We start from the raw sequence: 71,929 nt of genomic DNA, 5'->3' as shown, positions 1-71,929 counted from the left end.
ACAGTATTTTGGGGCAGGAAAGCAGAGAGTCTTGGTACTCACTTGTCTCTGTGCATCTTACGACATGAGCCAGTTAGTGATACTCTTTGCCCCACAATGCTTTGCATGTGTGTTAACCTGGTATTACAACTGGCTTTATTGTCAATTTGCTACAAATTAGAGTCACCTGAGTAGGGACCCTCACCTGAAGAAGTGTCCCAGTTACCTCAACTGATACAGGAAGACCCACTCCGATTGTGGGTGACACCTCTGGTAGCAGCACTGGACTGGCCTTCGCTTCTGCAGCAGAGTGGATTTGCCTTGTTGCCCTGGGCTGCATGTTCCTCTTCTGATAAGAGCATTCACTCTTCCAGCTTCTTTGGGCACTAGGGAGCAGAGACTCTCCGGGAACCTTCCAGACTTCTGGTGCCAGATCAGAACTACTGAAGCACCCTCCTTGTGGACTGATTAACTGTCGGCTGCCCAACCCCCTTCCCAAGATAGCTGTTATGGGATTGATTGTTGGGGCATCCAGCCTCAAGGACTGAGTAACTACAGGTTCTTAGCTGTTGCTATTTTAAAGCCAACACACACACACACACACACGCACACACACACACACACACACACACTGGTTCTGTTTCTCTAGAGAACTCAGCCTAATACATCTGGTTTTTCCTAGTCCATTTATGATGTAAGGGGATTTTCTTTTTTCTGAGACAGGGTTTCTCTGTAGCTTTGGAGCCTGTCCTGGAACTCGCTCTTCTAGACTGGGCTGGCCTTGAACTTGCAGAGCTCTGCTAGCCTCTGCCTCCTGAGTGCGGGGATTAAAGGCATGTGCCACCACCGCCCAGCTGTAAGGGGATGTTTGAGCACTCTGAGAAACAGAACAGTAGGGATTATCTGAAAAGAGTAGAGTGGCCCCGTTCTTAAGGAATCCAGGATAGTGCTTACACACTGAGGACCCTAGGGAGACACATATTCTTATGATATCATAAGAATCTTCAGCTTTTGGCTGATAGCAACAAAATGCAAATGGATGTATTCTGTGGGGATTTATGTTTCATTATAAAATATATGCATTTTGCATCAATTTTAGTAGTTCTTGTTCTGTTATGCTGAAACACCATAAATGGTTCGACTTAAATGTATGGTGTAGCAGTGTATCAATTAGTATTTTGTATCATTTCTTTTCCTGTTTTGCTATTGAACTGTGTCAGTGTTTTGTTTTAGATGGAGACCACCTGTTTACTTAACAAGGCACTTTCCAAATCCCCTAGAGAAGAATCTACACTGGCTTAGGTCCAAAGTGGTAGGTGGGAAAGAAGCCTGGACAAAGTGAGCAGGTGACACACAGCTCTCAATGTTAATGACACCTGATGGAGTCCAGGTCAGGCTAGCCTGAAATGTAACATCTGCCTTTGAGAAAAGAAAGGTCTCTAACTTTATTCCCTCCCTCATACACTACCACCACCAACACCACCACCCTTGCCATCAGCAAGCCATAAGACTCTCATGTGAGAGGTGTTTTCTCATAGCAGGAAGAAAAGAATAGCCTTATCTCTGAAGACACAGGGAGGCAAAGAATCGGAGCCAACAGCCCTGTTGAGGAGCCTGCTCCTTTGGTTTATTGTCGCCGTTTATCCAGTCACACTTCTCGATAACAGCCTAGTTTTTCATCATGCCTAACAGGATGTACACAGGTTCCTGATTTCTTTGAGTCTTTCTTTCTAAAGAAAGACTGTATTGCATAAAACTTACCTGAAATAAATGCGTGCATTTGTCTTGCTAACCTGTCTTTGTCACAGTAGTATCTTGAGTTTAGGATAAAGGGAAATCATTTCTTTCCCTCCACACCTTATCTTACCCACAGGCTGATATGATCAATGCAATAAGGTGCATTATACCATCAAATGACACTTAACCACCAGGCTAGGACAGTGGTGACTTTGTGAAAAACCTGAAGACTGTAGAAGATCTGGCAGCAAAGTCAGTATGGGAGCAGAGAGCACCACAAGCAGTGTGATAATAAAAGCTTTGTCATGCCGGGCGGTGGTGGCGCACGCCTTTAATCCCAGCACTCGGGAGGCAGAGGCAGGCGGATCTCTGTGAGTTCGAGGCCAGCCTGGTCTACAAGAGCTAGTTCCAGGAAAAAAAAAAAGCTTTGTCATGATCAACTATGAGAAAAATTTTAAAGATTTATTTTTCACTCCTAGTTTTTTTTTTTTTTTTTTTTGTGTGTGTGTGCGCAGGCATTGCATGTGACTTCAGGTGCCACAGAGATCAGAAGGGGCCGTTAGTTGCAGTTCAAAGTTTTGAGCTGCATGGTATGTCCAAATTTCTCTGTAAGAGCTCTATGTGTTCTCAATCACTGAGTGATTGTTTTAGCCCTTTGTAAAATATCGTTTAGCTGGCCATGTGGTGGTGGTGCTCGCTTTTAATCCCAGCACTTGGGAGACGGAGGCAGGTGGATCTCTGTGAGTTTGAGGCCAACCTAGTCTACATAGTAAGTTCCAAGACAGCCAGGGCTACACAGTCAAACCCAAAAGAGAAACCCGAATGTGAGTTCCAGAGAGGTGTTATGATATAAATTAGAGTGCTGCGTATATAAGCCGGGGCTGTTATCCTTCTAGTGTGGTGTTGAATCAAGTTTCTAGAGTGGGAAAGAGCTTCAAGCTACCCCAGGGTGTGATGTGATTTAAAGAACTTGGAAATGAGCTTTGGTCTTCAGTTTCACACCTCAATAGATCCCACCTGGCCTGCCTGAAATCCCTTACATATGTGATTCCTTTTTTGTGTTTAAAATTATAGGTTTAAAATCAGTGTACTAAGTCAGATGAGAAATACATTTCCACCAAACGATTTGAAGATTAGTGTGCTTTATAGGTTAAACTAAAATCTGAGTAAGGTGTATAAAGGGTTACCAGGAAAGTACACTGGCAAGGATGATGCTGAGTAACCAGGGAGCTGCAGGATAGTTCTTGGAGCTTTGGAGGTGACAGGAATTGGAAGAGCGGTGTATCACGGACACCAAAGCCTGTTACCTGCTGTGAATAGATTCTTTGTGTTGAATCCAACACTCGCCGGGATCCAGTGTTTGGGAATATGACTTAGAAAAGTTTACTAAGGTTCATTATGTTTTCATGTAGCTGACACTCATTCTAGGAATTTACGGCAATGAGAAAGAAAACTCTACAATCTCATTCAGAAGCACTCATCACGGCCGGGGAGACAGCTCTGTGAGGCAGGGGCTTGCTGAGTAGCACGGAGACCTGGGTGTGGGTTTCCAGCATCCACACACAAAGCCGGGTGTGGCTGTGTGCATCTGTAATTCCACCACTAGTCAGGAAGAACAGGAAGATTCTCAGGGGCTTGCTGACCAGTCAGTGCACACACATGTGCACATGCGAGCACACACACACACACACACAAAGAGAATCCCTTGGCTTTATCTTAGAGGAAAACCCCTACAAAACAATGGAAAACTAGATCCTATTTGGACCTTATCTTTATTGTTTATTTGTTTTGGTTTTTCAAAACAGGGTTTCTGTGTGTAACCGCTCTAGCTATCCTGGAACTAGTCATGGTCTTCCACCGGGAGATAGTTGCCTTTTCTCTACCTCCACTCCCCTAGACAGGGGTTTCTCTGTGTAGCCCTGTCATTCCAGGAACTAACTCTGTAGACCAGGCTATCCTCGAACTCACAGCGATTCGCCTGCCTCTGTCTCCCGAGTACTAGGATGAAAGGCGTGCGCCACCCCCGCCCAGCTAAGGCAATGGTTCTTAGCTGAGCAAATATGCCTGTCAGTAATCACCACTATTGTAGTTACTTGGAGAGTTTGTAATTGTCTCATTTTCCCATGTTTTGTTTCATTTTTATTTAATTTACCAAACAAAATTTACTTCTGAACTCTCCTATGGGGCTTTTTTTTTTTTTTTTTTTTTTTTTTTTTCTGAGACAGGGTTTCTCTGTAGCTTTGGAGCCTGTCCTGGAACTAGCTCTATAGGCCAGGCTGGCCTCAAGTGACCAAAATGATGGTGAAGAAGGCTGGGCATGTGCCACCACTGCTGACCTTCTTCACCATCATTTTGATCACTCCCCTGCATTTTCTTTTCATGTACATGGGAAAGAAAATCAGCAAAGCACAGTAGTGAGGAGACCATGGTAAAATATTATAGATAGCCCAGAGGAGTCCTTTTCATCTCTTCCTGACAGGCCAAACGGTTCCCGGGACAAACTGCACTTCAAGGCACCAAATGAACAAACTTGTCTGCTCATATAGTATGAGCTATCTCTGTTTTCTTTGCACATGAAAAAGAAATTGTTGGCATATGGGGAGCACTTAGCATTTTTTTTTTTTTTGAGACAAGATTTCACTGTAGTTTTAGAGCCTGTCCTGGAACTAGCTCTTGTAGACCAGGTCGGCCTCGAACTCACAGAGATCCGCCTGCCTCTGTCTTCCAAGTGCTGGGATTAAAGGCGTGTGCCACCACCGCCTGGCGCATTTGTTGATTGTGTGGGGAGCAGTTAGTATTTGTTGGTTGCCTTGTTTCCTAGTCTTTCAAAGCCCTTGCCTCATAGAGTCTGCAACATAGAGGAGGAAGACAAATCATAGGTTAAATAAATAATATTAATTTACATAGGGATTGATGGCATAAAGAAAGTATTATAGTGAATGTGGTAAAAGAACAAAATATTAAAAGCTACATAGAATCTTTAGGGGAGGGCTCTTATTTTTTTAACCTAGGGACTGAACTCTGGTCGCTGTGTTCAAGTGATCTGTCGTTTAGCTACATCCTCCACCCAATGGGTGGACTTTTTAGCAGAGTCTGACTGAGGGAGGCCAGGGCAGAAGAAAAATGGTAAAAGAAAGATCAGAACTTGTGCTTAAAAAGGGAGGACAATACTTAGGTACTGATTGGACTTAGAATGAGAGCAAAGGTCTCAATATGACTCCATGGGTGTCAGAGCAAACTGATCCCACGTGTCTTCTACAAAGGTGGGGCACGTAAGAGGCTGATCCACTGGGTATTTGCATAACTCTAACTGAACCTCAGGAGAAACATGGCAAAAAAAAAATAGCAGAAAGGGGGCATGGTGGGACTGAGGCTCTGTTAGTAAGGTAGCTTGTGTTATGGTAAAAATAAAATGCTGTTGTTCCCTGAGTGGCCCCTGGGCCACGAGGGCCAGCAGGTCCCAGGCAGGGAGTCATGCGGAGTGATGCAGAGTGGGGATGAATATTTATTTAGTGGGTTATGGAGGGGAAAGGGAAAGGGGGGAAGGGGAGAATGGAGAAGAGCAGAGAGAGACAAAGAGAGAGAGAGAAAGAAAAACTGAGAGAAGGGGAGGGGAGAAGCAGGGAGAAGGGAGAGAGGCAGAAACTGCCTCTTTGGGAAAGAGAGAGACTGAAAAGGAAGGAACTTAGGCTGGAAGCAAAAAAAAAAAAGATCAGCCTGCCTCAGTGGTAGGGGGGAGTGGGTGGGGCTTGTCTCTTAAAGGGACAGGACAGACCATTACAGCTTGTTTTTCATAGATTAAATTCCTTGCAGTCACAAAGGGAGGCTTCTGTAGTACTTAAAATGCATAAAAAGGCCTAAATGGCATAGGTTTCTATTGTTATCAAACTATTAATTCCTGATCAGGATTCCATATTAATACATCTATAAAAGAAATCCATAAAAATCAGCTGGTATAGTGGTGTCCATCTTTAATTACAGCAGAGAAAGGCAGATCTGAGGCCAGCACTGTCTGCAGAGTGACGGTCCAGGGTAGCCAGCAATACACAAAGGAACCCTGTCTCAAAAACCAAACTAAAACAAACGGAAAAAGAAATCTCTAAAAAGAAGGTTCTGGCAGAAATAACACACCCTCCTCATCGTATCTGGGGAGAGGTTTTGCTCTTAAGGAGGTGAACCACAGCATCCTCTTCCTCCCCATAGTGCGCTCAACAAAGTTACTGCTTTCCTCTCCACAGTAAGCAGCCAACTCCTCCAGGAAGACATGGAGGCAGTGACTTCAGAAGACATTCACATGGGTCCTTTGAGGGCTGAAACTCACTGCCATTCTCAGCCTCCACATCAGATGCAGCTTTTGGCTTCAGAAATCCTAAGGCAGGGCCTCACCCACTGGACAGTAGCAAAGGGACTGCCTGGCACACATGGGGTCAGTTCTCACCACTGGAGCAAAAAGAAAAGAAAAAATGAAAGAAGAAATCCCATTTGCCAAAGATCAGCAATTAGTGTGAAGGAGACTTTGACCCTTCCCTCCCTCAGCCCAGCCTCCTTTACAAATAGGAACCCACTAGAATGTCTGGTATCTGGCATGACCACATAGCTTTCTTATCTGAAACAAGAAACAATGCAGGGTAATCTTTAGCTGGCTAGAATGCTCCTTAGGAGGAATCCAACACTCATAAAAACACTTATCTCAGGGGGAAAAACTTATTCACCTAAGGTTTTAATCTATTTTTTTAATTAAAAATGCTATTACCCAAATACATAAGTAAATTTATATGAAATAGTTTTTTTTTATTTTTTTAAATGAAAATAATCTTACCGGGCGGTGGTGGCACATGCCTTTAATCCCAGCATTTGGGAGGCAGAGGCAGGTGGATCTCTGTGAATCTTAGACCAGCTAGGTCTATACAGAGTGAGTTCCAAGACTGGCTCCATAGCTACTGAGAAAACCCTGCCTCAAAAAAATTTTTTTTAAAAGAACAATTTTTTTTTTCATACCAATCCCAGGTCCCACTCCTTCCCCTCCTCCCAGTCCCTCCACCTACCCTCCCCACCCCCTAGTACTGGCTTTTTTTGGGAAATAGTTTTAAATTCAATTCGCATCAATTGCTTCTTTTCAGAAATGTGAATTTAACTTTCATATCTTTGCAACCCTCAGCCTCCCTTACTGTCTCCTCCAGCTACTCTTGGTTACCTGACTGTAAATACCTTTGAGGAGATAAGATCTCCGTTGCTGGAAAAAATAAATAGGCTGTTCTCAAATGTTTAAACTCTTGCTGTTGGTTCTGAGCCCTTTGGCTCTATTTCTGTCTTCATAAAATAAAGCAAAACATCTTCCTCCTACAGTTAAGAGGATTGCCTGAAGTAACAGAGAAAGCATCAGGGATCTCACCTGGCCGATAGGAAATATAAGCTATTATTTTAAAAAGACATAATATTTAAATCCCAGTCTTTCTTTTTTAGCATTCTACCACTCTGATCAGTTGCTGTAGAGAATTGCTTCTTCCCATGTGACAGCAAATTTTCAATCTCATATTTGATGCTCTCCAAGGTAAAAATCCTATTCTCTTATGTACCGTCCAATTTGTCAAGACACAGCTACAATGGCACCTTTCCCCCGAATTTCTCACTCCTCACCTGGGTGCTTTTTAAACTTCAGCATCTCTTTAATAGGTTCATCACCTTTTTATCAGATAATCTAAGTTTCAATTTTTTCCCTATTCCCTGTGGCTATATTGTGTTTCCTTTACCTGATAATTCCCTTTCTTTATTTATACAAGATTAAAAAAAAAAAATTCAGTGCATTGAGGTCCTTTACCTTTGCTTTGTTGAGGTCTGGATAAGTCTATGTCAGCAGCCAGCCTGCCCTGTCTGTCATCTGAGGATGGGCTAGATTTGTGCAAGTCTCCAGTCTCAGTTCATTTTTTAAAGATTTATTTACGTTTTATTTCATAGTGTTGAATTCTTTGCCTGCGTGCACATATGTGTCCCTGCGTGTACCTAGTGCTCTCAGAGATCAGATGAGGGCATTAAATGCCCTGGAGCTGCAGTAATAGATGATTGTGAGGGACCATTTTGGGTGCTGCAAACCGAACTCAGGTCCTCTGCAAGAGCAATCCATTCTTTTAAGAGCAATTGCTCTAGTCCTTCCCCTTAATTCTTAACCCAGACACGTCAGTTCACCTATGAAGAATCTCAAAGCGTGGCTTTTCTATAACATCAATAGAGCCCCTTTCCCAAGATATAGCACAAAGTTAGATTTTCGACTCAATAAATGTTAAGCCAGTATACATTTCTCACATGCCCAGTATTTTCAATAGAGATGTTGCTCCAGTCAGTGGTGCGTATCCCAGTGCTGCACAAAACCTAGGCATGGCGTCACAGAAGCTGGGGGGATTGTTACGGTCGTCCTGGCAACCGAATGCTATATACTACACCACCTGGATACTATTTGAATATTCTTTTCTTTTTTTTTCTCTTCCACTGTTGTGGTGTTATGTACCAAATCCACACGTTACAAACGTGATCTATGGATAAACTACATAACTGGCAAGACTTGCATCGTCTTTACTCTTGGTTTTGTCTAGGTACATCCTGCTTTCGAGATAGATTTTCATCCCACCATCCCTCTCCCTGCTTCTCAATAATCCTCACCCTTCTCTCAATGCTTTTCTTCTTACTTTATTTTAATATATATTATTATTATTTAGGACTCAGGACTGTTTACATTGGAATGTGAAAACCCAAACAATACCATTTTCATGGAATTTAATCTTGTGAGCAGAGGCGTCACTGATTAATATTCGGACTGTGTCGTGTATACATGTTGTAAATGATGTGGAGGGGTTTCCAAGATTAGCCTTTCTCTGTGCTACCTGTTTCCTGTGGTGTAGGCAGACCTTGTGCTCCTTAAGTAGCTAAGGCATGGCCCTGAACTCCCTAGCCCTGGCTGTCCTGGAACTTGTTTTGTAGACCAGGGTGACTGTCCTCACAGAGTTTGCTGTCTAGGCCTACTGAGTGCTGGGATTAAAGCCACCATCACCATGTACTCTATGTTCTTTTTAAAAATATAAAGGAAGGGTTTCTTGAAGGAAACAATGGGCAAGAATTGGCAGAGGGGCAGGGAAATTTATGGGCAAATCCTTTGGAGCTGGGAGTAGTCACAAGACTCCACTTCAGAAAGTAAGGGGACTTGATCACAGTATTATTCTCAAGTATTTAAAAACACAAGCTAGGGAGTGGCGATGCGGCTCAGTGGTTGATTTCTTTTTTTTTTTTTTTTTTGGTTTTTCGAGACAGGGTTTCTCTGTAGCTTTGGTGCCCGTCCCAGAACTAGCTCTTGTAGACCAGGCTGGCCTCGAACTCGCAGAGATCCGTCTGCCTCTGCCTCCTGAGTGCTGGGATTAAAGGCGTGAGCCACCACCGCCCGGCAGTTGATTTCTTTTGTTTCCAGTGTATAATCCTAGGTTCTGACGCCCAACACAGCAAACAAACAATAACAGAGAACATGAATTTAAAAACTGTAGAAGCACATGCATCAAAGATTTTATTCAACACGGTTACTTAAGACACAAAAACTTTGGTTAGACACAAAACTCTCAGATACAACACAGAGCAACTGAACTGCGGTCCTCTGTCCTGCCAACAATTCTATAAATTAACAAGCAACTTAAGATCAAACATCAACCAAAAAGTCCATTTGCCTACAGAATTGAACTATTCCTGGCTGAAAGGTTAGCTGTAACTGCCTTTGGTTTCTAAATTTGAGAGTAAAGTTCCGAAAAGCTAAAGGTTGGGAGAAATTTGATGGTAGGCGGGACAGAGATGAGGGGTCAGAGGAGATAGAGCTTGAGAGATGGGTTTTGCTCAGTGGTAGAGCATCTCTAATTCTCAAGTTCCTAAATTCAACCTCTAGCATTGAACAAGACATAAAAAAGAAGCCACTGAAAGGGTAGGTATGGCAGCACATGCCTATAATCTCAGCACTCGAGAGGTTGAGGAAAGAAACTTAAAGGTTCAAGGACTGCCTGGGATGCCAAGGAAAGCCTGTCTCTATAGAGTTTAACTCTGTGGCAGAGCTTCTCTAACATGTTTGAGGCCCCAAGTTTAATCCCCAGTAATGCGGTAATTGCATGGTAAGTGAGGTCATTGGATGGAGCATCAAGTAATTACTGGTTGCCTGATAGTCTGGAAGAAAGGGAGCAACAGCCCCAATAGTGGGAGGAAAAGGAGAATTTCCTAAAGAGCAAAGGATTAATAGTATTGACTACTTGACTAGTGCCAAGTTCAAATAATGTGAAAATTGAAATCCCAGGCTTTAGCAGTATGAAAGCTAGCACCGAGACCAATAGGCACAAGAATATAGACATAACAGATTTGGACTGAATCTAGGAGATTATGGCATAAACCAACAAGTCCCAGAGCATATTCTGGTCCGTGTGTGTGTGTGTGTGTGTGAGAGAGAGAGAGAGAGAGGCGGGGGGGGGGGGGATAGTGGCCAGAGGGAGGTGTAGATTTGAAAGTCTGTTGAAGGGAAATGCATTAACCTTTCTCAAGTCAATTTTGTTAGGTCTTGTCTGAGGGATAGATAGTTAGAATACTGAAAAGAGAAAATAAATTGCAGCAGGGACCAACAAACTTTGGCCTCTCTTATGTAAATCAAGTTTTATTTGAGAAAATGCACATATATTTCGTTCAGAAGAGCCCATGGCTTTCTTCATTCCACAGCTGTAGAGTTGCTGCCAAGAGAGATGATGTACTTAGAAAAAGTAATTATCAAATTTATGAAGAAATAAGTCTGCCAACCTCCAGTCTCTAGGTTAGGATTCCATAAAGGTCTAAAGAACCTTTAGAGGTAATTAAAACAAAACAAACAAAGCCCAGCTTATTATAACACAAAAATAATCCATATAGATCAGTGGTTCTCAACATTCCTAACATTGTGACCCTTTAATACAGTTCATGTTATAATGACCCCCAATCATAAAATTTCTTTGATACTTCATAAATATGATGTTGCTGTTATGAACTGTAATGGAAATATTTGTGTTTTCCAATGGACTTTGTCCACCCCTGTGAAAGGGTTGAGAATCACAGGTTGAGAACCCCTGGTCTAGACGAAGATAAATTTGTACCTTGTTATTCAAAGATAAAGCAATGTTAACAATCACTCTGCAGAAGACTCATATATACCCTGTTGATGGAACAAAGCTTAAAAATGAAGTTTCTTGTGTGTTAGGGAAAACAGGAGTCTTGACAGTTTCATTGCATCTAAAATGAAGAAATCAGGGTGATATTTATAGGGATTACAGCCAGCATGTGTGTAGGTTTTACTGAGTGATCTGCAGGATATAAACTATCTATAATGGGAAGGCTTTTGTTTTGTTTTGACATTAGAAATAATTGCCAAAAAAGTGCAGAGTAACATGCAACACGTCTTAGCATTTCTTTTGCTGTGAAAAGGTGCTATGACCACAGCAACTCCTATAAAGAAAAATATTTAATTGAGGTAGCAGCTCACAACTCAGAGGTTCAGTCCATTATCATGGTAGAGAGCATGGCAGTGTGCAGACAGACAAGGTACTGGCTGCATTTTGAGCAGAAGAATCAGGAAGTGGATTGTGACACTGAGCAGTGTCTTAAGCAGAAGAGACCTCAAAGCCCACCCCCACAGTGACACACTTCCTCCAACAAGGCCATACCTTGTCCAGCAAAGCCACACTCCTGAAAGGGCCACTCCTTATGAGCTTATGTGGGCTGATTACACGGAAACCACCACAGCCTATAACGAAGTCTCTGAGTCTTTATTAAATCTGATAGGCTTGGGTCAGCCTGGACTACACGAGACCTTTTCTCAATGCAATGAAAGCAATAAACGGGGTAAAGTATGATAACCATTCTTTCACACAGAAGTCCTAATGCAAATACAAAGAACTTTCTTATTGGCTAATGCATTTTCCTGTGGACTACTGCACAAGGTAGTAAGGAGATACAAGCTGTGAGAAATGAAGGCATTTCAGAGCACTGAATGCTTTCGGTCCACTAATAGATGTGTGCATGGTGTGTGTTTATGTGTGTGTATGGTAGAGATTGGCTTCAGTCCTCTGCTATTGATCTCCAATGAATTTGACACAGGACCTCTTGCTCTCTCATCTTCCCTAGCAGGCTAACAAGCTCTCAGGATCTGCCTGTCTCCTCGCTGCTAGGGCTAGGGTTACACACGTGGGCTGCGGGGCACCCTTATATCAGAACACCTTGCACACTCAGTCATCTCCTAGGTTGAAGAGACTTAATTTTGGTGGGGCTGGAGGGATGGCCCAGCAATTAAGAGCACTGACTGCTTTTCCAGACAATTCAGGTTTGATGTCTGGCACCCACATGGTGACTCATAACTGTCTGTAACTCCAGGTCCAGGGAATCTGGAGGACCTCTTCTGGCCTCCATAAGCACCAAGGATACATGGTGTAGAGACATACATGGAGGCAAAACACCCATATATAAAATAACTTTTAAAATTAAAAAAAAGTATTTTAAACAACTTATTCTTGTTTTATGCAAATTGGTATTGTGTCTGCATGTATGCCTGTGTGAGGGTGTCAGATCTTGGAGTTACAGACAGTTGTGAGATGCCATGTGGATGCTGGGGATTTGAACCCAGGTCCTCTGGAAGAGCCGCCAGTGCTCTTAATTGCCGAGTCACCTTTCTCTCCAGCCCCCTAGAAAGAAATTTCACTGGGGGGACGATCAAGATGGTTTCGTGGATAAAAGTGCTTGCCCCCAAGTCTGACAGTTTGGTTGCCCCCAGAACTGACATGGTGGAGGGAAAGAAGGGACTTGCAAAAATTGTCCTCTGACCTCCACGTTAAGAGTGCCACGACACGACATCCTCGTTAGTATAGTGGTGGAAAAAAAAAAGAGTGCCACTACACATGCGTCCTAGTGGGCACACATACACACACAATAAACCAAAGGAAGGAAGGGAGGGAGGGAGGGAGGGAAGGAGAGAGGGAGGGAGGGAGGGAGGGAGAGAGAGAAAGAGAGAGAGAGAGAGAGAGAGAGAGAGAGAGAGAGAGAGAAATACATTGTTTTAGGGACTAGAGAGATGGTTCCATGGTTAAGAGTATTTGCTATTCTTCCAGAGGACCCGAGATTGATTCCCAGCATCCCCATGGTGACTATCATCTGTAACTCCTGGTTGAAGGGGTGAGATGCCTCTGATCTCCACAGGCATTGGCGCTCAAACACATGCTCCACACAGTCACACAATTAAAACATAGTTAAATAATCACATTTTTCTGACACTACCTTTCTCAGATAAAATATCCAGGGAAATCACAGGACCCCGCCTTTGTGAAATAACTGTCTTAAGTCCTGATGCCCATGCTCAGTAACTGGATGCCTCCACGTTAGAAGCAGAATCAACAACAAGATCCTTGAAAATGCATTGGGAGACACATGTCATCCTGCTCCCATTCCTGCTTAGACTTCATTCACAAGTGTTCTTAAAATTGTGTCTGCAGAGCCAGGCGGTGGTGGTGCACACTTTTAATTGCAGCACTCGGGAGGCAGAGGCAGGTGGATCTTTGTGAGTTCGAGCTACAGAACTAGTTCCAGAGAAACCCTGTCTCAAAAAAACAAAAACAAACAAACAAAACCCAAAATCAAAACAAAAAACCACCAGAGACATCGGTTAGACAGTTCAAGAGATCCTGAGTATATTGGGAGCGTGCGGACCCTGGGGGAGGGTTGAAGGGGAGAGGGGAGAGGCAGGGAGGGGAGCAGAGAAAAATGTAGAGCTCAATAAAAATCAATAAAAAAAAAAGTCCAAAATAAATTATGTCTGCAGTCTGATTCCTAGTTCTGAGGAACCAAGACTACATTCATCCTCCAATTTCCCAATTATATGATATATATTCATATATAATCATATATTCAACATTTCCATTTCACCATTTTTTGTTTCTCGTTACATTTTATTTGTTTATTTAGGAGCTATAACCATATGTCACAGTATGCATGTGGATGTCAGAGGACAATCTCTCTTTCCACTGTGGGGTCCAGGAATTGAACTCAGGTTGTCAAGCTTGGCCACAGTGCCTTGACCCCCAAGTCAATCAGATTACCCCATCATTATTCAACTTAAATACAACTCCTTCCACTGAACGTATGTTGAAAGGCACCTTGCCGCAAAAGCCTTGAGGCTTTATTGAATTAATTACATAAATGTTTTGTAAAGTCTTAATCTTATCTTCTGGTCTCTGGTGATCTTGGGTTTCACACCCAGGAAGGTGAAAAGCTAACAGCAGCACTTCAGGCATGCATTTGAGGGAGACAGACAGTAAGAGAATCTGCATTCATGTCTCCAGTTGGAATACAAAGAGAAAATATAGGTTTAACTGTTCCTTGGAAGGTAAGGTCAAAGAAACTATAAATGAGGGATTGCTCTGTCACATTGTAGAACGATACTTGGCCACAGCCACAGTCAACAAAGACTCCAACGTTGTACATTTGCTTTCTCAGAGAGACCTTTCTTAAAGGGGGAAAGACCCAGAAGGTGTACTCTGCCCCCATCATGGACCCCAGGAGTAGGTACTTATCTCCAGAAGCCTGGGGTACGTTGTTCTTTCTCTCTGTACAGTCACATATGCCCAACTGCCACTGCGTTGCCTGTCCCACAGATACCTCCCAATAATGCCTCCCTGAGCTGAAGCTCCCTGCACCCAACACGGAAGCACTGAAGTCCAATCTCCCTGGAGTGTCCCACAACCTCTGTGGTATAGCTCCAAATCCCACGCTTCTCAAGTCCTCAGATAAGACGAGGGAAGGATGAGCGGTGTCTGGGTCCAAAGTTACATGTCCTGCAGGAAGAGAACTTCAATTACTCAATCTTAGGGTTCAGCAAAACGATGTCACTGTTCCTAACATGTAGCAGCTTCCGAAGAAGTGACATGTGACAGAGGCAATTTAGGAGACCCTGAAATAGAGACATGAAGCTGTACCTCAAAAGATGGGCAATACTGGGGAGGATTATGGTGATAGAATAATCTTCTTGTTGTTGTTTTGTTTTTCGAGACAGGGTTTCTCTGTAGCTTTGGAGCGTGTCCTGGAACTAGCCCTTGTAGACCAGGCTGGCCTCGAACTCACAGAGATCTTCCTGTCTCTGCCTCCTGAGTGCTGGGATTAAAGGCGTGCGCCACCACTGCCCTTCAGTATTTCTTATTTCTAACGTTGAACTCAGCGGTATATCTATGGTGTGACAATGGTCCTCAGTTGGTAGACCTCTTGGGGAAGGATGAGGAGATGTGTAACTGATGGTGGGTTTTGAAGTGTCAAAAGAATCGTGCCATCCACATTGTGCTCTCTGCTCCAGCCTCCTTCGGCCTGCTGCCTCTGCCCTGCCATCATGAATTCAAATCCCTTAAACCATAGCCTCAAATAAATAAACTCTTTCTTCAATAAGTTGCCATGGTCAACAGAAAGCTTAACTGGCACAAGGCTTCTTAAATTCCTTTTTTTTCCTTCCTTTCTTATTTTCTTTCTTTTTTGTTTTCATTTTGAGACAGGGACTCATTCTCTTAACTTCAGTAAGTAAAACAGCCCCACTTCACAATATTAGTGCAGCCACATTGCCCAACTTAAGTTGCAGGTTTTCACAGGTTCTTTATACCTCGAGAAGACTAGCAAAAACAATGAAAGTAAGTGTCCTCTAGAAAAAATACCTTTATTCCTGGCCTCAAGAGGTAAAATCTCAAGAACAACAACAACAACAAAAAAAAGTCCCACTGTTAAAAACCAGTAAATAGCTGGGTGGTGGTGGCACACACCTTTAATCCCAGCACTTGGGAGGCAAAGGCAGGCAGATCTTTGTGAGTTTGAAGCCAGCCCGGTCTACAAGAGCTAGCTCCAGGACACGGGTTCCAAAGCTACAGAAAATCCTGTCTCAAAAAACCAAAATAAAACAGGCCGGGCGGTGGAGGCACATGCCTTTAATCCCAGCACTCGGGAGGCAGAGGCAGGCGAATCTCTGTGAGTTCGAGACCAGCCTGGTCTACAAGAGCTAGTTCCAGGACAGGCTACAAAACCACAGAGAAACCCTGTCTCAAAAAACCAAAAAAAAAAAAAACAGTAAATAGCACATTTACAAAATACAAAACTTGTGCAGAGGGTGACCAAAAAATAAAAAATAAAATCTGTCAGGAACATTCAATAAAAACCCCCTTTTAATTAACTGGACATTATTTAAAACAAACTACAATTTAGTGGGAAGGCATTAGATGAAGGAATTACTAGATGTAGAGCCTAAAATAACTGTACTTTATATGTTTGAGGAAAAGTAAACTGTAAACACACATCCATATAATAGGCAGCAGGAGCTGTCGCTCAGTGGTGAAGCAGAGGCTTAGCCCACAGGCTGGAGTTCAACCCCCAGCACCATACCCTAAGAATGCCCACAGCATCTAGGAAACTTAGTCACAAACATAAATGGGGTATACCATGTTCATGGATAGAGGTCCACTTACTTTGTAGCCTCAGCAGTGATTTGTCCATCCTTATCACCAGGGATGAGCTCAGGTCTGTGATCTGAGCTGGCTTTAGGTTCTGAAGCAGCAGAGACTCACTCCTAAGGAAAAAGACAAGGTTGGTCCTGGCCTCTCTCAACTTTCGTCCATAGATACGACCTCATTTCATGCTACAACGAGCATCCCCATCCCTCGTGTGTTCAAGACATCATGTTTCTCGCCCAATTGTTTCCAGAAACTCACCTTTCTAACCAGCGCTTTGCATCCTATGGGGAAAAAGAGACAAGGTTACTACTGGACATTTGAGTCAAAGTGTTTGTAAGTCATTTTCGAGATGCTTAAAAGTACAGCACTATGTGTGTGTCTTTGGGTATGCGCACGCGGGCACAAGTGTGAGTTTAGTAAAGCAGCAGGCTCTTCTCTCTCCACACACACAGACACATGCCAGAAAAAAATAATTTTGCTCTATTCCCAAGAGAAACATCACCTGTACCTCACCCTGGCCCCTTATTCAGAACACTCTTCTGTTAATTGGTACCCATATATTTATTTTCTGTTGCTGGGGGAGTAAGACTTGGGCAGAGCAGATGGAGGGTCACTAGGCCAAGAGGGCAGTTGGGGCCAAGCCAGGAGCTGAACTTAACTGGGTCACACCTGCTCATGTTGTTCGGAAATAGGCTCGGCTCTGTAATTGAATTATATCCTTAAGGGTTATCTACGGAGGCTTTTCAGTGGATTGTTTTATTATTTATTTTAAAGTACTTTTAATGTTTTAAATATTATGAATTGGGGTTAGGTCTACAGCTAAGTAGTGTTTGTCTAGTAGCTCAATCCCAACTACTTCCACTAAAACAATATATAAATACTATAAATGAGCATCCAAGCTTTTCAGATACGTGCCTGAAGAACAGGGGAATATGAATAGAGTTTAAAAGGCTTTAACTGACTATTGCTCTTTAGTAGCTAGCTTCTTAGAAAGATAATGCATGCGGCTGTATAACATTTAAAATACTTAAGTCTATTCAGGCTGTACTAAAATACCCTAGCTGTTATAACTTGTTACAATAGGATTTTCTTTTTCTTTTTGGTTTTTCAAGACAGGGTTTCTCTGTAGCTTTGGAGCCTGTCCTGGAACTTGCTCTGTAGACCTCGAACTCACAGAGATCCGCCTGCCTCTGCTTCTCGAGTGCTGGGATTAAAGGCGTGTGCCACCACCACCCAGCTTTTATGGGAATTTTTATCACATACCCTGGAGGCTGCTAATTCACAGATTTGGTCCTAGTGAGGTAGCTTTCGTCTCACATGGTAAAACCAACCGGGGCGGACTATGTTAGACCTTCCAATAAAGTCACTAATCCATTTAGGAGAGCACCACCCTACACACCAGTCACCCGAGGATTCCATCTCTCATACCCTTGCCCCTGCAGATAAAAATTTTGATGTATTCACCACAGGCATGCACACACAAAAGCAGAGATTATAGTCCACCCCCACCCTCCCATTCCCAGGTTACATGTCTTTACTATGTAGAGGGTTTTCGTCTTTTGACAGTGTTTTTGAATGCTAAGATACATGTCAATTATTTTCTAAAACCCAAAGGGAAAGCCATTGTACATTACTCCTTGCCCATTCAATATTTTAAAGACAGTGTCTGGAGATACATTGTACTCTTTCCATAGAGTATTCTATTGGATGGGAGAAAGAGAGGCACATCTCAGCTCATACTTACTGTTTCATTTCATTGTTTTAGAAGTAAGATCTTACACCGAGGCCCTGGCTAGACTGTAACTCACAGCAATCCCCCTGACTCATCCTCCCAAGCATTGGCATGGCATGAGTCACCATGCCTGGCTTTCAAACTCACTCTGATAAATTTTTAAGGAGGTAAATCACTTTACAGAACAGTTGTCCATCACACCAGGATACACTGTGGGAACCATGACGCGTGGATGTCTGGTGTGGGATGCTTCAGAGAGAGCAAGTCTGACTCCTCAAACATCTGTCTGACGGTAGAATTGGTCTAAGTTCACTCTTTTAACATTTTGAAACATACCTAGAGGGAGCATCTACCACACACATACACACACACACGAGAGAGAGAAAGAGAGAGAGAGAGAGACAGACAGACAGACAGACAGAGAGGTTCAGGGATCCTTTCAGAGGAGGGAAATGCATAAATGGCAGAAGCAGTGAATAAGAAAACATTTCCTGGACCCAGCAGGTCAGTCGCACACAAGAACTCACAGCAGGTGTGACAGCATCTACAAAGCCTGGGCAAGCCCACGCTAGACCAAATCCTAGCACGGAGAGGTCAGCTGGGCACAGGCTCTCACCCCTAGTCGTGACATTATTAGAAACTGCTAGCTGCTGGGAGAGAGAGTTTTCTTTAAGACTGTAGCCCCTGGTAAGGCAGCTGCTCTCCAATGGAAGAACACACCCAAGAATATTTGGGCAGCCAAAACTGATCTTGAAGAATTTTTAAAAAGGAGAAAGGTGGCTGGGAAGGGGTGGATCTGGAAAGGGTGTGGTGACCGTGAATATGATCAAGCACATTATATTGAACTTGCTATTTTTTTTTTTTTTTTGAGATAAGGTCTCACTACGTAGCCTTTGCTGTCCTGGAACTGGCTATGTAGATTAGACTGGCCTGAACTCAGAGAACTACTAGCTTCAAAGGAATCATTTTTAATAAAAAGAAATGCAATTTATCATCATTATCTTTTGTCACATCCTTGTACAGTAAAACACCAGGGCTTACTTCTGTCATCTATCAATCATCTATGTTTTGACCCAGAGCTCAGTACCCATCAGTCGATCTCTCTGACCATCTTCCTTTCCAGCTTTCCTCTAGTCTTTGTTAATCACCCTCTGTCAACTTCTATGACAGCAATTCAAGTTCTACATATGAATGGGAATCTTGTGGCGCTTTCTTTTGTATGCTTGGCTTACACTTAACATAAGGACTCCAAGTTTATCATATTTATGACTGAACAGTATTCCGCACATGAGGTATTTGCACCACCTTTCTTTATCCATTCCTAGCACTGTAAGTTTTCTTGGCACACTAATTTCATTCCCTTCAGACATATGCCCGAAGTGGGATTGAGGAAGCTCAGTACTGCTCTCCATATGGCTGTACTGATTTACTTTCCCACCAACTGCATTCATGATGCTTTCTGCAAGAGGACAATAGCTGCTTAGTCTTCACATTGGGTCGAAGAGCACTGGACCCGGCATTCTGGAAGTGACCCTCAGTGAATTCTGTCCCCTCTTCAGCTCTCAAAGTGCTCTTAAGAAAGGGTTTCCTCTAGGCTTACCTGGAGCAATGCTCCAGCAGGTTCCCCACACTTCTTCTCCAGTTCCGTAATGGTCTTCTGGAGGATGCAGAGGTGCTTCCGAACCCAGACTGCGTTCGCCTTCAGTTTGCTCTTGTTCTTTCTCCCCAGGTGGCTAAGTTTCTGTAGATGCATCTCCTCATTACCATACAGCGAGTTGTACCTTTTCTTATTGACTAATTCAACCTTGTTCTGTAATCTGCTTTCCTCCCAGGAGTAGACACAGTCAGCTAAGGCCATGTTTCTATGTGAAACAGGCTGCCCTTAAAAAAGAGAATTGCGAGGCAGGAGGTGCAGGCAGCACACTGTGTAATTCCAGCATTTGGGAGGTGGGGACAAGAGGCAGGAAGATCATGAATTCAGGCCAGTCAGGACTACAGAGGGAAATTTCATTACAAACAAATAATTGGAAAGTTATCCCTTGTTTAATATGATAAACTTAAAGTAAGCATTTGTTCATGTAATCTCATTACTCAGATTAACAAACATGGTGCCCCAAACACACCCACCTTCTTTCTGGTGCGACACTGTGTTCAAAAGTTCAATGTTTCACCACTAATTAAAATGATAAGTTAGGGCATGGTATCCCTTTAATTCCAGCACTCAGGGACAGAGGCAGGTAGGTGTGTTTCTGTCAGTTCAGGGCCAGCCTATCTACAAAGTAAGTTCAAGGCCAGCTAGGGTTACTGAGTGAGACACTGTCTCAAAAATATTCTTTTTGTTTTGTTTTTAAAGAGAGGATCTCATTGCATAGCCCTGGCTGTCCTGTACAGTACTCACTCTATAGACCAGGCTGACCCCGAACTCGCAGAGACCTGCCTGCCTCTGCCTCCCAAGTGTGCCATAATGTCTGGCTACTCAAAAGCAAATTTTATACTTTCATCAATAATTATTTAGATGCGCATACAATTTGGTTACTGATAACTGGCTTTCTTTTTTGGTTTTTCAAAACAGAGTTTCTCTGTAGCTTTTGGAGCCTGTCCTAGAACTTGCTTTGTAGAGCAGGCTGGCCTCGAACTCAGAGATCTCCCCATCTCTGCCTCCCAAGTGCTGGGATTAAAGGAGGGCAACACCTCCACCTGACCTGGTTTTCTTTATTTATCCTCGAAAATGTATCAGGTTCCACCTCATCTCATTAGCACATGGTTGTATTAATTAGGAAAAAAAACCCAACATTAGATTTTTATTCCTTATTGGGCAACTTGTTTCTGTCTTGGAGAATTCTTCACTGACACACAGAGTCACACTATCCTTGAACGGCGTTCTCTAGTACATGTGCTGCCCAGCCATGATGCAAGGCTCATGTAGAAGGCTGTAGGTTACATTTAATCTCCTGTAGCCATTAAAGAGCACAATGGTAATAACGACGCCTGCTATTTATGGATGGCTTAAAAACGTCCAGGGCCCCATCTAAGGGCTCTCTGTAGATTATCTCACTCAAAACTCACAGCAGTGTTATGAATTAGAGGCCATTGCTGTTTCCACTTCATAGCCAAAGAAATTGGGTTAGACATCGAGCTGCACAGGCCCAAGGCTACCTAAAAGCTAGTAACTACTAGAACCCAAATAAGAGCCCCAGGAACCTGCCATCTGAGGTTAACCCTCAATATGGCTCTGGACAGAAACAATATTAGTGCTGTCTTAGCCATGGATGCAAGTATATTAGCAATGTAATATGAGATAATGATTATATACAATAATGTACATGTCTATTTTAGCTTCCTTGCTTGTCTATATACATAGGTGTGTTTGGACAGAGGCATATAAAAGAATTGCAAGTATGTAAATACATACACTCTGCACGTATGTGGCTGTCACTGAATTGTTTTTTTGGGAATGGATACACTGCTTCGGCATTACTTGTAGAATATTCTCTTACCTGTAGCATTTCCTGGGACTTGTGACTGAACTCAGCATTCAACTTCCTCAGTAGGTTCTGATGAGGTTCCTTCACATCCAGGTCAAATGTGCAGGCTGACAGTCTCAGAAAGGACCGCTCCATCTCTTCAGCCAGTAACAGGAATCTCATCTTATACTCAGCCCTGATCATCTCTTTAAACCTCTGCTCTTCTTCCTTTCTCAAATGCAGATGTTACAGATCTCAGGTTAAACAGGATGAACAGACAATTGTGAACCCCCTTCTTTTGCCAGGACACAACCACAAGAAGGATTCCGTTCAAATTCACCAGTATATCAACAAAATCATAAACTCAACACCCTTATCAGGCAGCTCACTCTCATTCTAGGGAATCCAGTGCCCACTTCTGACCTCCTTTGGCACCAAACTTACTTGCTCAAACATATTTGTAAATGAATACAAACCTTAAAATTAATCCTTAAATATAATAAGGCTAAAAATAAATCTTAAAGAAATTAGCTTCCCTTCCTTTAGGGATTCCAAATACTTTTTTTCTGATCTGCTATCTTTTTCTTTTTCTTTCCAAGACAGGGTTTCTCTGTAGCTTTGGAGCCTGTCCTGGAACTAGCTCTTGCAGACCAGGTTGCCTCTGCCTCCTGTGTGCTGGGATTAAAGGTGTATGCCACCACTGCCTGGCTCTGCCCCCCCCCCTTTTTTTTAGTTTGTTGATATTGTATTAATTTCTATCATTATTGATAGGTTCCTTCTCCCGAATATCAGGATAAATCTCACCTGAAGCATTACCAGTCTCTCTTGTTCATCAGCCAGTAAGCTTTTAACTACTTCCAGCTTCTCCCGCAGTATAACCAGTGTTTCCTGGAATAACTTCTACAGAGAAATAGATCACAGAATTGCAGGTTAAGTTTCTTGTGTGAGAACAGGGGGGATTCCCTTTTACCCCCTGCCCCCCCCCAGACAGGGTTTCTCTGTGTAGCCCTGGCTGTCCTGGAACTCACAGAGATCCCCTGTCTCTGTGATTGATTGATTGATTGATTGATTGATTGAACAGATATACTGTGGTATTTCTTAATCAACTCCCAGAGATTGTTTCTGGAATGCCAGTATATCTGTTCAATCAATCAATCAATCAATCAATCAATCAATCAATCAATCAGTCAGTCAGTCACTAAGTCATTCACTCATTCATTCATTCATTCATTCATTCAGGAGGCAGCCAGATTCCTTTAGATTTCCCTTACCCTGTAATACTCAGCAGCCTCTTGTAGCCCATATACCGAATGCTGTTTGTGTTCGGGAGCCTGGACACATTTGCTGCAAACTGTGACTTGGTCATTGTCACAGAAGAGCTGCAACGGCTGCAGGTGTGTTCCACAGTGGGCCTCCTCTGCGATGCTGGGCAGTAACCGGGGCTTGGGTGTCTGGGACATCCTGGTCAGTGCCGCTAGATGAATACCTATCTATGTGTTCCTGATGGGGACCTCTTCCCTGCTGATGAACAGGAGGAGACAAACTGAAGCAGGCCTACTTGGTAACCTCGGGCACGAGACTGGAGCAGAATCGGACTAGTTTTTCCGTCGCAGCCTGCTGAGGGAGGAAGGAGACAGAGTTATGGCAGTATTCCTGCTCGGATAGGCTCAGGTCTTGCGACAATCCAGCAGTAGGTTTGAAGACTAATTGGAAGCAACAGCAGAGCCCACTTCTCTGCAAGTCAACAGAAGGCAACTGTGAATATGATGGCGAGGGACGTAAAATCTCAACTGAAGCAAAGTCACATACTCGCGCAGATTACACACCCGTATACCGCGGTACTCACTACCCAACACCGAAAGAGGGACAGACTCTCGGGGCGCTGAGTGTCTCAAAAAGGAGAGGCACTTAGGTTACAAGTGTCAGGAGACATTTGTGTTCACGCTTGTACAGCCGCACCACCTGGCCTGAGAGTTGCGTCTCTGTAGACTTTGCAACAATGTTGTCCCAGCTGACCTGACCCTAGAACTCATAAAAGAGAAACCACATACACATACACAAGCAAGTGCAGACAAAATATGACAGTGACTGTGATGGTTTGCTTGTCACAGTCTGGAACCCACATGGTACTAACCTCTATCCTTTGGTCCCAGCAAGATTGGGTCATAGGTAGGAACAAACAACCACGCCAAACTATCTTTTTCTTTTTGAATTAATGTTTGAGACACAATATATTTTTATATTTAAGCATACAATTTTATAATTTTAAGTATACTACACATTAGGGATATATTTTGTACACATATATGTATTTTTTTATTGTTGTTGTTGTTGTTTTTTGAGACAGTGTTTCTCTGTATAGCCCTGACTGTGCTAGAACTTGCTCTGTAGACCAGGCTGGCCTCAAACTCAGAGATTCACTTACCTCTGCCTCCCAAGTGCTGAGATTAAAAGCATGCACTGCCTGGCTTGGTACGTATATTCTTAAAGAGTATCTTGTTGGTCAAGAGAGATGACTCAGAGGTTAAGAGTGTGTGCTGCTCTTATAGAGGATTGGAGTTCACAAAGACAGTAACTCCAGCTTCAGGAGATCCAACAGTTCTGTCATCCTTGGGTACCGACAGTTATGTACAGGTACCTGCATCCCACCACACACACACACACACACACACACACACACACACACACAATCTTGCAGGTGAAATGGTGCACAGTTTGGAGCCCAGCACTCTGAAAGCAGAGGCAGGCAGATATCCAGGAGTTTGAGGGCAGCCTGGTCTATATAGCAGGTTCCAGGCTAGACAGTGCTACATAGTGAAACGCTGCCTCAAAAAACTAACAAATGGCTGGGCGGTGGTGGCGCACGCCTTTAATCCCAGCACTTGGGAGGCAGAGGCAGGCGGATCTCTGTGAGTTCGAGACCAGCCTGGTCTACAAGAGCTAGTTCCAGGACAGGCTCCAAAACCACAGAGAAACCCTGTCTAGAAAAACCAAAAACAAAAAAAAAAAAAAGAAAACTAACAAATACATAAATTTCTTTTTTCTTAATTTTATTAATTTTTATTGAGCTCTACATTTTTCTCTGCTCCCCTCTCTATCTTTCCCCTCTCCTTCAACACTCTCCCAAGGTCCCCATGCTCCCAATTTACACAGGAGATCTTGCCTTTTTATACTTCCCATGTAAATTAGATCTATTTTATGTCTTAGATCCTCATTGTTGTCTAGGTTCTCTGGGATTGTGATTTGTAGACCGGTTTTCTTTGCTTTATGTTTATAAACCACTTATGAGTGAGTACATGTGATAATTCTACTTCAAAATAATGTTTTCTAGTTCCACCCATTTGCCTGCAAAATTCAAGACGTCGTTATTTTTTTCTGCTGTGTAGTACTCCATTGTGCAAATGTACCACATTTCCCTTATCCATTCTTCGGTGGAGGGACATTTAGGTTGTTTCCAGGTTCTAGCTATGGCAAACAATGCTGCTATGAACATAGTTGAGCACATGTGCTTGTGGCTGGCACAATTGAGCATTCTTTGGATATATACCCAAAAGTGGCATTACTGGCATAAATTTCTTAAATACTGTGCTTAGTTGTCTTCTTCTTCTTCTTCTTCTTCTTCTTCTTCTTCTTCTTCTTCTTCTTCTTCTTCTTCTTCTTCTTCTTCTTCTTCTTCTTCTTCTTCTCCTTCTCCTTCTCCTTCTCCTTCTCCTTCTCCTTCTCCTTCTAGACAGGATCTCATTGCTCTGCATCCTGAGTGCCGGAATTAAAGGCCTGCACCACCATGCCCAGTTACCTGTATCTTCAAGCAGAGGTTGTCTAAAGGGTTTTTCAGGCATGATGGCTCATTCTGTAATCTTCATCACCTGGAGGCTGAGACAGGAGTGCTGGGCGGTGGTGGAGCCCTTGAAAGGCAGGTGGATCTCTGTGAGTTCGAGGCTAGCCTGGTCTACAAGAGCTAGTTCCAGGACACGCTCCAAAGCTACAAAGAAATCCTGCCTCGAAAAACCAAAACAAACAAACAAACGAAACTTATCTTTTTCTGATGGTTATTAAATTGGCTGTGACTCATTAGGTAGCAGCAATGAGTCCCAGTAGTTGTTACTGCACATATTGTACAGTCCTCGCTTCAGAAAGATTTATTTTACTTAAGAATACTCAAGGGGTGGGAATGCAGCTCAGTCACAAAGTGCTTGCTTAGTGCATGTGGGGCCTTGGGTTCAACTTTATCACCTCAAGGGGCGGGAGACAGCCCTCTGTTTTCTTAAAGAATAAATTATTACACTGATGACACATGCCCACCCATGATCGGAACTGTTGCAGGATATGTGGTCACACCCCAAGATTGTGCTATTCATTGGAAAAACATGTTTCTAGCTGTGGTGTGGCTCAGACCTGGCACACACCTTCTACCCAAGAGCTTTCTGCTTGAATATTGTAAACAGGATTCAACAAAGTCAACCATATGTCAAGAGGCAGAGCAAGCAACCAGCTGACAGGAAGTGAGCATAAGATTATTAAGGAAAACCAGTGTAAGAAGGAGTCAGGAGGAGAGAGAGACAGACAGACACACAGAGGAATTAGAAGGGAGAGACATTCTGTTTGAGGAGGCTTCTGGGATGTAGGTAGAGGGGGAAGGTCAGTTGGGTACTTTCCCTGCCTCTCTGAGCTAGCAGGCTTTCACCTCAACATCTGGCTCCCAAGTCTTTATTGGTAAAAGCGAAGGATTGAGATTTTGATAATAATAGCACTTGACACTTGACCTAGGAGGAATGCCTTGAATTTGAAGCCAGCCTGGGCTATAGAGTGAAATCTCGTCTCAAAAAGGAAAAAAAAAAAAATCAGAGTATAACAACTAATAAATCAATCTTTAAATAATAATAAAAATAGACTATTAAATCTCTAAACGCAGCTGGGCAGTGGGGGCACACTCCTTTAATCCCAATACTTGGGAGGCAGAGGCAGGCCTCTGAGACCGGCATGATATATATAATTCCAGGACAATTAGGGATACATAGAGAAACCCTGTCTTCAGAAACAACTACAACAACAAAAACAAACAAGAAACCCAGACCAAACCAAGGCTCTAAGTTTACAGTAGATTATTCTTGGTAACAAGATGAAAAATTCATATGTAAATATTAACACCTCATATGGAAACACGATGGCTGCTTAAAGAAAACATATTTCTGTAATATGCGTGAGGTGAAAGTTACCATGTAATTTTGTTTAGTTTTTGACATAGTCTCAAGTAGTTTAAGCTGGCATAGTATAGATTCCCCACACAGGAGACAAATCTTGATCCTTCTTCATCATTGTACCCTCATCTTCTGGGGGTTGGGATTTCAGGTATGGAGCAGCAACCCAAACATTATTTTCCTTGATTTTTTTTTTGGTCTAGATTTGTTAATAACATCCTTGCTTTTCTGTTTATTTTGTTTTGAGTCAAGGTCTCGCTCTGCAGCCCAGGCTTTTTTGAAAAGCTGTGTCTGGGCTCACTCTTGGCAGCCCTTTCCCTGCTTCCAGAAGCCATCACACCGGGTGTAGTGGACTTTTTTCTTTGGGTTACTAGTTCACAAATAACAACACAGAAACTGATTAATTTTGAAAGCTTGGCCTTAGCTTAGACTTGTTTTTAGGTAGCCCTTATTGATAATTTTGAAAGCTTGGCCTTAGCTTAGATTTGTTTTTAGCTAGCCCTATGGATAACTTCTAACCCATCTTGCCTAAATTCCTCCTCCTTTTTCTCTCTGCCTGAAAGTCCCGCCTAACCTCCTGCCTAGCTATTTGATGTTCATCTTTTTATTACATCAGTCACAGCAAAATACCTTCACAGAGTGTCCAAGTATCTCACAACAACCAGGCTAATTTCTGTCTTTTTTTAAAAAATATTTATTTATTTATTATGTATACAATACTCTGTCTGTGTGTATGCCCGAAGGCCAGAAGAGGGCGCCAGACCTCCCCACAGATGGCTTGAGCCACCATGTGGTTGCTGGGAAATGAACCCAGGACCTTCGGAAGAGCAGGCAATGCTCTCAACCACTGAGCCATCTCTCCAGCCCAATTTCTGTCTTCTTTAACTTTTAAAGAATTGAAAGTGGGTTGGTGGTGCACCATCGCAAACAGGGCATGCAGAGGCAGGAAGTTGAAATGTTGTCATTTGGAAGGACTGCAAACTGAGAGGCTATTTACAAATGACTAATGTAAGCTGTTTCACATTATGCACGGAGAAAAGAATTCAAATGATAAAACAGCTGGCCGAGAAGCACAGGACTTCAACTATTTGGGAGGCCAGGCCAGGATCACAAAATGAGAATGAGTCCAAGATCAACCTGTGTGGGACTTTCTATCAAAATGTCACAGACAAAAAAGAGGGCTGAGGACTGTGTCTCAGTGGTAGGACATTTGCCTAGCATGTGTGAGGCTCTGGATTTAAACCCTAGTACCCATAAAGATAAGTAAATGATTAAAATTTAATGCAAGAATGTTAAAAAAAAAATCAACTGGTAAGATTCCAGGGAAAGAAGCAGTGGCCTGGAATATAATATTCTTCCCTTTTTCCAGCTGCAAACCTGTGTGAGGTCAGATTTAAAGCTCAAAACCAAACCCATCCATTGTTAACAACTGGATGCCTGGCAGACATCAGGAAACTACTTTTCTAACAAGCTACAAATGGAATAGCCTTGCACAACAGTAAAACCACACGTTATTCTCAAAAAAAAAAAAGTGAGCAGGTGGTGGTGGCAAGCACCTTTAATCCCAGCACTCGGGAGGCAGAGGCAGCCTGGTCTATAGAGTGAGTTCCAGGACAGGCCCTAAAGCTACAAAGCAACCCTGTCTTGAAAAACAAACAAACAAAAAGCCAAAACCAAACAAAAAAAAATCAACAACAAAGTGACTAGGGCTTGTAATTCAGAGCATTCAGGTCAGGAAGCTGGAGAAAAAGGACCAGGAATTAAGGCAGCCTGTGCTAACAAAAAATTCTGTCATTAATCATTGGGAATTTGGGGCTACAAGAGTATATTCCCTTAAAAGGGATTGCTGACAATACATTTATGATTTCAGTAACTTTGTCAGACTCCTAGCCACAGGGCTATACAAACATGCATTCCAAGCAATGTAGGGGAAGGCGTCAAACTTTTGGCTAGGTGAGATATATTATCACTACATACTTTTTATTGTTATTTTACCTTCAAATGATAAAGGATCCATTCAGTTCTCTGACCCACTTTCTATCAGAATTTGAATCAGTTTTATAGAGATGCTTATTTATTTACTTCACAGTAGCCTGGAGAAGTAGGTCCTGCTTGTAATCTCAGCACTTGAGAGGTGGGTAGAGGCAGTAGGATTGCCACCAGTTTGAGACCAGTCAGCTTGATTATATAGTGAGACTCAGTTTGGAAAAAAAAAAAAGTAGTAACATGAATTGCAAATGTGTCTTCTCTACTCATAATATGCTCAGGCCTCAAAGACCCTGGAGTTTCCCTGGTTTAGCTTCTCTGAGCCTGCCAACCTGCTGCAGAGATTCAAGATACTCAGATCTCCTGGTCCCTTCATGAGATGGGGGGACTCTGTCCTTCCTCCCAGCTTTAAAGATCCTGTTAGCTGGTGGCATTCAGATTTGATTGGCTCTGGATCTGTCTCTCTGTGTAGCCTTGGCTTTCCTGGGACGTTCTCTGAAGACCAGGCTGGCGTGGAACTGTTAGATCCTCCTGTCTATTTCCCAAGTGCTGGGATTGAAGTGTGCTACCAAATCCACCCTTAAAAACAGTATTTTGGAGTGCAGGGGAAGGAGGAATGATAAAATCTTCTACCAATCATCAAAATGTTAAAAGCAAATCAAAGGCCAGGAAAAATATTAATTTTTAAAAACAAAACCAAGACATTCATGTGTACTTACGCTAGTTTCCCCCAATGCTTTATTTTCCTTTTTCTTCTGCCATCCTCTTACGTATTTGATCTTTTTATTGCATCTATCATCTATCTATCTATCATCTATCTATCTATCTATCTATCTATCTATCTATCTATCTATCATCTATCTATGTATCTATTATCTATCTATCTATCTATCTATCTATCTATCTATCTATCTATCTATCATCACTACCATCTATCAATCAATCGCCTACCTATCAAGCTTCCAAGTACACTAAAATTAAGGGATTTGACTAGGCAGGACTTGTAATTCTGTCTCTTGGGAAGCTGAAGCACGGTGGACTGCTGTGAGTTCAATAGGGGCCCCAATCTAAAGCAAGACCGTGTCTCATTTAAAACAACAACATGGTGGCCCCAAATTGTCCTGGAGCCTGGGGTTGAAGGCAAAACTGGGCTTCCTATGGAGGTTCGAGTCTTAGTGCCCACAAGTTGACTCAGCCATCCAGTTCTAGGGGGAATTCAACACCTTCTTCTTGCCTTGGTCTTGACTGACACCAGGCGTGCACGCGCTGCCCGAATATTCATGCAGACAAAACCCCCATACACATAAAAGAACTAAGAAATAATAAGCTGTGCCGGTATGATGGCTCAGTGTGTAAAAGCAGTTTTTGCCAAGTCTGCGGATGACTTAATTCGATCTCCAAGACTCACGGATTGGAAAGAGAGAAGCGATGCGGCCGCTTGCAAACCTAACTCCAACAGTGCTTACCCGTCTCCAGCGAGCCCCCAACCTCACACATGCGCGCACAAAATAGTACTGTTGTAGTTGAAAATAGTTCAAGGAAGTGACACATAATGGAAGACTCACCACTCTCTGCTGAAATCTTAACACACGCAACGGAGACCAGAGATTTCTGTCATCATTGAACTCAGTCGCCCCAGGGCCTCCCCTTCACAGAATCAGGTTACGCTGCCATTTTGGAATCAGACCTTCGTAGTTAACCTCTAGGACTGGTTTTGAAGGAGCAGCAGAAGCAGTTAAACCAATTTCCTGGCCCCACCTCCAGGACTCAGTGGAACCCAGGTAGGGGAGGTCAATTTACATTTCTAAAGAGTTCCTAGAAAATTCCACCACCCCTGACCAAAGGGGATAGCGCTGGAGAAGCTGAAGCAGGAGAATTGCTGCAAATTTGAAGGGAGCTGAAGCTACAAAGTGAGTTCCAGGTAAGCTTGGATCACAGAGAGAGATTCTGGGAATTTTATTAAACAATTAAAAAAAAAAAAAAAGGCGGGGCCGGGCGGTGGTGGCGCACGCCTTTAATCCCAGCACTCGGGGCGGATCTCTGTGAGTTCGAGGCCAGCCTGGTTTACAAGAGCTAGTGCCGGGACAGGAACCAAACAAAAAGCTACAGAGAAACACAGTCTTGAAAATCCAAAAAAAAAAAAAAGCGGGGTGGTGGTAGTGCATGCCTTTAGTCCCTCCTGTGAGTTCGAGGCCAGCCTGGTCTACAGAGTGAGTTCCAGGACAGGCTCAAAAAAAAAAAAAAAAAGGAAAGAGTGATGGTGGTGGTTTACGCCTTTAATCCCAGCACTTGAGAGGCAGAGGCAGGCAGTTCTCTGTGAGTTCAAGGCCAGCCTGGTCTATAAGAGCTAGTTCAGGGACAGCCAGGACTGCTTCACAGAGAAATCATGGCTCTAAAACCAGGAGGGAAACAAGCAAACAACAACAAAAACCCTTCCTTCCTTTCTTCCTTCCACAGAGATTGGCTGTGTTCAATAGTTTCTTGCTATGTGTGCTTACAAAGTTGAGAAAAGCCAGAGCTACCTAGAGACCCCATCTCAATGCAAAGCAAAACAACAAAAAAGACATTGCAAAATTTACAGGAGAATGGAGAGAAGTGGGAAGGATTATACTGAGGTGACCCAGGGTCAGAAAGATAAATGCTGAATGATCTCTCCCAGGGACAGACCGTAGCTTCTAATTGTGACTTATATCTATTTATGCAGGGGCAATTGTATCTGGGGCCAGGAAAGCAGAAGGGAGCCCAAGAGAGGCAAACAAAGGCTTTAGGGTAAGATACAGCTATGGGGCGTGAAAGCGGAAATGGGAATACCAGGGTGGAAGGGTTTAATGGTTGAGTCCCTCAGGGAGCTTGAGAAGAGGCTGGGGGTGGGGAGAAGGTCAACTAAAAGTAAATATATATTTTTTAATAGCATAAGGAAACTGGCAACTTTGTAAGGTAATTAAAAATAAGTTTAAAAACTGTAAGATAAAACAAAAAAAATTTTTTAAGACAGAGTCTCCTGTATGTAGTGACACTTTATAGGAACACAAGCCGTTAAACTAATGCTCGAGATCCCACCATGCTTTCTTCTTAACCTTAGCCTCTTATCTTAACTGCTGTGCACATTTTACGAGAATAATGACTCACTCTGTAGCAGGTCTCCAGAAGGTTTGCTGTAGGGAAGGGCCACTGCCTTTTGTGTCAGATAACCGTCTGCCTCAGGACTTTATCCCAAACAGGAGGTGTGGTGGGGACATTCCCAGCTAGTCTGCATCAGGGGTCCAGTGAAGAGAAAGATCTGTCTGGTTTCCTAATCTTACAGCTCTATCTTTTGGAGGGGATTATATTATATACCAATCCTTGCTAAGCAAAGAAGAGAGGTGTTTATTTTCTCTATTTTATTATTTTAAAGCCGTTGACATGACAACCAGCACATCCTTCTGCTGGCTTTCTGATCTTCCAGTAAGTTTTTTTTAAGACAGGGTTTCTCTGTAACTTTGGAGCCTGTCCGGGAACTACCTCTTTTAGACGAGGCTGTCCTCTAACTCACAGAGATCCTCCTGCCTCCACCTCCCAATTCTGAGATTAAAAGTCTGCACCACCACCGCCCAGGTACAGATAAGGTTTAACCCTAAGTATCTAGCCCAGCCCTTTTTCTATCTCAAGATTCTCTCCACCCACACTCTTGTTCCCAAACTGAATTTCCTAGCCCTCCTCAGAAAAACCACCTTCAGTCCTTCACATTCCTTATTTATTTATCTATCTATAGTAGACCATCCCTTCTAAGCCTTGGCATCTTTTTTGAACTGAGCCTCACTTTCTAGCACAGCACCCCGCCCCCTACCCCAAAGTGCTGAGCTGAGGTTACTTCTTTCAAATCCTCCCCACTTCCTTATCCTGCATAGCACAGTAGCTTCTTCCTTGTTCACAGGAAGCCCTGCTTTATGACCAACTCAGAGGGTAAATACTTGCCAGCACAGTGATCAGGGTCTGGCCACAATCACAGCTAAACGTAGCCTTAAAAGTCTTAATGATTGAAAACTGAATGCTGTGACCCAGTTCTGAAAACAATGCACACTCATGTGCTGCTTATACATTCTTTCTTTTTTTCTTCTTTTTGAATTTTTGAGACAGGGTTTCTCTGTATGGCTTTGGAGCCTGTCCTAGAATTTGCTTGCTCTATAGACCAGGCTGGCCCTGATCACAGAGATCCGCCTGTCTCTGCCTCCCCAGTGCTGGAATTAAAGGTGTGAGCCACCACTGCCTGGCTCTTTTTTCTTTTTCAAGACAGCCTTTTGCTGTTTATCGAAAGCTCACCTCAAACTTCTGGCAATCCTCCTGCCTCAGCTTCCCTAGTGCTGGAACGTATAGCTGTACAGCACCATGCCGTGAAAGGAAGAGCTGGCTTCCATCTGGCTCATCTCCTCTAGGACTTTCCTGTGCATTTGAAGCAAGAATTCGGGAACAGGAACAATCACTCAGCACTAACCATACTTACAGTTCTGGCAGAGGACCAGAGTTCAGTGCACATTAATTCATGTAAGACTGCTCCTAATTGCCTTTTCCTCCAGATCCAGGGAACTGATGCCCTCTAGTGGCCTCTAGGATACCTGTGCTTAAGTGCACACAACTCTGCCCTTGTCTTCTGAAACAATTTTTCACTGAATAGCCATGGCTGGTCTGGAACTTGCTGTGTAAACAAGTCTGGTCTCAAACTTAGAGATCCACTTCCCCCTGTCTCCAAGTGCTTCATTTAAAAGCATTCCCCACCACAACTAGACAAAATATTAATTAACAAATTAACCAGGAAAAAGAACCAGGTGTTTAGGTTTTATTAGCTTCCTTCATATCTGTTTGTTGTTCCTTATCTCTAAGGGACCCAGATAGCACATCCAACTTTGCCATTTTAAAAAGGTTGACATTGAAGAATGGAGCATTTGGGCCGGTAGGATGGCTCAGCTGGCAAAGGCTCTAGTAGCTCAGAGTTTGTTCCCCAGTCTCCAAATCAGCTTCAAGGAAAGAGCCAGCTCCATAGAGTTTCTGACCTCAAATGTGCACACCCACGTATACTTTCTGTGCTCACATAATAATAATAAATTAATTTCTTTTTGGTTTTTCAAGACAGGGTTTCTCTGTGTAGCTTTGGAGCCTGTCCTGGAACTCGCTCTGTAGACTAGGCTGGCCTCAGACTCACAGAGATCTGCCTACCTCTGCCTCCCAAGTGCTGGTATTAAAGTCATGTGCCACTACTGCCCCGCTAATAAATTAATTAAAAGAATAAAACATATGGCTGACCAGAAAGATATGTCAGTCACTCTATTAGTCAGGGTTCTCTAGAACTCTGATTCTCACTCTTCCTAATGCTGTAACTCTTTAATACAGTTCCTCATGTTGTGGTGACCCAGCATGAGGTACTGTATTATAAAATTATTTTTGTTGCTACTTCACAACTGTATTTCTGCTACTGTTAGGAATCATAGTGTAAATGTCTGTGTTTTCCAATGGTCTCAGGCAACCCCTGTGAAAGAATCGTTTGACCTCTACAGGGGTCACAGCACACAGGTTGAGAACCGCTGCTTTAGAGTAACAGAACATATAGAATAGATCTCTCTATATAGAGAAAGGGGATATACTAGGATAACTTACAGGCTATGGCCCAGCTAATTAAAAAAATGGCTGTCTATGAATGGAAGGTCCAAGGATCCAGTTCAGTCTACGAGGCTGAATGTTTCAGCTGGTCTTCAGTATATGACAGAATCCTAAAGAAATATTATCTACTGTTAGTGAAGAAAAAGCTTCCTTCTTCCATGTTCTTATACAGACTTCCAGAAGATGTGGCCAAGAATAGAGGTGAGTCTTCCCATCTCAAAAGATCTGGATTAAAGATGTGTCTTTCTATCTCAAAGATCTGGATTAGAAGTGACTCTTCCAGCCAGGCAGTGGTGGCACACGTCTTTAATCGCAGCACTTGGGAGGCAGAGGCAGGTAGATTTCTGTGAGTTCAAGGCCAGCCTGGTCTGCATGAGCGAGTTTCAGGACAGGCTCCAAAGCTACAGAGAAACTTTGCCTTGAAAAACCAGAGAAGAAAAAGAAGAAGGAGAAGGAGAAGGAGAAGGAGAAGGAGAAGGAGAAGGAGAAGGAGAAGGAGAAGGAGAAGAAGAAGAAGAAGAAGAAGAAGAAGAAGAAGAAGAAGAAGAAGAAGAAGAAGAAGAAGAAGAAGAAGAAGAAGAAGAAGAAGGTGGCTCTTCCCACTTCAAAAATGAGCAAAATCCCCCACCCCCGTGTGCCCCTCCACTTTTGAGTTCTAGTTAATTCCAGATGTATCAAGTTGGCAACCAAGAATAGCCATGCCAGTTGCCTTTGTAAGTCAGTCAGTGGGTGCTCCTCTACAATTGGCACACTTATTTTGAAATAAAAAATTTGAATGGGGCTTTCATGGTCTAAGTTGATAAGGACAACTGACCAGGTCTCTTTCTCCAGAGGGTACCATCCAGAGGATGGTTGTGAGCCACCATGTGGTTACTGGGAATTGAACTCAGGACCCTTGGAAGAAGCAGATAATGTTCTTAACCACTGAGCCATCTCTCTAACCCAACTCCCACTAGCCCAGGCTGGCCTTGAATTTGCTAAGCTACTGAGGCTGACGTCAAACTCCTGGTCCTCTTGTTTGCATCTCCCAAGTGCTGCAGTAATGCCTACAGTCAGCTGACTAGGGCAGCACGCCTTAGGACCCTGAAGCACACATGTTGAAAGGTAACCAGCAGCATTGTTGGAAGAAATTGCCCAAACTACCAGGTTTGAGAGGAAATTCAGTTTCATGAATCTGTTCAACTAGCTGATGTTATATCAGCAACATCAACTTGAATAAAATTTCTTTTTCTTGAAAAATTAAATTTTCCTTCCTTCCTTCCTTCCTTCCTTCCTTCCTTCCTTCCTTCCTTCCTTCCTTCTTTCCTTCCTTCTTTCCTTCCTTCCTTCCTTCCTTCCTTCCTTCCTTCCTTCCTTCCTTTCTTCCTTCCTTCCTTTAAAGTAAAATCTGTGTGTTAGTCTCACAAAAAGGAGTCTAGCTGGGGTGATTTATGAAGTTCAGGGCAACTGAAAATGGAAAATACTGTATTGGATGTTCACTGTAATCGCTGAAGGAAAAAGCAAGCAAAGGCGGGCAGGAGGCAAACAACAACAAAATCAGATGCTGACACCTTTCTCTCAAAGTCCAACAAGGTAAATCTAACCTCAGATCAGCCTGCAATATTATCCCTAAATAGTGTGAACAAAGGTTTTCCCATTAGCATGCTTAATTCTGTGACTAAATTTAAATCGTTGGTAAACAGCTTGGTTCCGGGAGGATCTGCCTGCCAGTGTGACAGTGGAGCTCCAGAGTGAAAAAGATTTTTCTCTCTTTTCTTTTTTTGAGTTCTTGTTAAAATGGCAAGGTGTAAGGTGTTAGAAGTTGGGGCACAGTGAGAATGGTTCCATGTGTGATAATTAGCTGTCTGACAAAGGCCAAAGTTTATCAGCATAAAAAGATCACCGGAAATGGGATGAGTGATACATACTAAATTTTAGCCAACTATTCCTTGGGTTTAATCAGGTGTTCTCTAGATGAAAACTTCCGATTATTTATTAGTAACGGAGCATCCGAAATCATGAAAGAGAACAGAGGGTGGGAGTGGTGGGCCACACCTATAATCTCAGCACTTTTGGAGGCTGGGAGACAAGAGGATAGCCAAGAGTTTGAGGCCAACAGGCTACAGAGTGAGCCTTTCTCAAAACAAAACAAAACCCCACCTTTATCTGCCGCTCTCAGCTAACCAACAGAGACGCCTTCATCCTAAGACTTTGCAGTATACAAGGTCATCAGCCTCAGACTAAATTCTCCAGATCCCAAAATCTAAAAATGGTTCTGTTTCTATTACATTCCGATAAAAAATTACCTTTGAATATTTTCTTTCTCTTTCTTTCTTCTTTCCTTTCTTTTTCTTTTTTCCATTGTAATGGGTTTCTTTTCTGCAAAAGGATAGGGAGAGAATTGTTCTTGTTAAGGACTGAGACACAAACCTGCAGAAGGTCTATGCAAATGTGGGTGATCTGTAAGATGAAGCAGAGCAGACAGGAGACAGGGAAATCTACAGCGTTATTCTGAGTGCCCTCCAGTTCTTTATTCTAATATCCAATGTGAGGGTGCACAGCTGTTTCTACACATCCTGACTGTGGCAGGGTGCAAACATGACTCAGTTTATCAGCTCTTCCTACAGGGCAGGCAGAACAAGGGGCTGTATTCAGCCAGTGTTCTGAGGTTAGCCTACCTGCTTCTGCAACTGGAGTGTTTTGTGGGTTCTCAGGTAATGAGATGCAGTGTCTTAATTTCAGAATTGGCGAGCGAACTAGCAAAGTCGTCCCCGACACTATTGTAGAGTAAAATAGCATCTGAATGTCAAGTGGTATATCCCGCTTGTAACAAGCTTTGTTTGCCAAATGCTTGAGCAAACTCTAAATCTCAGCTGGAGAAAGAAATAGTCTCTCTCCCAGAAGACACCTTACAGACACTTGTTTCTTATTTTTTTTTTTAAAATGAAACATTTAGTTTTTTATTTGAGTGTTTTGCTTACACTGATGTATGTGCAGAACATGTATGCTTGGTGCCTGTGGCGGTCAGAGGAGGGTGTCAGAGCCCCCTGGAACTGGAGTCACAGATAGTGGGTGCTGGGAATTGAACCCGGGTCCTCTGGAAGAGCAATGAGTGCTCTTAACCTCTGAGTCACCTCTCCACCCCCCACCCCCCCAGACACTTGTTTCTAGTTCATTAACTCTCAATTAGAGCAACAAGCAATGCCGGGCAGAGGTGACCTTCCAAGTTCCCACCATGACGGTATCCTATGCATCATCGTGGAACTGACGATGTGTCTCAGGCAGTATAGTACACTGCTAGTGTTAAAGAATCCCCAAGCCTGAGTCCCATTACCACATAACAAGATGTGGTGGCATCTCTGTAGAATCCCAGCTTTTGTAAGGTGGAAGCAGGGGAATCAGAAGTTCAAAGTCATCTTATGGTACATAGGGCAGGCTGGGCTATGTTAGATCCTGTCTTTGGGAAAAAAAAAAAAAATATCAGTGTGGTTTTCTTTCTTTTTCCATATATCTTTATTTTGGAGGCTGCCTCCACACTGGCTATGTAGGCAAGAATACACTTGAGCTCCAGATCCTCCCCTCTCCACCTCCCGAGTCATAGGATTATAGATATTCACTCATTCGATCGCTCACAAATCTGTCAAGATGATCACCCATGTCCCACTTGGAACTGTTAGCTCTGCTCTCCGAATCAATCAACATGGTGAGAGAAGACAGGTTTCCCCTACAGGGATCTATCCATTGGGAAGAAAAATGTCGCTTAGCTTTACCTGAGAAACCTGGGTTCATTCTTATTATTCTTATTATACAATCAGACCCTAAAAGCACCCTGGGTAAGTCAGCAATCCCGGAAGAGCACCTGTGTATAGAGTTATTTCCAGTTAAGACAATTCTTGGTGGTTGTTGTTTTGAAACAGGGTTTCTCTGTGTAGCCCTGGCTGTCCTGGAACTCACTCTGTAAACCAGGCTGGCCTTGAACTCAGAGAACTACCTTTCTCGTCTCCCAAGTGCTGTGATTAAAGGTGTGTACTACCATACTTGTCAGGTGTAGAGAATTCCTAACAGAGAACAACCCCTTTTCTTCCTTCCTTCCTGTTTTTGGATACTGTTAATACAGAAGCCTGACATTAACTACAGGAAGACCATGATGGACACTGTTAGATGGAGTTCAGAGACAACACACAAGATTCTCACCTTCTCATATGCACGTACCTCTCCCTGCTTTTTCCAAAGACACATGGACCAGGTTGCTGATAGAAGAGATTTAAGAATGTAAATGATGACCCAAACCGAATAACCTCAAGGTGGTGTTTACAGGGGGTAGCACGATTTAATATAAACCCAGAGACAGAAATTGGGGTTCAACCTGAAGGTCAGAAAAGCAAAACAGCTAGCCACTGGCTCTTACCTCTACCTCAGTCTGAAATGGCGATCCTGCCTGCAGGAATCCCAGAATGAGACTGTGTGAGAAAGCTGTTTCCTCCTGTCTTATATTTCTCTCTACGGCTGGGATAAAAGGCATGCACCACTACCGCCTGGTTTCTATGGCAAACTATTGTGGCTACTGGGATTAAAGGTGTGTGTCAGCTGGGCCTTGGTGGCGCAGGCCTTTAATCTTTATCCCAGCGCTTGGGAGACAGAGTGGGGTGGGGGGAGATCTCTGTGAGTTCAAGGCCAGCCTGGTCTATAAGAGCTAGACAGGCTCCAAAGCTTCAGAGAAACCCTGACTCGGAAAAAGAAAAAGGGGTGTGTGTCACCACTGCCTGGTCTGTGAAGCTCTTTACAGTGTGACTTTTTTATTCTCTGATCTTCAGGCAACTTTTATTTTTTAAAATACAAAAGAAATATCACTACAAAAGTTTGGAGTACTGGCTGCTGCTCTAGAGGACTGTGGTTCACCAGCATCCATATTGAGGTTAACAACTGCCTGAGGTTGTCATAACAACCGAGGTTATTACAGTCCTGGGGGAACTTCCTCCCTCTTCCGGCCTCTGAGGGCTACTACACACATGTGGGTATATAGGCGTAACCTACAAGCAAAAGACCCATATACATGAAAGTATAATAAAACAACCTCAAAAATTTAAAAAAAATTAATGGTTCATTTATTTCTCTTTAAATCTTTAAAAAATTGTGTTTATGTTCTCTGTGTGTGCATATGTATGTGTGGGTTCTCCCATACCAAGAGGCACATGTGTAGGTCAGAAGACAAGATTCAGGATTCAGTTCTCTTCTGCCACCAAATGAGTCCTAGGAAGAGAGCAGGTCATCATTCACAGGAGCTGTGCCTTTCCTCCCAAGCCACCTTACCTACCCTAGTTATTTATTTTTAAGAGAGGAAGGATTTCATTTTACTCATGACTTGAGAGGTCAACGGTTTGTTGCCAGCCAGGCATTTTGGGGCATGCCTTTGATTGCAGCACCCAGAAGGCTGAGTCAGGCAAATCTCTAAATTCAAGGCCAGTCTGTGCTACAAGATGAATTCCAAGACAGTCAGAGCTATGTAGAGAAACTCTGTTTTGTAAAACAAACAAATAAATGAATAACCTTCCACAAACCACAGAGTTCATCGCAACATGCAAGAAAAGCATGGCAGCAGCCAGATCCACACAGCAGGAGTGTAGAGTTGGGGACCCCCCCCCCACCTTTTCGCATCTTGGCAGAACAGGAAGAAGGATGGCAATGCTGGGACTTCACGGAGACTAGATAAGTCTGACCACCTCAAGGCTACCCTTCTTGTATTGAGAGATGGAGGGCGACACATACCTTGTGTCCTTTTTGTTGTTTGGTGTGCTTTAGACTCCTGAGTACTGGGATTCGTGGTGTGAGCCACCATGCCAGGATGGTATATATTTCCCTAGTAGTTATAAGGAGCTTTCAACAACTGCCATCATCTGCCATCAAGAGAATGGGATCTTTGGTAAGCTGGAGAGATGGCTTAGGCACTAAAAGCACATACTGTTCTTGCAAAGAAATCAAATTCAATTTGCAAAAAAAAAAAAAATTCAATTTGCAGAACCCACGTTGGGTAGCTATCACCACTGTGTCTGCAGTGCATGGGGGCATCTAATGCCTGTGGCCTCTGGGGGCATTTGCACACATGAGCACAAACCCACACACATATGCATAATTAAAAATAATCTTTTGAAAATGGGTGGGGGTTGGCCAATTCTATAGATCAGGGAACTGAGTAATCTCAATGAATATAAACGATCCGAAGAGAAGACCTCAGATTTCAAATGAGACCGGGTCCTGAACACTGTCTTAATTTGACCTCCTGAGACCTGAGCAGAGGATCCGGTCACCCCAGGCTGCACAGCAGATCCATAGAGTGTTGAGCTCCTGAGTGGGTGCACACTGGGTTATGATGCGAAGTTTTCAGTAATCTGTTGTCATTCAAAAGAAAATGAATACAGGCACTTACTTCAGCAAAGTGCTTCTTGGTGCCTGAGGGGAAAAAAGGAATAGAGTTAGAGATGGATTATTTAAGCAGCATGATCATTTTAAGTTGGGTAAAACAGAAAACAGACCCGGAGAACATCTAGAGTTCTGTTCTCAGCCACAAAACTGTTTTATTAGACTAGAATGGTAGTTTCTAATAAGCCTAGGATAGCTACGGATGAGAATCAACCTAAAATGTGGTATTTGATTTTTTTCATGATGAAAGAATAAAATCTATCTTTCTTCTTGAAGGGGCCAATCCCCTTCTTGAGTCAAAAGTTTGTTAAAGATGCAAGGCATTTATCTTGCAAAGAATCATCCTGTTTACTACTGTACCTGTTCATACGGACAGTGATGTGAACCTTTTCACACATTTACCTAAATGAGCACAAATTCCTAATGGGATCAGTTTATTTCCTCTCTTAGAATAGATTTACTATGCAGAGTCTTCTATTGTATGGTATGACTGAACCTGGATTCTGACTCTGCATTTTGGAATCTTTTTATTTGTTCCTGAAAGGATTCCCACTTGATGACTAGTGACTAACTGTAATTTCATTGCATTAGTGAGGATTCCTTTGAGAGACTGAATCATGTACATGTAGTATGTTGATTAGATGAGAGGGGATTTATTGGAGAATTGGCACATGTGATTATGCTACACCCCAACAATGACTACCTACAAATGGAAGATCCTGGTGTACTGGTGGTGTGCCTCTGTATTGCCAGAGGCTGCTTGTTCGTTCCCCGACCACCCTGACTCAAAATAATCACACAGAAATCTGTATTAATTGCAATATTGTTTGGCTAATAGCTTAAACAATTGCAATATTATTTATATTTCTAGCTAACTCTTATATCATAAATTAACCCGTTTCTATTAATCTTGCATTTCCACGAGGTTGTGGCCTACGGCAAAGTTTCAGTGGGCTTGGGCAGGGGGTGCCAGCATCCAGTGGCTGAAGATTTCTGTATGGTTAAGTCATTGGCCAAAAGCTGCTTCTTTTTAAACCAATGGCAATAAAACATATTCACAGCATACATCACCTTCCACATCACCTCTTTAAATGGGAAGACCACTCAATGAGGAAAATCAATGATATAATTCTCCACTAAAGGTCACATTTCTTCTTTTCTTCTTCCTCCTCCTTCTTTCAAGGTAAGGTTTCTCTGTGTAACAGCCCTGACTATCCTGGAACTCATTTTGTAGACCGGAGATCTACTTGCCTCTGACTTCCAAGTGCTGGGATTAAAGGCATGCACCATTACACTTGGCTAGGCCAAATTTCTAAGAACTCAGCGGTACCACTGCTATAAGGTGTCCTTGGGTACCAGGCCAATGAATCTGTGGTTCTGGCATCTAAACAATCTTGATTCTCAGAGAGACAGCAATTTTCCTTCTGTCTTTGTTCTCTGTTCCCACCCTCTGTCACGTGCCCTCCAACACTGAAGATGGGTCTTCCATACTTTCTGAGACTCATAATGGCAATCTCTCAGTATACACAGACATATAGGAAATGAGGTTATGCTATATCCCAGGGCATTTATAAGGCTGTACTCATCAATTTTAAAATACATACATACTTATACATACTAAATTTTTTCCAGCCTTATAGTCAATATATTTAAGTATTTAATATTTAAATGTATTGATTTAAACCTCCCTAAACAGGAACGTTTTTGATTTCCTTTTTGAGATAAAGTCTAGCACTGGGAGCCAAACTCTTCTCCTACAGAAGAGTAGTCTTTCAGCCTCGGTCTCTTGATTATCTATGGGACTAAATGTGTTTACTATCATGACTTTTGTTTTCTTTCTTTTTTTATTTTTTTAAACACATGGTCTTAAATACAGTAGCTCTCACTTGACTGGTTTTAAAAGCTGGCCTCAGACTTGTGACAATCTTTCTGCTTCTGCCTCATGTGTGCTAGGATCGTAGGCATATACCACCCTACCCAGCTGCCATCGTAAAATTCCTACTGTTAGTACTGTTAGTGGGCAGTGGTGGTGCACACCTATAATCCCAGCACTCAGGATGCAGAGATAGGGTGGATCTCTATAAGTTCAGGGCCAGTCTCATCTACAAAGAGAGTTTCAGAACAACCAGAATTGTCACACACAGGAAATCCACCTTAAAAATCTAATATGTGTGTGTGTGTGTACATGCATCTCCTGTAGGTCAGTTTTTCTGCAGCCTGCTTACAGTTCCCTAATGAGCAGTTACCTTCCAGATCATTGATTGGACCTGTGTCAGAGACTCCAAGTATGACACACTGGATTCTTCTCTTGTTAAAAGGTGTATTTTGATTTTCATGGATATGTGCATGTTTGGGTGTCACATGAGCTTGGGTGCCTGATCCCTTGGATCTGCCATTTCCAAGGGTTGGTAACTGCCTCTTGGGGGCTAGGATACCAATTTTGGTCTTCTCGAAGAGCAGCAAGTGTTCTTAAGTACCGAGCCATCTCTTCAACCCTCATTATTTTCTTTTTAAGGTTTATTTTAATTATTTTTAACTGTCAGGATATGTATGTCTGTATGAGTCTGTGCAGGTCTGACCAGGTGCCTAAGCAGGCCAGACAGGTCAAGAGCTCCCCGGGGCTGCAGTTCATGTGGTCGGAAACCACCTGGCCTTGGTGTTAGGAAATGAACTGTGTCACCTGCAGAGTTGCGCATGCTCTTAACTGCTGAGCCATCTTCTTTCGCTCCTGCAAATCACTAGGAGTTTTTAATCGTATATTAATGACTCCATGACCTTTGTAGTTTCTATTAATAGAGGAACACCCTTCCCTCCCAACAAAACAGGGCACACATGCACAAGAAAGAGAGTGCATTCTCATGTCATTAGGTAGACTTTTGCATATCTTTGGCTGTTAATACACTTGAGTAATTTTTCTCATTTGCACCTAGAGTTTGATCCTGATAAAATGATATTTTCCCCACCACATAGGCATCTCTGCACTGTGCAACGTGTTTTCCTGAAAACAAACAAGACTCCTCACACTCTGTCAAATCATGTGCTAAAAATAAGTGTTTCGATGTGTTAGAGCAGAAAATTCAGTCACTACTCAACACAATCCAGATGCTTAAAAAATGTTAATAACTCCCCTCTCCCCACCGCCACAGCCAGAGCCAAAGACAAAAGTTTCTAGCAATAATCAGATACATAGTCAGTACTGAAGTAATGCTTTCAAGAGTGACCTTTACTTGACAGGCAGTTTGGGGAAATGAGGAGATGCTGGGGTCACGTGGCAAGGGCAGAAATGTACTTTGGAAAAGGCAAAATAAACCTCTTGTACACATCTCTTATTCTAACATTGGGGAGGCTGAGGTGGGAGGGTCATTGTAAATTTGAAGCTTGTTTGGGCTACAAAACGAATTCAAGGCAGCCTGGACTGCATAGTGAGTTCAAAGCCAACGTGGGTTACATAGTGAGGCCTTCTGCTCTCCCCATCACCCCGAATCCTTTCTTAAACAGAATGTTTGGGGACTGCTGGTCAGTGTGGAAACAGATCCCCTCATCGGTGCACTCTGTGTTTGGCTGATGCAGGTGCATTGCTTACCTGACTTTACTTGGAAACAAATTCCAGTGTGCTGGGGGGAAATCTGGTTTAAACCAATAGGATTTTCCTGTGAAACACCCTGTATTTTGTGTGCTGTTTCCAGCCTGTCACTCCAGGGGGGCTGTTCCCTCAAGTGTGCTTTCTAGGTCACTGAACTTTAAATTTCACCTGCCTTCTTTGATGGACTCTTCAGACTGGACCTGTAGCTCGGTTTGGCAGAGTGCTTTCTTTAGAGTTAGCTCAGTTGGTGGGGTGTTTGCTTTCCATGCAGTAAGTCTTGGGTTTGATCCCTAGCACTGCAAAAATAAATACAAATTTAAAGCTATGCCGGAGTCAAGGTCATCTTTGATTATTTAATGGCTTCAAGCTCTACCTAAGGCTCTATTTCAAACAACAATAGCTCCCAGGTGGTAGTGGCACATGCCTTTAATCCCATCATGGATCTCCATGAGTTCGAGGCCAGCCTGGTCTTCAGCGCGAGTTCCAGGACAGGTTCCAAAGCTGTACAAACCCGAAAAACAAAAACAAAAGAAAAAACCAACAAAAGCAACAACAACAAATTCTAACCTGGATTTTCCATTCTACATGATTTTTAGGGATAGCTATCTAGTCTGTGGTTTTCAATTGCCTTCTTTTCTTTCTTTTTTAAAAAAATTCTTCTCTCATTCAATACATCCTGACAACAGCCTCAGCTCCCTCATCTGTTTTATTTTGAAAAAGAGCAGACCTCCCAGGGTTATCAATCAAACATGACATAAAAAGATGCAATAAGACTAGGTATAAACCCTCATATCAAGGCTAGACAAGGCGAACCAATAGGAGGAAAAAAGGGTCTCAATTGCCTTCCTTTTGAACATTTATGTACGTGTGTGTGTGTGTGTGTGTGTGCCTGCGCACTGTGTGCTTGCCTTGCCATATTGTACTTGTTTAGATAAAAGCACAACTGTGGGAACTGGGTTCTTTCATTCACTTTGTGAACTTGGGGATTAAACTCAGGTTGTCCAGAGTTGGTGGCAAGTGCTCTTACCTGCTGAGCCATCTTTCTGGCTCCTCATTTGCCTTCTTGATACAAAGTCTTTATATAAATTTTAGATATTTTGGGACTGGAAAGATGGCTCAGCAATTAAGAGCAATGGCTGCTCTTCCCAAAGTCCTGAGTTCAATTCCCAGCAACCAAATAGTGACTGACAACCATCTGTAATGAGATCTGGTGTCCTCTTCTGGCCTGCAGGCATACATGCATGCAGAATACTATATACATAATAAATAAATAAATCTTTTTAAAAAAATTAGATATTCCTGCTGATCATTAAACTCATATGTATATGTACTGAGTAGAAATCTCTATTTGGATATATGCGTGTATCTCAAAGCCACCATGCCCATACTTTATATCTATGAATATAAAAATATGCTATCCTCTCTTTATGCCAACCAAATACATCCTTGCAGTTAAGCAAGAATCTTGCTGTTGACCATAAGTGACTATCCCCTTTACAATTCTCTAGGTAACCAAGGGCTAGCACTTCTAGCCTACTTTAAATTTCATTAGGGAAGTTCATTTCTTTCTGTTCCCACTCATATCTCCCCACTTTAGCTTTTAGCTGAGAACTGCAACCAACTGTCAAGCTGTGTGACAGTTTTAATTATTTTGAACCCAATCGTCACAGTCATTAACCTCTGATCATACCAGTCTGCGAATGTGAATTTACTCGAGAATGAAATAAAATTCTGTCATATTTGCAAAGCCATGCCTATTTTTTTCCACCCAGACCACATAGGTTGCTTTAATAGAATATGATGGTTTGGATCTGGTTTGCTTCCCAAAAGCTCATGTGTTGGAAGTTTGTTCTTAGTATGAAAGGTGGTTGGACCTTTAGGAGGTTGGGCCCCGTGGGACGTCCTTCTGTCTGTGCATGCTGTCCTCAAGGGGAAATCAAGCCATTCTCCAGAGATGTCTTCTCCAGTTCTCACAAGGAGGGCTGTTCTAATTGGAGTCTGACACCGTACCACTGTCTGCATTTCTGCTGACCATACCATGTTTTGCCACCACACACACAGCAGACATCAATTAGCTTCCCATCCAATGCCTGATACTTTGCCTGTCTAAAACACCTGAGCTGAATGGCCAATATCAAGGCAGGAGAAAGGATAGGTGGGGCTGTTAGGCAGAGAGAAAAAGAATGAGAAAAAATCTGGGAGGAGAGAGATCAAGAAGTGAGAAAAGAAGGGGCCACTCACCCAGCCAGTCACAGAGTAAGAGTGAAAGGAAGTTGTTCAGAAGCAAGAAAAGGAAAAAGCCCAGAGACAAAGGTAGTGGGATAATTTAACAAAAGCTAGCAAAAAAAAAAAAAGAAGAAGAAGAAAAAGCTAAGCTAAGGCTGGGTATTTATAAGAAATATTCCATATCTAAGTTATTTGGGAGCTTGGTGGTGACACCCCCACCCTGGCCCCCAAAGACAAAAGAATAAAGAGTGAAAAACAAACTACAGGAATTCTCTCTCTCTCTCTCTCTCTCTCTCTCTCTCTCTGCTCCTTCCAACGGGACTCATACTTGGAGTTAAGATGGGGAGTTACTGCACTGTGAGAGTCAACTCTGAAGGGAGAATGATGGTGTGTCCAGATGTAGCATGCAGGCATGTGGTCTACAATGGAAGCCGTAGTTAGCATGAACTTGACATCCAGACTGTGAACACAAAATCTCAATAAGGTTTTTTTTTTTTTTTTTTTTTTTTAAGACAAGGTTCTTTGGTTGGCTTGGAACTCATCACATAGCCCAGGTTAGACTGTAACTTGGAGTGTTCACCCTGCCTCTGCCTTCTGACATTGGGGTTACATGAGTGTGCCACAGTTCCTGGATAAGGATTTCAGTCTTCTGGTTGCACTTCTACAAACATGCTGCATCCTTCCTTTAACTTCTATGAGTTTTCAAGTCGCAGTAATGTGGCTTATGGTCCTTGTGTCACAGCTCCTCGGGGTCATCCATTTCTTAGTGGTTAAGTGGGATTAGGGCAGAATTTTCAACAGTTTCTGAAATGTTCCTAAACACATTTCTCCCATTTTGTATTATTTGTGCAAAGTGGCATTATCAAAATTGATGATTGAAAAATCAAAATATTGATCAGACTTGGAATGGATCTGCACATTTATAATCCTAGAACTTGAGTGGTGAGGCAGGAGGATCAGGAGTTCAAGGCCAGCCTAAGCTACATAGCAAGTTTGAAGACAGCTTGGACCATATGAGCTTCTAAAAAACAAAACAAAATAAAACAGAAACAAAGCATAAAACAGAATAAATAAATGCATAAATGGTTAAAAACATCGAACATACTCTAGCCCTGCCTTACCAATTATCTACTTAAGATTTATTCCTTATGTAAAAATAAACAAGCACATCCATTTAATTAATATGAAAATTTGTTTTTGTCTTTCATAATGGCAAAATTGTATGTATAGTAAAGAGTTGCTTAAACACTTTTTGTTATGATTTATCATCACTAAATGTTTGAATTTGCATACTTATTTTATAAATCTATTTTCCCAGGGTCCTACAAATTTCTAGGGTGAAACAGTGTGGCAAAGTAGAAAAAAGCAGCCCTGGTATAAAATACAAACATATATAAAATAAAATAGAATCATAAGTCAACGCGATGACAAAGCAATGCAGAGCAAAGTAAGCTGAAATTCATAATTGGGAGAAATGCATCCACACTCACATACACACACACACACACACACACACACACACACACAGGGTTTCATGTGGAATACATATTGGGCAAGTTGCTTATAGAGATTCAACTTTACTTTTCCAGATGGTTATACTCCCTTGTCCTAAATTATCTGTTGAATAATCTGTCTTTTCCACACTGATGTGAAATGACAGTTATATTTTTAAAACTAGGCTTTCATACAAGGTATTTTCCAAATAAGCTTAATCTAACCCACTATCCCCCCAATATGCAAGGACTTATTATATTTTTGAAGTTCTATTTATTTTCCCCTACACTTCCAACCTTAGCCAAATCTGGGTGGCAGTTGTCACCATGGGATATCTCTCGCTTTACCTCGTCACAGACATGAGACTGCAAAGGGTGATACTTGAGGTGCTGGTGGCAGGAGTCATGACACTGTGCCTTGAAGGTTTGTGGAGGACACTTTAGGAGAGCTGGACCACTCTGAATTTGCCACATCTCTCAACAGAGCCTACCTACTCAGTGTGTTTAGAGAAATAATAAAGTCTGCAATTTCCAAGGAAGAGTTGTGCCAGTGTGTTGGAGAAAGCCACTTAGCCTTGGAATAATCACACAGAAACTGTATTATTTAAATCACTGCTTGGCCCATTAGCTCTAGCTTTTTATTGGCTAACTCTTACATCTTAATTTAAGCCATTTCCATTAATCTGTGCATCACCACAAGGTTGTGGCCTACCAGCAAAGTTTCAGCATGCCTGTCTCCGGCGGTGGCTCCATGGCTTCTCTCCGATTCCACTTCCTTTCTCCCACCATTCAGTTTAGTTTTCCCCACCGAGCTCTGTTCCCCTATAGCTCTTCTATAGGGGCCAAAAGCAGTTTCTTTATAACCAATGATATTCACAGCATACAGAGGGAAATCCCACATCACCAGTGGGTGTAACCCTCATACCTCAGTGACAGTTGTCCACTTTACTTCTGATTCCATCAGAGATAATTCATTTATTTGAGATCATTGGAATTTTTTTTATGTTAAAGTCAACAGCAAGATATAGTATAGTGTGCTGACCAAAGAGAATGACCTCTTTGGTAGGAGGAGTAGATTCACGTTTCTTATTTTGATCTAACCTAAGTAAAGCATAAAGGTTAGGCTTGACTCATTTGAGCATGGGTTTGCATCTTCACCTGTGGAAGGTTATTGGGTATAAGATTGTTCTACTTTCAGCAGAGTGGAAGACTGCAACTGTGTAGTGATGTGACTCCTCCTAGTCGTTCATTTCAAACATTCTTTTAATGTTTTCAGAGAGAGTCTCACTGTGCTGCAGAGTAGTCTGGCCTGGACCTTGCCATGTAGTCCAGGCTGGCCTATAACCAGCAATCATCATGGTTCAGCCCCCTGGGTGCTAGAATTATAAGCATGGTTCATCATGCCTCATTGCAAAATTTCCTTATGTTGATTTCTGAACATATGGGAAAAAATTCTCCTGGTCATAAATGAAGAAGGCACAGGTATTATCTTTTTTTTAATTGATATTTATTAAGCTCTACATTTTTCTCTGCCCCCCTTCCTTCCTCTCCCCTCTTCCCTTCAATCCTCCCCCAAGGTCCCTGTGACCCCAATTTACTCAGGAGATCTTGTCTGGCACAGGTATTATCTTACGAAGCTCATAAAAGACAGGTGTTTACGTGGAAGAAGGACAAAATGGAATAGTAGTATGAATTGGTGGCAGAACATGCCGGTTCTCCTAATTCCAAATTGGAATGTGGGCTCTATGATGCATTCCAACTCAACGGCGAGACTCGTTCCAATGACTTCTCCTAGGGCGGGGTGTGAATTACATTGAATGCTGGTAGCATTTCTTAAATCCTTTTTTCCTAGAATGATATTTAATTTAGAGTTATTGCTTATTTATTTTTGGAAGACTCTGGCTTGTGAGTAATTCCTAACAGTGTGGAAGCTGTGTTCATGTAGCAGCTTGAAAGTCACCTCAGCCATAATGCTTTTATGGTGCCTCACTGATGCCACATCAAATGCTGGGGACAATAACACAACTCTGTGATGGTTTGGTTAAAGCCTCATTTTTGAAAACGGTGTATAAATGAAATATATTTAAAACATTTGAATCAATGTCTTCACTCTGGATCTCCACCACCAGGCTTGAAGTGATGGGTCAATGACTTTGGAAAGGTGAGTTTTGGTTAGTCATTGTTGAAGATAAGACAACACCTAAAATTCTCTTGGAAGTGAATGGGAAAAGAGGATCAGTTCTTGAAAGTCAGAGCACAAGGTTAACGGGATAACTTCGATAATATAGGCCTGCAGAAGGTTGCCAAGGCGGAGAGCAACAGGTCAAGAATATAAACAGAGTCTGGTGAACCGAGTGGAGCTTATGAATCACTTTCTGGCGAGCAGAAGGACTCATGAGCATAGGACACCGCGAGTTTATACAGCACTTGGCACTAATCATAGAGGTCACTGTACAGAATGCTATACATTTCCTTTTTCATAGACTGAAGGAAAAATGTCTGCCCATGTGATTCCTACAAAGTAAGAAATGAAAGAGAATAAGGTGGTTTATGGCTCGTTTGAACATTACTGGAAAGTAAAAACCAGCAAACAAAATTATGCCAAGATATAGTTATTTCTATCCATCCCGTAGTGCAAAGGTCTCTTGAGGTAACGTTTAAGAATATCAATTGAACTGCTTTTGATGGCCAAGGGATGAGTGAGCATGTGGGCTTTCAGGGCTGAGAGGTAAGTCTAACAGTTAATTCATTGTTCACCGAAGGTCAAGGAATAAATAGTTCAGTGGTATAGTCCTTCCTTTGTTAGGATGAATACAATCAAACAAATGTAATGAGTGCCTGATTACTGTGCCAAAAACTTAAGCTCTTGTCAAGCAGAAAAAAAGAGTTTATTGATAAAAGGAATATAAGTTGCAATATCTCCTTTCTTAATTTTCTTGAGTGTGGTCTGCTGAAGGATTTAAAGCAGACTTCCTATTCAGGGAGCAGAGGCGGCCACAGTCTTTGTTCTGATTTACACTAACTAGTTAATCCTCTGTACCCCAAACCTATACGTTTGAATGGTTTCGTGGTGCTTATGTATAGGAACCAACTACAAAATCCCAACTATATTGGATGCCCAGCATCTAGCGTATGGCATGCACAGAAGTGATTCAATCCAAGTTTGGGGCTGGTGATGAGTCAGTGCGCAGGAGTTCCACATTAAGTCACAATTGGCTTTGTGCCGGAGAGCGCATATCATTTGGTGTAATCAGGCCGAGAGGAGAGCTAGAGTTTCTCGTAACAACAACACAGCATCCGATCACCCAGTTGTGACTGAAGAGGACTTCTGTGATCCCAGACTGGAAGTGTCACCTTGTCGTGATGTCCATCCAAGAGAAGATATCCACAGCAGATTTGATGGAGAGCCTTCGGGAAGAGCTTACCTGTTTCATCTGTTTGGACTATTTCAACAGTCCGGTGACCACCGAGTGTGGGCACAGCTTTTGCCTGATGTGTCTCCTCAAGAGCTGGGAGGAACATAACACACCTTTATCTTGTCCTGAGTGCTGGAGGACTTTGGGAGCCCCTCATTTCCAAGCCAATGAGCGACTGGGGAGACTGGCTAGCATTGGCAGGCAGTTGAGATCTCAGGTCCTGCAGAGTGAGGATGAGCAGAGCAGTTGTGGGAGAACGCCAGGAGCCAGCAGGGTGTTCTCTGATGATGAACAGAGTGTAGTTAATTTCTCAACACAAAGTCATGGGATGAACAGGGCATATTTCTCCAGCGAGGCTGAGGAACAACACAAAGTAAGTTGGGTTGCTCAGTGTCAACCTCAGAGCGCAGAACTGGTCCTATCCCTTAATTCTCATAGTGTTCTTTGTTGGTGATAGCCATGGGCATATATCTTCAGAATAGCACACCACACACTGGCTTGGATCCTACTTCCACCGTTTCTTTGAGAGTCTCAGTCATCTTCTAGTTGTTGGCTACTGGCCAACCAACGTGTTGTTAAACTAATGCAAGTGGCAAATCTTTACAGCGTACAAGAGCACAGCATCTAGTGACTAGTTTTCCTGATCTTTTCACCATCGGGTGCTCTGCCAAGGGGTTTGTTTTTATTGCAGGAAAAACTCCAGGACATCATCAACCTTTTACGGAAAAAGAAGAAGGAAGCTCAGGCCATACTGAACCACGAGAAGGAGCGAGTAATGCTGTGTAAGGTCAGTGTCTGTCTGATGTTTGGACTTGCGTGTGAGATGCCTGGTGAAACATTAGGGAGAAAGGACCACTGTGAGTCCTGCTTTGGGGCTGCCTGGCTCTGTGTATTCGCCTGGGGACATGACAGTTCTGCTCAGCTTCTCTCACCACAGGTAGATTTACGTTTCCTTCTTTATCTCCCTTGACTAGCTGCTGTGATGAATCTGATTAATATTATTTAAAATACAAGCAACAGATTTGCAAGACAGGATGGAAGCTGGTTTTAAAAGCGAGTCTCTCAAATGCTTAGGGAAAAATTGTATGCAAATTAAAAGCAAGTAAAGCGGAAGGGACAATAATGGCATAATAGTAGATTGAATCGTACTGGAACGAATGCCTAAGGTTAGTCACAGATTTGGATTTCAATTGCCTAGCAGTTAAAGCGAAGAATTAAATGTTTAATATGGCACAGTGTAGATATTAGGGCTGGGGAGGTGGTTCAGTGGGTTTAAAAAAAAAGTTCTTGTCCTGCAAGTCTGATGAACTGAGTTTGGATATACAGAACCTACATAAAAGCCAGAGGACAAGTATTTGTAATTCTGTGGGAGGCATGTGTGTGTACACACGTGCATGCACGCGAACACACACACATATACACATCTATTCCTCGTGCTTTTGAAGTGAATATTTGAATTTCCTAAAGACTCTGAGGACATTTGTTCATTTGAGGTATCCTTTCCCTGAGTAGCCCAAGTTAGATTCGAACTTCTGATTTATCTTTTCCTGTCTTAGGCCCCCTAAGTGCTGGAATTTCAGATGTGCTGTACCACCATTCATGGCAGACTTTGAGTTCTTTTATCTTCTTTGTTTTGGGAGACACAACCATGCTGAATGATACTGGTTGGCCATGAATTCGCTGTGTAGATGATCAGGCTGACTTCAAATTTTGCATCTATCCTCTTGCCTCTGCCTCTGCCTCCTGAGTGCTGGTTTTACATTCATGTGCCACTATGTCAGCTTAGATCTAGAAGGTAATGGTAACTTTTTGTGATGTATTCCTTGCACGTTATCTGATGCCAAGTTTATTTTTAAAATCAATATATGTCTAATAATGTACATCTTTCACATGTTTCTTCTTTTTGAGTTTCATTTATTTTAATACTTGTCTCCTTTTAATTTTAATTTTCTTTTCATTTTTTATCCTCTTTTAAATTTTGTTTTATTTTCGCCAGGTGTAGTGGCACTTACCTGTAATCCCAACACTTTGAAGGCAGAGGCAAGTGTATCCCTGAGATTTCAAGGCTGCATAGTAAGTTCCAGAACAGCCAGAGTTACATAGTCAGATCCTGATTCTAAAAACAAAACAAAACAAAAAGCAAAAGACCAAACTTTTTAATTTTATTTTCGAACAGTGCTGATTACTACATGTCAGACTTCGTGATTCTTTCTTATTTCATTTTTTCTCTCCTTTTTTTTTTTTTTGGTCCATTTGCAGTAGAAAAGACAGTTCTTAGGTTAGAAAATCTGATAGTGTTGATTACTGTGGCTGTACACATCTTTCAAAACTTTGCTCTGCTCTTTATCTAACTAGTCAATATAAGGTATACGTTCTAGGAGCGTTTCTGTTGCTAACATTTGTGTGTGTGTGTGTGTGCGCGCGCGCACGCGTGCGCAGGCACGCGCGTGCGTGCGTGCATGGGCACGAGCGCACGGGCATGCTCGAGCATTGATGTGCACATGTGATAGCAGGAAGAGACAAAGACGTGTAAGCAGGTCGTCGTGTCGGAATATATGAAGATGCACCAGTTTCTGAAGGAGGAGGAGCAGCTGCAGCTGCAGCTGCTGGACAAGGAGGAGAAACAGAACATGAAGAAACTGAGAGACAATGAGATCCATCTGACCCAGCAAGTCAGACGCCTCAACAAGATGATAGGACGGATGGAGTCCACCTGTCAAAACTTGACCTTAGAGTCTTTTGAGGTGAGGCGAAATTCAGGAGGATGTCAGGGAAAATTGACGGAAAAAAATATGCATAGTGACCCGCAGTATTTCAATCCACAGGAATGTATATTTTCCGGTATTCATCTAAAAATTAAGTTCTGCCTGAAAAGTAGTTTTCCTAAGGAATTGATTTTTCTGGGTATGATATATTCTTCAAAAGGAGGAGAAATCAAACAAGGGGGAAAAAAAGACAAGCTCAGAGATGACTGTAGTTTCTTTTGGAGTTGCCTGTGTAAACGCAGCTTTGTTTAGTAATTCATTATTTATTGGTAGCTAGTGTGGATGGTCAATTTAGTCTCCTCAAAGATCTGGGGAGGGTGAGCAAGAGTGTCATATAGCCTAGAGGTGATTGTCATCCACAAAGCAGATCTGGGGTAGCAACTATTTACTGATCAGACTCATGGTAGTTAAGGATATCTGTTGGTCCTACAGCTAAGAGGGGACACAACCCATGTGTTCCTTGTGCCAAGCCCACTGTTCCATCTTTGCTTACTGCCTCCCTAAGGTACGGCACTCATTAATATCCCAATGATAAGACATGAGACCCAGCTCAGCTTCACGTTCACCGATGCTCAGATTCTGCAGAGTGCTGTCTAGTTCTTTGTCTTCTGAATGACTAAACGACATCGAAAAACAGAGCATGGACGCATGGACTTGGTCTCAGCTCTCACGAAGTCATTTTTCTGAGTCATCTGAGTCTCACTGAGTCATCTCCGGTTCTGGGACATGACGTTATTATTTGGCTTCATTATGAACAAGGGAAGGGGGCTTAGAAGTCCCAGTTTTCTTTGAGCCATATATAGGCTGTTATGGTTGCATAGGGGTTGGAGAGACATTTTTTTCCAATGTGGTAGTCACTAGTAAGATGCCCATGTTTTGTACATAATCTCTAACCCATGCCCACATAAATAACCCTAACTAAACTCATTGGGTCATAAACAAACAAGCAAGTAATGTGAGTAGAATTGCCGACACACTGGGAAGAGGAAGGGGATGAATAAGAGGACAGATCAAAACCCCTTATTTACATATATGTATACATCAAAATATATTATGTCCACTTGTGAAAGTGTCAGGATGCAATCCATTATTATGCATAATGAATTTATGCGAATAAAGTTAAAACACATTTTAACAAAGACTTTAAGAGACAAGAGATTGTTTAGTGGGTAAGGTCACTGCTGCCAAGGCTAACCACCTGAATTCTGTTCATGACTGGGATCCATGTGGTACAAGGACAAACTCCATTAGCTGTCTTCTCACCTCCATATTTGTGCTGTGGCCAAGAGCCTTACCTATATACAAATAAGATGCTATTATTTTTTTAAAATCAAAAGCATGGATGTGAAAAGAGAACAAACGATTTTTTGGTCAGTGTGAGAATTACCTCATGTTCATCAAAACCCATCCTTAGGAGAAGCTGGGGCTTTATACTCTTCTGCCCTGTTGGTGACACTCTCTCACAGTGTGCTAGGACCATGGAAGCAGATTCTGCGAAACTATCAAAAGACTGTGACGAAAACAGATTTGGTGCTCGCTAGTGATTGACATGAACAGCTAGTAACCTTCTTTTCTTTCTATCCTTAGGAAGTCAGAGGAGCCATGGATAGGTAGGTTTCCATCATGTCTCCAGCGTGTGGCACATAGGGATCTGGTACTGATGAAATAGTGATGACGTGGGGATGAGGATGTGGATGTTGTTGGGGACAGATGATATGGATCACGAGGTTGGATCAGGCCATGTAGCATGTGTCAAGGAGAGAATGAGGCTCTCTTTTCTCTTGGAAGGTGTGAGTCACTGTTGCTTCAGTGTCCAGAGACCACCGTCACGGAGCTGAGCCTGTGCCGTATCACTGGGATGAGGGAGATGCTGAGAAAATTCAGCAGTAAGTCCACCTCCTTGTCACATGTCCAGAGATTTCCATAGTTAAGTTCAGCACTCGTTTTGGGTACCACTGAGCTCCTGGGCAGCTTCTTCTACCATAAAATATTCTGATACAAGGCTCCCAGGTCCAGTATCCCTGAACTAGTGCTGAGCACCAAGTTACAAACACTGCCTGTGCTCGAGCCAAGAGGCAGAGAGCTTGCGTGCTGTTCTGTGAGGCTCTGCTTGTTGTGACTAGGTCTTCAGTCCACTTTTGTCACCTTGTTCTGTGATATGCACACACCACACACACCACACACAATAATCCTCATGGAGAGGATCGTGCTTTGTCAGCTCTCTTCCTGTTATAAAAGCTGGCTTACATGCTTTTGTTTTAATCTTTCTGTGCAGGCAGGCAGTGGTGTGTGTGTGTGTGTGTGTGTGTGTGTGTGTGTGTGTGCACGTGCGCAGGCTTATTTGCCATTTAATGGGTATAGAGGTCACACGACAACCTTGGGGTAAGTCTTTGACTCTTTGTTTGAGGCAAGTCTTTCTATTTGTCATACCCAGATGCTCTGGGAATATATTTGACTAGAAGCTGTCTAAGTTGGATTGTTATCTGTAACAGTAAACTAACACCATTGTTCAAAGATGGGGGCATGTGTAGCCTGATTCATATTGGGATGGGGGGGGGTCCTGAGGTTATTAGGTGCATTGATCGGAGAGGGTGTGTGTACACAGTGCATGCAGATGAAGGAACTAGAATGTCCAAGTACAATATTCCAGGAGGGTCTATATGGGAACAACTCAAAATCAAATGGGGTCTCAAACCTGCCTGCTTGTTTGCCTGCTTCAATGAGGGCCAATGATCCCATCTGGGGTTAGTGAAATTTTGGAGCCTCTCATGGACTTCCTCACAGGTGGATGGAGATAAAGTGCTCCCAGTAGCTCACATATGCTTTATGGCATTGTCACCTTGGTGCTAACTCACACAAAGCTGCATTTGACCATGGTGTACTGAAAAATAGGAATTAGAAGTTTGCTGTTATCATAAGCAATGAGTTTGTAATCTTAGTAAAGTTGATCTCTAAGGATTTTATTTTTCTTTTTAATTTATTTATATTTAATTGTTATGCATTTATTAAACAAGGTCTCATACACCCCAGGCTGGCCTAGAACTCCCTGTGTAGTCAAGGGTGACCTTGAATTTCTGATCTTCCTGATTTCACTTCCCCAGTGCAGGGACCACAGGTTTGTTTAACCACACTGGGTTTTGTGCAGTGCTGGGGGTTGAACCCAAGGCTTTGTGCATGTTAGGCAGGCATTCCACCAACAGTGCAATGCCCCCAGGCCTCCTTTCAAATTGATTTTCTTTTTCTTTTTTTAAATATTTGTTATTAGCTATGTGTATTTATGTGGGCCTGTGTGGAGGTACACATTAATTCAGGTACCTGAGGAGGGCAGAGCTGTTAGGTCCCCTAGAGATGGCGTTTCAGGAAGTCGTGAGCCACCAGATAAAAGTGCTGGGGATATAATTCAGGACCTCTGGAAGAGCATCATGTACTTTTAACCATAGAGCCATCTCTCTAGCCCTTGTTATATTTATTTATTTATTTGACAGGGTCTTGCTATGTAGCCCAGACTGGCCTCAAAGTTATGGCAATCTTCCTGCCACAGCCTTTTGAGTACTGGGATTCCAGGCCTGTGCCATCTTGTCTTGGGTTAACTTTTAAATTTTTATTATCATTACAACTATTATCACAACATTGGGGATTGCACCCAGGGTGTTGTGCATTGTGGATGCTAGAGAAGTACTCTGTCCCTGAGTTATATCTCTATAACATTTTTTTAGAAATTAAATAATTAATTGTAATAATTGAGACAAGGTCTCCTAGAGCCCATGATGGCCTCCAATTCACCTATGTAACTGAAGATGACCTTAAATTCCTGCTTCTCTTGCCTCCACCTCCTGAGTGCACAGATTATAGATATAGGGCCACCATACCTAGCCGGTATGTATATATTTATATATGTATATGCACACACATATATTTAATAAAACTATATTCATATATTATGTATTTCATATACATGAAAAATTATGATTGCTACAATGATGAAATGCAATAATACGTAGAAATGCAGGATTTGCATTTAGAAAGAGTCCAACAAATGTTAATGAACAAATTAACAAATGTTAATTAGCAAATGTTAATGTCTCTCTCTTTTCCAAACCGCAAAAATTCTGCTATGGCTAACAGCAAGGGCATCTTTGTATGGACAGATAACCTAAATTCTGAAACTGTCCTCTCTAGGAAGCCACTTTCCTTACACTTCCAGGTTCCTCTCACCCTGGCGAGTGTGCAGAGTCTCTGCATGTGGCTATTCTATCTCTTCTGATAGCTTCGCTCTCTGTTCTGGGGGCAGACAGGGTCTCCTTACATATCCCTGGCTAGACTTAAACTCATGGCGGTCCTCCTGCCTAAACTTCCTAAACATTGGGATTACTGACCATAAGACACCAAGTCTAACTAGAGATGGCCTTTTTTTCTTTCTTTCTCTCTTCCTTTCTTTTTCTTTTTCTTTTTCGGAGACAGGGCTTCTTTGTAACCCTGACTGTCCTGGAACTTGCTTTGTAGACCAGGGTGTCCTGGAACTCACAGAGATCTTGCCTGTACCTCCCAAATGCTGGGATTAAAGGTGTGTGCCACTACCACTAGGGTGGACTTTTTTTTTTCTAAAGAATGCTATCTCAGCACATCCACTAAAATTACATTTAAAAACATTTTTGCTTATTTTGAAATAGGGTCTTATACTATAAACCAGGCTGCTTTTGAACTCACTACGTAGAGCAGTTTGACTTCAATCTTGATTCTGAAACCAGATATTGCTGTGTAGCCCAGGATATCCTTCTGTTTACCTTGTAGTCCAGGATGAATTTGAACTCATACACTCTTATTTTAGGTTTATAAGTGCTGGAATTGCTTGCCTAGCTAACACCCAAATTACATTTAAAGAATAGATTTGTCTGGGCTTGGTAGTTGTGCCTAAATCCCAGCACTGAAGATGCTAACACAGGAGAGAACTGCCGAATTCAAGACCCAGCCTGGGTTGCTTAGTTATGTCCTATCTCAAAAACAAATAAATAATAATAGGGCTAGCTATTAAGGATGTAGTTTAATATTAACATATATGGGTGGTTTCTAAGGCTGTCCAACCATTCATTCTTTTCTCTTCTTGCAGCAGATATAACTCTAGACCCAGCCACAGCCAATGCCTACCTAGTTTTGTCGGATGATCTGAAAAGTGTGAAATATGGAGGAACCAGACAGCAATTGCCTGACAACCCGGAAAGATTCGATCAGTCTGCCACTGTGTTGGGAGCTCAGATCTTCACCTGTGGGAGGCACTACTGGGAGGTGGAAGTAGGGAAGAAGACTGAGTGGGAAGTGGGCATCTGCAAGGATTCTGTCATCAGAAAGGGGAATCTCCCCAAACCCCCTGGGGACCTCTTCTCACTCATAGGGTTAAAAATCGGTGATGATTACAGTCTCTGGGTTTCATCGCCTTTGAAAGGTCAGCACGTCCGAGAGCCTGTGCATAAGGTCGGTGTGTTCTTGGACTATGAGTCCGGACATATAGCATTCTACAACGTGACGGATGAGTCCCTCATTTACAGCTTCCCATCGACCTCTTTCCATGAAGCTCTCAGACCCATCTTCTCCCCTTGTCTTCCAAATGAAGGGACAAACACAGACCCTCTTATCATCTGTCACATCTGAGGGATGTGGCCTGAACCTTTGAAGACAGAGCAAGGACCAGCCTAATCGTTGAGATGGTTAGTGCATTCAGAAACTTGCACACATCAGATAATCTGAAAAGTAACAAAAAAAAAAAAAAAAAACGAAGAAAAAGAAAAGCCTTCCTCCCCAAAGACTTCCCACAAAGCCAGCTCTGCGATGAAGAGTCAATTAAAAATCTATTCAACACCAAGAACTAGAAGCCGATACCCTGACTTAACCCAGTCTGTTGGCTGAGCTACCCTGTGTGTGCTGGCCGCTCAGCATACATGTCGTCCTCTTTGACCTGTCAGTCTATCGTAGGCCAGGTGGAAAAATACACATTTTTTTTTCAGTCTGTTTATTTGCTTTTCTAGCACCGTGCATCTTGTGTTTTTATCTAACACGTATAGATAACATGCTTGGCTGCATGATCACCTCAAGAGTGAGTTCTTCCATCTAGAGTGGGTGATGGAGACGTAGGACTCAGCCTCTTTTAGAAACCTACATTTGCCTACAAGGCTTGAACTACTCATCCCTAGGAAGGCTTACAAGTTTAGGATGCCGTTTAGATTTGCTATGGTCATCATTAGACGATTAGTGTTACTATTATCTTAAGAGCCTAGAATTTTCTATAGTTTATTGCAGATAAAGGTCTGGTCAATAAACTTATTAAGGCAATGGATGCCAAATGGCTTGGGGTTTTCGCTGCGGGTGTTGGCTACATTTGATAACTTTCTGAGATCACAAGTCTTTTAGTCCCTGGAAGGTGGATGTTAGCCTTTGCCATCTCAGAATGCCAGGGCCTGGGGGGATGACAGTGAGTTCAGATGGAACTCCTTTGAGTGGTCATACCACCTGCTGGAAAGAAGCCTGCAGACATGCATCCCATTTTGTGGTCTCTACCTTTGGCATTTTTCTGTCCCTCTTTTTAAAAATAGAAATCTACCTTACGTTGAAGAATGTCACTGATCATAATGTCACAGAAAAGACAAGTCAACTGATAGGTCTTGACTACCACACAGCTGCCTAATTAAAGGTTTTCAGGGGGAAAATGTCATGGGTTTTGTCTAAAATAGAAACTAGATGTGTGTGTGTGTGTGTGTGTGTGTGTGTGAGAGAGAGAGAGAGAGAGAGAGAGAGAGAGAGAGAGAGAGAGAGAGAGAGAGAGAACTCTTGAGCCGGGCATGGCGATGCATACCTGTAATCACTGTAATCACAGTGTGAATGGAGGTGCAGGAGGATCAGGAATTCAAAATCAGTCTTGATTACACAGTGAGTCTAAGGCCAGCCTAGGCTTCATGGGACCTTTTTTCAACAACAACATCAACAAAACAAGCTCTATTTACTCAGAGTGCAAGACCCACGTGAAGTCAGTAAGGGATTTGGGGTCACGGTCCCCTTCCTCAACCTCAATCTACTTTCTCTCTTACTGTGATACATTTCAACTTTGTGCCCCAGAAAGGGAGGGAACCGATATGAAGAACCAGCTTTAGACGCCAGAAAACACTTTCTTCTCTGTGTTTATATTTGCATTTTCCTTCTGTCACCATACATAGATAGTCCCAATCGATGACTGCGGTGGCACCATCATTTAGTGACGGTCAGATTTCCTTCTCATTTAGTATCAAAATAAATAGTTCTTTTTATCTTTTTTTGAGACAGGGTTTCTTTGTGTACACCTGGCTATCCTAGAACTTGCTTTGTAGACCAGGCTGTTCTTGAACTCAGAGATCCTCCTGCTGCCTGCCTCTGCCTCTCTGCCTCTCTGCCTCTCTGACTTTCTGACTCTGCTGGGATTAAAGGTGAGCAGCACCATGTCTGGCCACTTGCCAATTTCTGTGTACAGTATTCTGCCTGCATGTACGCTTGCACACCAGAAGTGGGCACCAGGTCTCATTACAGATGATTGTGAGCCACCATGCAGTTGCTGGGAATTGAACTCAGGACCACAGGTAGACAGTCATCTCTCCAGCCCCAGAAAGTGACCTTCAAAAACTCAGGTCATCCCTGGGTGGGCTCAAACCACCAACCTTTTGGTTAACAGCCCAGTGCACTAACCGATTGCCCCACAGAGATGGTGACTCCAATTTCTGTTGTCACTCCCTTACTGTGAACATTTAGAATCGCTCTTTTTGTAGCTGTTCCAAACGTCCACAAGCCTTTGAGTGTGTCTAATGATCCCCAGGTGTGTTTCCTGCAAGCCGAATGGTGCCTGACAGACGCCATGGTCCTGTACAGATGCTCCAAACAGGCTTAGGTAGCCCCCAGGAGTTTACTCATCATTGTATTAACGGAGCAGAAATCACAGATTTTAGGCAAGGGTGAGAGTATGCACTCTGTTCCATCTTCCAGGGAGTACTTTTTGGCGTGGTGGTGCACACCTTTATCTCAGCACTCAGGAGGCAGAGGCAGGTGGATTTCTGAGAGTTTAAGGCCAGCCTGGTCTACAAAGAGTTTCAGGGCAGCCAGGGCTACAATAGAGAAAGCATGTCTGGGAAAGCATATGTATAACCCAAGACAAGACAAGACAAAATCAGAAGGTTTAGTGTAAAAATTTGGAGTATGATTCTTCACAAAGCATTTCGACTCTCACAGAGCGATCTGCTCCTCTGAAAAGTGAGAAGTACCTACGTTGTTGGTTCTCCTCGGCCCTGCAAGTGATTACTTCAAATTCTTTTTTTTCAGAAAGGGCTCAGGAAAAGCACAGGATATTCATGAAATATGGAAAATGACATCAAATCCTTTAGAATACATAACACATTATATATATATATATATATATATATATATGAAGAAAACCAGTAAAAGTCAGAAAAAGAGAAAAAACTTTGTGAGTTAGTTTCTCATATTTTACAGAAATCCTTTTGACCAAGAAGGCATAGTAGCACACAGCTTCAATCCCAGCACTTAGAAGATGTGAAGGAAAGAGGTGAGGGAAGGAGAGAGAGACAGAGAGAGAGATAGAGAGAGAGAGAGAGAGAGAGAGAGAGAGAGAGAGAGAGAGGAGAGGAGAGACTCACCGTTGTCTAGGATGCCCTGTAATAGATTTAATTGGCTTTCGGTATGAAGCAAGTTTTTACGAGGCCCGAAGCTCATGCAAATGAAGTCACTTAAAAGATTAATAATAAAAAATTACCAATAATAAAATAGGGTCAGAATCTCTAGCAAACGGGTGTCCTGACGCTTAGACTTCATTACCTTTGTGTACATCCGTTTCTGGTTAGCCAGGTGAAAAAATGAAGTAGAGAGGCTGGGCAGCAAGCACCCTAGCCTCCAGCTGCAGCTTTCTGCCTACTTACTCTACCACCCAGGCTGCTTTCTCTATCTCCCTGTGCCTCAGTCCCCTCAGTAAAAATGAGGTTGAAATGTCTGCCTCAAAGGCAACTATCAAACAACTGCGCTTGTGTGGAGAACATACCTCCTTAACTCAGGAACTGTCAATCATCCATCCTTCCCTACTCTTTGTCATCCCCAGCAGCCAGACTGCTGCCTGTATCTCACAGTGCTGATGAAGGCATCCCAGGCTCCTTGATCGGCTGCCTTGGCTCTTCCCCCTTCCCCCACAGTCCTCAGGCTGCCAGTCCCCGAAACCCTCCTAGACAACAGACTTAGATCATGGCATTTGATGTTTTGAGTCCATGATTCTAATTTTAAAATTGTTTTCTTATTTTGAGGTAGACTCATTCTAGAACCAGGCTGGTCTCGAGTTTCGACAATCCTCTTCCTCAGCTTCCCAGTGCAGAGACTATACACAGGAGTTACCACATCAGGCCTGATTGTAGTTCTTCCTTCTTGTATAGTGGAGAAATTCCTGGAAAATTCTTGGGCATTTTAGCTATTACTCTTTGAATTGCCTCTTCATTCTTTTCCTTCCAGTTTAAATAGTGTGATTGCTGCTATTCCCTGGTTTCACTGTGTTTTCAACAGATATGAAGGATGCACAAGTCTTAGTTTAAAGGGAAATTCTCCCCTACTGTTTTGGTGAGGAGTCTCTCTCTCTCTCTCAAAATTATATTCAGGGGTGGAGTAATGGTGCAAAGGCTAAGAGTACTTGCTGCTCTTGCAGAGGACCAGTGTTCAGTTTCCAGCAGCCACATGGTGGCTCACAACCATCTGTAACTCCAGTTCCAGGGTATCTAAGGCCCTCTTCTGATTTCCCTGGGCACTGAGAACACAGGTGGTTCACATATACATATGCAAACAAAGTACATTAAATAAATGCATCTTTAAAAATATATTAAGTTTTTGATTAGTATACAAACCAGCCGGTTTCATTATGGCATGTTTACATGTGTGTACACTTAGACTTTGCTCACAGCAGACCTTATCTTCCTTGACCACTCTTCCCTTGTCTCCTTCCTCTCAGTAAAAATTTCTGTGTTTGCTTTCAGGACAGCTCTTTGCAATGGGTCTGATTTCCCTATCCTCAGTTAGTATGGGAAGTCAATGCATAGTGTGCTCTGGAGAGACAAGGGTTTGAGTAGTGCCAGCCTAGTGCGCTCTCTCTCTCTCTCTTTCTCTCTCTCTCTCTCTCTCTCTCTCTCTCTCTCTCTCTCTCTCTCTCTCTCTCTCTGTTGGGAGTATGCATACATGTTTGGTGAGGGGCCTCTTGTATGGGGTGAATCCTTATAGGCATTCTTGGCTCCCCTTCTTTTCCCTTCCGTTTGTGTCCCTCTCCTTCAAATTTTCCCTCTTCTTGTCCCAACCTTCGCTGTCTTCCTGGATTTAGTTGCTCGTTTTTCAAGCCCTGTTTACAGAAGAGAGTCTTACTTGGTTTTTCAGGGTTCTTAGTTTCTGTCACTCTAGGACACCAATGTCCTTGAAGTAGACTCTCAGAGAAGAGCTTCAGAAAGCTCACGGGGAGACTTCAACCTGAAGCTTTGAGATAGTATCCCAATACAAGTCTATTTTCCTCCAGGAGAAACCAGGAGACCCTCCTGGCTAATCTAGAGGGATTCATGCTACTCTTACATCTATGTGGTAATATTTTTATAATGTGTTCTTTCAAATTAATGAACATCATCAAAAACCAGTTTAAAGTAATGTAAACACCGAGTGCCACGCCGCACACTGTGTCCTAAAGGTTGAAATTACTTTATTCCCTTGAGCTCTCAAGACTCTGGAGCTAGCGATGTAAGAGTCTGTCTTTCTTCTCGGTATATCTGAAGAACTGCTGGACTCAGTTAAAATTTTATGAGGTATTTTAAAGAGTAATTGTTAAATGTGCTGTCTCCTCAGAGGTGTTGGCAATGCTGTTTTTATCTGGCACAGCTTGTTCAGGCTGGAAAAAGGCAATGGGCTGGAAATCTAAATGCTCAGTTTCTGTATGGAAATTGTGCTTTGGTAAAAATTAAAAAACAAAAACAAGAACCCAAAATCCCAAAAACCAAAACCCATGGCTGTCTTCCAGCATAGTTTGAGTCCCTGTGCAACATACCGAGGGGGAGTGTAGAAGACAGGTTATTTAATTTCTTTTATTTTTATTTTAAAAAAAGAGGGACCCAAAGGCCACAGTCTTTGAAATCCGGGAGGAAAACAGGTCTGTTTAGGGAGAGTAAGTGGAAAGAGGAGGTCTAGAGATAGGCTGTCTGGGCCACACACAGGGGTCACCCTGGAGCTAAAATGTCCCTTCCTAGGGGTTCTCAGCCTGCCTAAGGCTGCCAGCCTTCCTCATGTTGTGGTGATCCTCAACTGTAAAACTGTTTCCATTGATGCTTTATAGCTGTCGCTTTGCTACTGCTATGAACCATATTGTAGATATCTGTATTTTCTGAAGGTCTTTGGTGACCCCTGTGGAAGAGTCATTTGATCCCCAGAGGGGTTTCAACCCACAGGTTGAGAACCAACCTAGACTAAGGTCCTCTGGACTGGAATGAGATGGCTCAATCTTTTAAGTGCCACACCTGACCCTGTGGCCACGTCTATATACCCAGGTCATGTTCAGAAAAAAAGGCACAACCAGGTCTCTTTGTTAAGAAATGTGGGAGAGGCAGCCTGGCCTACACCGCAGCCATGGAAGACCTAAAGAGGGAAGTCTGAGGTTTAAGATCTGTTGACCTTTCTGGCTTTGTTGTTGTTGTTCTGTTTGGTTTTAATTGGAGTTTCATAGAATCTAGCTTGGTCTCAGCCTTGCTATATAGTCCAGGTACTTAGGTTTCTGATCCACATATATCCACCTGTCACATCCTAGGATCATAGACGTGCTCCTCCATGATGGCTTTAGGCAACACTGGGCATCTAACTCAGGGCATCGTTGTGGATCGATGCTTAAAAGAAATCCCACAGTAGCTCAGAATTGAGAAATAGATGGTTATTTATTTAGGGGTAGGTAAATCAGAATCCTCTGTTTGAACAGAGATCAGAAAACGAATCTCGCAACCAGAAGAGAGAGGCCAGGTGCATGCTCTACATCAGTTTATATAGGATAAGAGGCCAAGCCCCAGTGAGCCAGTAACCACTGGCTATAAGACTTCCTACAGCATGTCGTGCACGCTAGCAGGTACTCTACCAGCTGAACTCAATCTCTACTCCCCTGGCCTTTTTAGTAATTTATTTCAGGAACCATGTAGGTTAGTTCTTTAAGCCAACAAATTGGTGTTCAATTTGCAAACACTGGGTTTTTGTTTTGTTTGTTTTGTCTGTGAGTCATAATCTGTTTATGGGACCCTCTGTTGTAGAATGCTGTACTCTGGGCATGACACGGCCATTGTCCTTTTGAGCTGTTAGCAGCTGTGCTTACCTGTAGGGAACTCGCGCAAGTGGGTCTATTTAGTAACTCTCTATCTTGGAGGCTCCACTGCTCCTCAAGGACTTGAGTCAGGTATTAGCTGCTGAGTCACTTCCTTCAGGGGAGTAGCTGCTCGTAAGTAACCACAATAAAACTCACTGGGTCACCAAACTCAGGTGGAATAGTTCTGTTTCTTGTGCCTCTACTGGTGAGAAGACACCTGTTCATGTTTCCTCAGTACGAGTTCACACAACACCTCCTGTCTATGGTTAGCCATGATGTTTGGTACCTTTTCTCAGTAAGGCATTATCATCTTGCTTCCTCTGTTTCTGGGTAATGACTGCATCTCTGCCTTTTCTCTTCCCAAAATTCTTCTAGTGTTGTTGTCCCACCTATATTTACTGCCTGCCTACTGATAAATCAGCATTTTATTAAACCAATATGAATAACAAACCTTTAAAGTTTACAAGATCATTATCCCACAGCATTTCCCCCCCCCTTTTTTCCTTTCAAAACAAGACTCTGAATCTAATCTCTTTTATTCTTTTTTCCTCACCATTATTCATAACAACTTGTAATCAACACATAAAACAAAGACAAATATCCATAATCCATTTTTGGGAATATGGGTGTAGTTTTCTAGGCTACTTCTTGCTAATTGGGGGCTCTGATAATCTTATGGGGATCCAAAGATAATTTAGGATTATGGTCAAGTCCTAACTGGAGTATTCTGTGAGGCTGGATCATCTCAGCCAGTAGTCTTGAAGCTGTTTTGAATGTAGAACTCAGAGGAAACAGCAACACAGGTCTTCTGAAATTTTGGATCATCTGGGCCATCTGCTCTTATCAGAGATTTCTCAGGGGGTCTCCCTTGACCAAACCTAATTTTTCTTAACCCAGAATGAATCCATAACCTCTCATTTCCTGTGGGAAGAAAAGCAAAACCTCTTTTTCAAAGTAAGATATCTTTTGACTTAAATTGACGTCAAAATATATATGATTGATTAATCTAGCAGTGTTTATAATCAAATGTCTTTTAGCAGCTGTTGTTCCTCCCTCAGCAGGCAAACAATTCAGAGACAACAGAACAACATACAGTATCCAGATTCTCTGGGCATTTTCCATCTTTATGTGTAGTTTTTTTTTTACTCTATTTCTTTTATTTTTATCTTTTAATTTTGTTTGTAACAGGGTTTCTCTGTGTATCTTTGGCTGTCCTGGTACTTACTCTGTAAACCAGGCTGGCCTTGAACTCATAGAGATCTGCTGACCTCTGCCTCCTAAGTGCTGGGGTTAAAGTTGTGTGCCACCACACCTGACTACCCTATTTCTTTTTTGAAGGACTTTCTCTACCCTTTTTCTTTTCTCGCCCAAGCCTATGTATATTTTCAAACATATTGTAAATGGTTTAGAATATTTTTTCAGAATCTGTCTTTGCTGTATCTCTTATTTTGATCACATGAGTCTTTAATCTGCTAAGTGATTTGGATGGGATTAAAACTGAGGCTTTGGCAACTGGCTCCACCCTATTCCTTAGCTTTTTCAGAGTCTAGTTTCATGGTGGAGGTACTAGCAGAAGCCACATTTATTGGCACAACTCTGTCGAGTTTCTAGGTCTGTGGCACCACCAAGAAGCCTGATGCTGGCTGCTCGTATACATGATTTAAGTGTTTGGTGTAGGGTCTCTTCAGAGAGCTGCAAGGTTTTTGCCACTATCTCTGAGTCAGGAAGCCTAGTGTCTCTGCTCGCTGCCAGTAAACAAAGCCTACCAGGATAAAGATGATTACCAAGCAGCTTCCATTGACTGTGTTTTTGTCTGTCTAGAATCCTTTTTATAACCATTTTCAGGCTTGATGTGGAAATTCTTGCCAAACGTTTGGGCACCATTTGTGTAAAGAAATTTTTGTCCCACCCAGTCCTGCAGCTGTTCAGTCCCAAAGAAACACATAGAGGGTTATATTAATTATAACATGGCCTATCCGTTCATGTTTATTATTAACTAGCTTTTACAAAAAGTGTTATCTCACAAGAGGGTACTCCAGATCCCCCCCACCCCCTACCCCATCTCAGAACTAACAAGAAAGCACTCTGGAGTGTGTTCTGGTTCTCTCTTTCCCTTATTGTCCTTCATTTCTTGGGGAGCATGCTTCAGATTTGCAAGTTCCTCTGCAGGGAACACTGAGAATAAAGTTTCCTCTACTCAAAAAAAAAAAAAATAAAATAATAATGAAAGGGGCCTACATTATCCTTTCCGTGACATTTAAGAAGATAACCTAATCATGTTTGAAATGTCTAATTATGCATTTAAATTGATCTTCCATTAGAATACTACAGACACTCCCTCCCCCTCCCTCCCACTCCACACTTCTCCCTGCTGGTCATATCACATTTCACAGCATAGGGTTGGGTTCTACTTAAGGCATGCTGGCAACCTTTATCTTACCGGCTGCCTGTCCGAATTGCATAGGACATGAATCACATGTGCCATGGGGATGACCCAGGCCAATACAAATTTTGTCCCTGTGCAAGATTAGAACCATGTTTAATTATTAGGACCCCCCCACCCTACCTTGTTGCGGCAGACTGTCCTCTGTCAACAGGGAGAGGACTTTGCAACAGGTACTGAAGGCTATTAATTGATGCAGTTTAAAGATCTTTGCATGATATAATTCATAAACTAATTTGTAGAGAAAACATGTGAGGTGGAGTTGGGTTACGGACACCACCTTGACGAGTTTAATTTTTCTTCCTTTTGAGATTCTGTCCCCAAATATGTGTCTGCACAGCTGATACTTGCACAGAGTTCCAGGCTTCTGAGACAAAGACTCGCATCAAGCAAGGCATTGTTATTGACTCTATTACTGTCATTTAAATTGTTTTCTGCTGTCATTCGCAGGACAATTCCTCTGAGAAAAGAACTGTGTTGGAAACGCAATGGGAATAGTACTAATAATGAGAGCAAACGCTATTTATTCCTTGCTTGGAACTAAATGTTCTAAATGCTGAAGCACATTAACTCATTTCATCCTCACAACGACCTAAGAGATCGCTATTGCTGTTATCGAGGGTTTCTGACTGAGAAAATGAGGCACAGAGAGGCTGAAGAATCTGCCCATATTCACAGAACTAAGAACCAGGACAGGCAACATTTGGATGCAGCCAGGTTTGGCTCCAAGCCTTTTATACCATTGTGGTTGCAGAATAAAATATTCATTACATATTAAATGCAGAAAACTGTCATTATTAACCGAAGAACTGAATCCACAGCTAGAATTGTTTCTTTTTACCTGCTGTAAAGAAAAGATTGCAGTAACCTTGGAAAGGAGTTGTTCGATGCATGATCTATTTAATAATGTATTTGTCTGCTCCAAATTGGTCTCTAATCATCTTTAGAACTTCTTGCTATCAGTTCATGGACAATATCTTGGAATTCAGGTTTGCATTCTTTCTCTGAAAGCCCAGGACTTTGTCACCCAGCTGGTTTATCGCTGCAGCACAATGCTGAGGTTCATAGCCCACTGAGTTATGCTGAGTGGCCATCCTCCCTTTTCTTCTTCTTCTTCTTCTTCTTCTTCTTCTTCTTCTTCTTCTTCTTCTTCTTCTTCTTCTTCTTCTTCTTCTTCTTCTTCTTCTTCTCCTCCTCCTCCTCCTCCTCCTCCTCCTCCTCCTCCTCCTCCTCCTCCTCCTCCTCCTCTTCTTCTTCTTTTCTTCTTCTTCTTTCTTCTCGTCCTTCTTCCTTCTTCTTCCTCTAACTCCTGTTCCTCCTTCTTTGTTTTTGAGACAAGGTCTCATTTTCTGGCTGGTTGGAACTCATGGTGTAAACCAGGGTGGGCCTGAACTCATGGAAATCTTCTTGCCTCTGCCTTCCAAGTTCCGGGAATAAAGAAAGGTGTTTGACAACTGCTGAGTTCTCTGAGCTGCAGTCTTGGTACTGTAGTGTTTATGATATCAAAGCAGCAAGAATACCCCAGAAGCAAAATTTTCTGTGCATACATATTTTTCTTTAGTAGGATTATAATCTCTTAGTAATATATCCCAGATAAACAATACTTCCCAATATTTACTAATCACCATCACAGGCTATGCACTGTGTATAATATTTATTATTATTAGGAAAGCTTCCTTCCACCACGTGGAAGAACTGTGTAGCTATCTTGACTGACTAATGCTGGAGCCTTCTTTTCGTCACTGGGCTATGTTGCTAGTATTTTTCTTTATTTGAGGCATATAATTATTATTTTCTTTGAGACAGTGTCTTACTATGTAGTTGAGAAAGATCTACTCCCTGGTGCTGAATTCAGGTGTTCTTGCCACTGTCCCCTGAGCACTAGGATTTCAGGTACGGCACCACCATGTAGAGCTCCTGGGCCATATTATTCTTCAGTAAGAATTAGTTGAAGGAGTCAGTTGGATTAAATATTTGAATTTGAGGGAGGTTATGATGCACAAACAAGGAGAGAACAGTTCATCCCTGGGCTTTTAGGACCAGGGAATCTACTTGATTGCCAGATGGGGAGATGAAGAAACAATTTTATTGTTCAAACAAACAATATATAGGTAGTAACTGAAACTGAGTGGTGGCATCCTTTCATTTTAGGGAAGATGGGCAAAGTTTTGGGAGAAATCTTCACTTTCGTGATGTTTGGAGAAAGGACAAGACTCCAGACCAAGAGAGCGGAAGGTTACTTGTGGACGCATATCAAAGAGGTGGCCACTGACAAAACACAGCCCTCTTGCTTTAGACTTCCTTCCATTACCCATGGTTTTGGTTACACACAGCCAATAGCAGGAGTGTCAGCGAGACAACTCAGTAAGTAACCTGTTTGCCTGGAGCTCAACCTGTTTGATCTCCTGACTCCACAGAGTGGAAGGAAAGAGCCAACTCCAACAAGTTGTTCTGTGATTAACACACTTGATGCTCCCTATGGTGCCCTCATACTGTGGCGTAAAAGTACCCAAACACCACACACACACACACACACGCACACGCACACATACACACGATAATAGCATTTTAAAAGAGAAGATACTCATTGAAAAATTTGGGAAATGCACAATTCTTTAAATGGAAACTGTGTATCTTCTTCAGTCCAGTGAGAAAATCATTGCTTTCGTGTCCTGTAGTGTGAATTCTCTTGTACGGTGTACTCACCTAGTCCCCACCTGCTCTCAGTCAGTAGGCCTTCTATTATTACACCAACTGTTGCAACATTTCACTGCTTGTAAGCAAGTAATCCTTATTTTATTAAATAACAGCCTGAAAGTACAAGGGTAGTATTGCTATTGTTTCAGACATTATGAAGACAAGCCATAATATTTTCCCTTAAGTACAAATACAAATCCAGAATAAGGTTCTCCGACAGAGAGGGCCTGCATTCATGAAACTTTCATTTCAGCATGTTGTTATAAATTTCATTTTATTATTAGCTATTGTTGTTAATCTTAG

General features: G+C 42.5%; 2 protein-coding genes across 2 annotated transcripts; one reads left to right on the top strand and one right to left on the bottom strand.

Moving 5' to 3' along the window:
- Window positions 1–14,025: 14,025 nt before the first annotated feature.
- Triml2 (tripartite motif family like 2) lies at window positions 14,026–22,876 on the bottom strand. Its single transcript, XM_057752334.1, has 7 exons — window positions 22,688–22,876; window positions 22,221–22,316; window positions 21,450–21,644; window positions 19,553–19,693; window positions 16,479–16,501; window positions 16,236–16,336; window positions 14,026–14,573 (listed from the first exon to the last, which is right to left on the bottom strand). Exons 1-7 carry the CDS (start codon window positions 22,874–22,876, stop codon window positions 14,026–14,028), a joined length of 1,293 nt encoding a protein of 430 aa, XP_057608317.1.
- Window positions 22,877–51,292: 28,416 nt separating this feature from the next.
- On the top strand, window positions 51,293–59,756 carry Triml1 (tripartite motif family like 1). The gene is made up of 6 exons (XM_057753116.1): window positions 51,293–51,718; window positions 52,037–52,132; window positions 53,859–54,089; window positions 55,698–55,720; window positions 55,899–55,996; window positions 59,218–59,756. Exons 1-6 carry the CDS (start codon window positions 51,293–51,295, stop codon window positions 59,754–59,756), a joined length of 1,413 nt encoding a protein of 470 aa, XP_057609099.1.
- The last annotated feature ends 12,173 nt before the right edge of the window (window positions 59,757–71,929 follow it).

This window comes from Chionomys nivalis, chromosome 20, assembly GCF_950005125.1.
Source record: "Chionomys nivalis chromosome 20, mChiNiv1.1, whole genome shotgun sequence".
In the NCBI taxonomy this organism is placed as follows: Eukaryota; Metazoa; Chordata; class Mammalia; order Rodentia; family Cricetidae; genus Chionomys; species Chionomys nivalis.
Note: the sequence above shows the minus strand (reverse complement) of the source record. Positions and strands in the feature narration are given on the sequence as shown.

Bases quoted from the DNA above. Each gene is read 5' to 3' on its own strand.
- Triml1 (XM_057753116.1), top strand. From the start codon at position 51,293: ATGTCCATCCAAGAGAAGATATCCACAGCAGATTTGATGGAGAGCCTT. The intron at 54,090-55,697 runs GTGAGGCGAAAT...TTCTATCCTTAG, and splicing joins TGACCTTAGAGTCTTTTGAG to GAAGTCAGAGGAGCCATGGA. The intron at 55,997-59,217 runs GTAAGTCCACCT...CTCTTCTTGCAG, and splicing joins GATGCTGAGAAAATTCAGCA to CAGATATAACTCTAGACCCA.
- Triml2 (XM_057752334.1), bottom strand. From the start codon at position 22,876: ATGTCCCAGACACCCAAGCCCCGGTTACTGCCCAGCATCGCAGAGGAG. The intron at 22,317-22,687 runs GTAAGGGAAATC...ATTTCTCTGTAG, and splicing joins AGGCTGCTGAGTATTACAGG to AAGTTATTCCAGGAAACACT. The intron at 21,645-22,220 runs GTGAGATTTATC...CATTTGAGAAAG, and splicing joins AGAGACTGGTAATGCTTCAG to GAAGAAGAGCAGAGGTTTAA.